Genomic DNA, 72,089 nt, shown 5'->3' on the forward strand with positions numbered 1-72,089 from the left:
CGAAAACGTTTAACAGTGTTCTAAAAGCTTTCCTGCTGGTATAACACTTTATCCTTAGCTTTTCAATGGTGTTCTAAAAAACTGCTGTTAACAGACATCAGCGAGCATTTCGCCAAATTGTGCGTAGCCCCTGTTACCCCCTAAAATCCCAAACCTCTACACCTCATCCTTCTCCTTCTCAACAGCCAATATCTCGTTAGTGCGTCTGTAGCTGTAGCTTAAACACAGGACATTTACTTTATGTGTTCTTAAATGACAGTCCCAGGATGAGGACCAACCAGCAGCCGGCGAGGCTAACGGAGAACGGAGAACTGAGGCGTAACGATTACATTAGAAGCGAGTAAAATTTCATAAAAATGCTCTACGTGCGCTGCCTTTTTGAATATGTAATGATGCCACGATGGGAGTGCAATTTGCACACACACACACATCCGTATACTGGCACACTACCACACTCGCACACAAACTAATACCCACGTAGGAGAGCCACCGAAAGCGCCAAAAATTCTATTTGTGGTTAGGGCGGCCAACTTTATTACGGCTAAAGTATGCATGGAGAGTTAAAAAACGAAAGCCACAACCAGCAGGCGAAAAAAAGGGCAAAAATATTTTACTATCAATTTGGGGGCTGGGCATTAATTTGCGCAAATTTTCGGCACTCGAGTTTGATCAATTGTGGCCTATGGTTTATTTTACGCCAGTTGGCTGTCGGTTGATGAGGGTGTTGTCAGTAGGACCACCTGTCAAAACGCTGGCTGCCCTGCCTGTGGTCAGTGGACAGTGGGTCAACTAATGAGTTTACACAATTGCATTCATGAGTCTGGCTGATTTATTCATTTTGAATTTCCCAATGTAATTGTAGCAATAATCATTTTGCATTTTATACATTTTTGAGATCTAATATTAGTATTTGTCATACGAATATTTTAAGGACATTTGATGGGAGTGAAACTACCATTTTTAAGTTGTTTCAAACATTTGGATTATTAGGGTCCAATAGAAAGCATTCCTTTTAAAATTTTCAACCCACCTATGCACATTTCTAATCGATCGAGCATATACATTACAGTCTTACTATGTTTTTTGTGTACAACTCGTATACTCCTTAAGGAAGGCAATGCTTTTAAGAACCGAGTGCTAGTGTTTTATGGTCAATAATTGAGCAATAAACGTAAGTTTTAAGTGTTTGGAGAAACATAGCACTTCTATTTGGGGGATATTCTCACATTTCACCTGCGACCCCACCGTGCAACGTCTGTTTTTCAATCCATTCAACTTGCCTATAGGCCTGGTCGGCACAGTTGGTCGTAGGCGTCCTGCGGTTTTCATTACATTTTCGATTTTGTACATTTTGCAGTCGTCGTCGCCATCAGAGTTCGTCATCGTCCTGTTTTGCCACCGATGCCGTGCCCCCTCGATTTTCGCCACCGTCTGTTTGGGCTGCAACTTAAGCGGCTTTTCCCTGTAAGTGCGGGTGTTCTCTGTATATGTTGCTGTGTGTGTGTGTGAGAAAACTGCCCCGGACGGCGGCAATTTGGCTAAAACGGTAAGCACACGCCTACCTGCGCCCACAAAAACGCACTACACAAATTGCTATTTATGTGAGTGCCCCCTCGCAGTTCAACCTTTGCCCCTTTTGCCTTCTCTGTTGGTGCGGTTGAAATGAGCAAATTGTATGCGATTGTGGCAACCACAAAAGAAAAAAAAGTGAAAGAGGACCCCAGTTGGAAAAGCAGAACCTGGAGTGCAGCTTAGTTTTCATTTCATTTTTTTTTGTGAAAAGGGGTTGTACAGGCGAAATTTGGGTCACGTAGTTAAATTTTCCAACTGTTTTCGATTTTTTCTAAGCAACTTACTTAAAATAAATTAGTTTTGCCAAACCGCAAAAACGAAAACCTCGACGAAGGGAAGGCGAAGAATATCAAAAGCAATGTATGAAATAAATGTGAAGAAATCAGTGCCAATGCCCAAAGGACTTCCACGCTACAAACAGGACTCGGAATGGACGGAGAACGTCCTTTAGCGGTGGTCAGGGAAAGGAGGGCGACGGGCAGGCAATTTTATGGTCAGACACGCAATTTACGCCCTCGTCTATCTCGGTGTGATTGTGTGAATGCAAAGAGGCAAAGGCAGCGGCAGCGTGGCAACGGCAATGGCAAAAAATGCCCAACTATTTGCCATTTTAGTCACCAGGGGGCCCATGACTCGACCGGCGTGGAAGAGGGCGGCCAGGATAGGAAGGCTCGGCTCGGCTGGCTGGTTGGCAATTCTATTAAAGCAGCAACGCGCTAAGCATTCGAAATCGAGTGCATAGCATTGGCCAGTCACTCAGGTCCTTGGGCCAAAGCCAACACGGTGTGGTAAGGAGTGAGGAGTGGCAAAATGGCCTCAGAAGGAGCGCAAGGTGACAAATTAGCAAGTACCAGGGGTTAGGACCCGGCTGATCAACAATTGATCAAAGTTTGCTGAGGTCAGGCCAGGCATTTTCAATGGGCAACTGGACAGGCAATTCGGTAAACAAAACCAGCAGGCGTGATTATGACTTTTATTTATATCACAAGCTATTTTTAGAAGTCCCAAAGGGAAACAAGATGAAAACCAATGAGAGGTTACACATTTTGTATAGTTTCTAGTAACTAAATCCGTAAGCAATAAGAGGCAATAAGGTCTACATGGGTAACCAATTCCATTTTTCAGATAATTTGCTTTAAATTGTGCCACTAATAAACTTGTTTTGATATTAAATGTAAATATGTTTGGTGAGCTAAATCCGTATGCTATGCCGTTCTAAATAATTTCAAAAAATCTTAAATTGAAGAGGAAAATGTTGAAAGGTAATTAAAAGTTATAAGATATGGGCACTTCCATATTGTCGCTCGGGACGTTTGCACACATTTAAAGTTGAAAAAAATAGGAAAAAAATGGATTTTAATTTTAATAATGGGCTTTTCTTTTCACTGTGCCCAAGCTCTATTTTGTGTAAAAATCTTGATTTTGCACCATTTTTAGTTTTTAAGATATCGTTAAAAACTGCCGTATTCGCTCGGGACAAAACTAGAAGTGGATTTCGGGAAAGTTCATTTAACAACAAAATTTAGCGAATTCTGATGAAATATTTAAATGCGATTTTTTTTAGAATGTTGTCCAAACATGTCGCTATGAAATGGTTTTGGTTTTAATCAAAAATGGTTTGCCGTTTTTTTTGTATGCAGTTTCAAACACATTCGCTCGGGACATTTTTTCCGACTGTTTTGTAAAGTGGATTTCTTTACCTCTATCCCTCAATTGCCGGATGTTTTGCTTTTAACTTAATAGTTTAACATGTAAATGAAGCATTCAGTACAAAAAAATGTCACATATTAGCTTTCCTAATGGATAAATTAAGAACTGAAGACATAAAAACAACAAAAAAATAGCCAAAAACTGATTTTTGTGTATATTGGTGGCGTTTGTCAAAAAAATAATCAATATATACTTCAAATTTTTAGTTAAGCTCAGGATCAAACTATTTAGAAACTAATATCGGGGCAAAATCATGTGAAAATCTCTTTTATTCAAGTTTCAAGGTTTTTGGCTTGGTGGACCTTTTGGTGGAAGAGCCCATATACAAAGAGATTAATGAGATTTTACAGTTTGTTCGGACTTAAGAGCAATTTCCCATTGGCGTTAAGCACCAAGCAGAAACACATCAAACTCACATTTTTTTGTTCGACATTTTTTTGTACTTGACAAGGAAAAGAAGATTTTTTCCCATTTAAAGCTTGAACACCAAGCTTTCTAAAATAATATAACCTATTTCGTGACCAAGACAGGGACCTAACCCCTATTTGTTCTTAATTTAAATTGGATTAAGGCTCGTCTTTATATACAGCTTACAATAAATACTGTTCATTCGAGTTCGAAACTGTTTCCACCATCAACATAACCATCTGGCTATACCGGTTGGCAAAATAAAAACCAATTACTTACAAAAAATCCCCAGCAGGCGCAACCAGCTAACGGGCTTCCAAAATAGACCACCAAAAGCCATTGAATTCGAAATAAAACTGAACGGAGCTAAACTTTATTGCAAAGGCGACTGGTATCTATGCGATCAGAGCAAATTAAAATTCCAATATATCTGCATATTGGACTAACAAGTGCAGTCAGAGATTAAATAAAATACGTTTTTGTTGAGATTTTTAATCAAAAGGGAAAAAATGCGTTGGAGCAAAAGTGTGATCAAAAAACCAAAATATTCCTCCTAAAAATTCACCACTGGGGTGTGGGGATTCCGGGTGTGGGTTCGGGGGAATAAGACCAAAAAATTACACATATGTACGTACGTACGTACGTACTGTGACTGTTGGCCAGCCCACAACAGCAACAATGCCGTCCCGATGGCAGCTCTGCAATGCAAAACTGTCCGGTGTGTTTGATGCACAAATCCCTCAACTGAAATAGATTTACGTCACTGCCAGACGACGGCATTTGGTAGTACAGAAGTATGGGTAGTACGGGCAGTACGGAGTGTTTAGGGGGCTCAAGCTGCAACTGCAATTGCGTTTGCCGGCCATTTTTCGGCTTCTCTATTCCACAACCCCCTCCATCTGACGCTCTTAGCTCTGGCAATTTATTTGCAAATATTTTTCAACATCAAAAATATGTTTTCTTTTTTGCCAACGTTTGTCCTGCTTTGCTTTTTTACCCAGTGTTCAGGCTATACGAGGGCATACTAGATTTATAACATATGTGGCTAAAGGTAATTAATATTCTAGACCTCTATCTATCTGCATATAAATATCAAACAATGTTTTAAAGTATTATGCACCTTATATATGGTCTAGAGTTAGACAAAACGTGGACAAATGGAAACAAAATTAAAAAACGTATTTTAAAATATTTGAATATTTACTTAAAAATACTTTTAAAATATTTTCAAAGGTATATTTGTGTTGGTCGTGCTGTTACACAATCCATTTTTTAAGTGATTAATGGAGATGGATTTTAAATAATTTACTTAAACATATTAAGCTTGCAGCTTTGAGATAAAATATTAATATATTACAAAATAAAAACTTTCCAAAAATTCTAAGTTCCATTATCTAAATTGCTTTTTCCAAGACTTAATAAATACAAGACGGTACTTTTCGACTACTGCAAAGTACGATAATGAATAGGACAGAACGTGGTCTGTAACAACCGGATAACAAATCGAAGGACATATCCCTGTGCGTGCGTGTCCCGATGAGATGTCACATGTCGTCGCCTGCAATCCGGCGTCCTTATCAGCAGCAGGCTCATCCCAAAGTCTGTCTGCCAACTTCCAGTTGGCTGTTTAAGTCCCTGGATGCGGGAATGAATGTATTCGCTTGAAAGTATGGAAAGTTGGCCAGCAACTATTTTTTAATTAACTGGATTTTGGCCTGAGTTACTCTGACTCAAACCATCAAGGCAAAGCAAGCCAGCCGGAGAAAAAGAGTCAGTTGGTGCAATTCAAGCTGATGTCAAATCCATTGCTGGACGACTGGCTTGTTAAATGTCAGGAACACGCCTCACTGATTTTTCAGGGCGCCAACGAGTGGGTGGTGTGTGCAGGGCAGAAGGAAAAGGCAGACGCAGAAATTTATCTGGCAGGAAAATTCGATTTTCCTATTCTCATTCTGTATGAGAGGCTGAAAGCATGCATCTGGTTCCACAATCAGATTCATTCATTTTCATTTATTGCCACGATAATACAATGCCAAGCTGTCAAGTTTGGGTACAGATAGGAGTAAAAAGCCTGCAGTGGATGGATGTGCCAATCTACATGGGATTATTTAAAAAAATTATAAAAAGTGCTCAATTTTTTTCAGAAATGTCTAGCATTTATTCAATATCCTCAGTGAGGATACTTTTGTTAACTTAAATACTTATGCATATTAGATTTCCCTAATAAAAATAGTCTTCGTTGGGAATATTGATTATACTATTTAAAATAAATATGATTTTTCTAAGCATCACAAGACAAGACAATTTAGCCATTTGCGTTCCTTGTTTGAGTTCCTCAATACTCCCTAGTCAGGTATTTACTTCTTTAAATACCCCTATAAATGCAAAAAAAAGAGCATTCAAAAGTAATATAAATGGCCTCTGAAACACTACGGTCTACCTTCCATTTCACAAACTGGCTACTGAGTATCTCGTTGTTAATCCACTCGACATCAGCGGTCTTACTTGTGTTTTGCTGTACCCAAGAGCCCCAAGCGGCTTTTCACTTGAGTCAGGTCCATGCCTCAGTTTTCTTCCTCAGTTGACTAAATTGCTGCCAGTTAAAAAGCACTTAAGAGGTGTACTTACTCTAGTATTCCACTTTACGCTAAAAAAAGAAGACATTTCATCGTCGGCAGTCACGTTTAGGAGCTTGTCCCACGGACAGTAGCTCCCAGATACCCAGTTTAAAAGAGTAGGCTTTTATATCGCAGATCTACCTTAAGTATTTGCCTCCGGAGGATACTTAGGTGCTACCGCAGTCCAAGCTCAAAAGCTAAAACAAATATTGACAATATAAAACTGACATTTAGAAAAAAAAAATTTAGAATTTCCGAGTTCTTTTTCTCGTTTACCAACGATTGCAAACATTGTTTATGTTCAAAAAACGTAGTAAAGTTTTATACTTAAAAGTTTATTTACGCTCTCTAATCTATATCCAATCCTTAAGACGTTTTTCCGTCCAAATTACCAAATTTTTGTTATTATTTTGTTATTTTTGTTAACTTTTAAACTGCTAAAGTTTAGTTCTGATATCATCTTTTGTAAGGAATATTTACTAGTAGAGTAAGGGCCGCTTTCTCGAGTCCCTGTCAAAGTCCCTGATAGCTATCTGTTCGAAAAACTTAAAGACCAGATAAACTGTTCGTAAAAGCAAATCTGCTTTCTCGACTGCTTTAATTTATCTGAACGAGAAACAATTACAGATTGCTGTTAACGCACTGTAAAGTGCAAAAAATGGCATGCTTCGATTATTTCATCAGCTGTTTGGGTATAATTCAAAGGAAAAGTCAACTGTGATTTCGTTTCTTCTTCATAGTTGGCTTTGGGAAATCAGCTGTCATTCTATCGAGCCGAAAACGCTTAACAGGGACTCCGAGTCCCTGTCAAAGTTAGCTCTCACATTTATGCTCGAGAAAGCCAAAATGCCTTAGCAGGGACTTTATCTGTTCGAGAAATGTTAGCCGGCATTCGAGAAACCGGCCCTAAAAGGGTATATTAGATTAGATTAGGTAGAAGGAAGCGTTTCCGACCCTATAAACTATATATATTCTTGATCAGGATCACTAGCCGAGTCGATCTAGCCATGTCCGTCTGTCCATCTGTCCGTCTCTCCGTCTCTCCGTCTGTCCGTATGTCTGTCCGTCTGTCTGTCTGTATGAACGCTGAGATCTCGGAAACTACAAAAGCTAGAAGGTTGAGATTTTCCACACATATTCTTGGGCTTCCTACGCAGCGCAAGAGTATTTTAGCCGAGTGCCACGCTCCCTCTAACGCCCACAATCGCCCACTAACGATTTTAAAATGTGTGTGGCGCCCACACCTTTAAAGATTTCCCAGAAGTATAAATGCAATTTTGTTGTGCATATTTATACCTATCGAAATGTAAAAGACATTTTTCATATCGGACCATTCATTAAAAAGTTATACGCAATCAAAAAAATGTTATATATCCATCTCCCTCGCACTCCCTTTAGCCGAGTGACGGGTATTAGATAGTCGGGACACGAACCCGACTATAGCGTACTCTCTTGTTTTTATTCGATCCATTAAATGTTTTTAAAGTGAATATATACACTATATTCATATTTGATTGTATAATAGATATTACGGACGAATAGCTACATGAATTAATAAACGACAAAAAATTTTATAAGTCGCGATAGCTTTAAAACTGAGAGACTAGTTCGCATAGAAACGGACAGACGGACAGACGGACAGACGGACATGGCTAGATAGACTCGGCTATTGGTGCTGATCAAGAATATATATACTTTATGTGGTCGGAAACGTCTCCTTCACTGCGTTGCAAACATCTGACTGAAATTATAATACCCTCTACAAGGGTATAAAGATTCATGTCAATAGCTCTCTCACTTTTTAAAGCTCTATGGGAGCTATCGGATAGACATTCGATCAAATAGGATATACACTAGGGCGGGTCGATTTGTATGGGGCCGAAAAAAGTGATGAATCGTGTAGGGGGAACGTAATCTTTAAAGGATTCTAAGCCATATTGGCGAACATACTTATGGTCTAAAATAACGTTTGAAAACGCGAATGAAAAATACAGCTTTTTTTGAGGAAAATATCATAGTAGTCAGCTCAGATGTATTACTAAATTTGAAATAAAAATTTGACATTGATATTCAGTAATATATCTGTGCTGACTGCTATGAGATATTTTTTTCAAAAAAACAGTATTTTTCATTCGCGTTTGGGGGGTCAAACGTCATTTTAGACCATAAGTATGTTCGCCAATATGGCTTAGAATCCTTTAAAGATTACATTCCCCCTATACGATTTTTGGGGTCCCAAATCGACCCACCCTAATATACACGCTTTTCAAACTGAGCTTACAAACTGTATTAAAACAGACATACAGACGGATATGGCTATATCGACTATAGATCCTGATAAAGAATATATATACTTTATAGGATCGTCTCCTATACACTTAACAAACTTCTGACCAAATTTATAACACCCTCTGCAAGAGTATAAAAATTGTTCTGCATTCCGGGAATGCCTTAAGATTATGACATTATCACATTTTGACAACATTTATAAATGAAAACCAATAAAAAATTTTTTGGAGCGCATTGAGGTCGCTTATTGTTACAATTTATAGAAAGGCAAATTAAATCCGAATTTATGTTTTTCTACTTCTTTATCTGCACTTCTCTTTTTATTTGTTGGTCCTTTTTATTAGTCTAGATAGAAGATGTAAAACAAAAAGCTAATTAAATGTTTTTCGATTTGAAATTTTAACACTTCTTCTAAAAATATACTAACTATCTCAAATATTTATGCGTACAAAGATTCCATTTAAAGAGTGAGTCGCCTAAGGAGTCCTTAAAACGGCTATGGATGGCGTAAGCTGAGTCATTTATTTATTTATAAGCACACAATCGAGCAGGGGCACACAGACAGGAAGCGTTGTTGGGGCAATCCATTTACGTGCCACGTCCACGTTTTCGTTCTCGTTCTCGTTCTCCTCCTCGCTCTCGACTCTAGGTAGTGGCTAATTAATTTTACACCGTTTATCGCTGCGTTTCACGGGCATACACTCGTGGCTTAAGTCAAACAAATCAATCACGGGGGGATGTTGGGCAGAAAGATGGCGCCAGCGGTTGGTGGCCAATTAGCAAAGCATACACCACACAGCTGCTCTTTGCATGGCGACAAGACGACGCCGTCGCAGGAATCGCAGGACTCGCAGGACATCCACGATAATGTCAGTGTGGTAAGCCCTTAAGACAGATGAATGAAGTGGCAAACACAGCAGACAGTTCCAGCCGATTTACAGCCGAGTCCAGTTCAGAGGCGTCGACTGGCTACTGACATTTACAAATCAGCACTCATTACTTATTGCCCTCGAACACACAGAGTCAGCAGAGCGGCGCACATGAGGCGCCTTAATCAGATTTTACGGAAGTTTGCATATGCATATAACGAGTGGATGAAATTGATAAAAGTGGTAAGCGACTTGCTTAAAGGGATCTTATATATTAACCTTGATTGAAGGAACCTCAAAATAATATGTAATGTTAATTTTTTTTCAATTATCTTGAATTTAAAAACATAACAAGAAAGGAAGTTAGCCAGCCGAAGTTTACATACCCTTGCCGATATGCCTACTTAAAATGTGGTTTTTACATTGTCAAAAATCAAAACGCCTACTTTCTACAAAGTTACAATGGTTTTTCTATTATTTGTTTGATAATTGCTATGGGAGCCATAAGCCATAGTGGTCCGATCCGGCTCGTTCCGACATATGTACTACCTGCAAGAGAAAGAAGATTTTTGGTAAAGTTTCAACGCGATAGCTTTAAAACTGAGGGACTAGTTCGCATAAAAACGGACAGACGGACAGAAGGACAGACGGAAAGACGGACATGGCTAGATGGACTCGGCTATTGATGCTGATCAAGAATATATATACTTTATGTGGTCGGAAACGTCTCCTTCACTGCGTTGCAAACATCTGACTGAAATTATAATACTCTCTGCAAGGGTATAAATATATTAAAATCATTATCCTTCAACGAAACACATTTCTAATCTGTATATTATGGTGAAACTTCACAACATGTATTTTAAAAGCTTACAAACCAATCCCCCAATTTATTGGAAAATATCGGAAATCGACCAGTGAGTTCCGCCAATCAGGAATTTGACTTTGGCATTCCCACTTTTTAGGCACAAGTCCCCAACATCTTTTTTCTGCCTGCTATATAAAATTGCACGAGTGCAGTACTCCCCATGTACTTCACAAGTTACGCGCATAAAAACCAACGTTTAAAATCTGACAGTGAAAAAAATGCTAGGTGAACAAACAGACAGGAAGAGTGAAAAGTAAAAACGGAGTAAAAATGCAACAGCATTGAGAAGAAACTGAGTTCAAATAAAATAATAAAACCGAGGCATTTTTCAGCTTCATTAAATACCGACAAAGTTTGTTTTATGTATATGCTGCAAGTTGCAGGCCAGAAACCAGCGAAAGATGGAGTTTCCGCCTACATATGAAAGGAAGAAAAAACAAACAGAAACGAGAGTTCGAAGACGATCGAATGCAAGATACCCCGCACTTAATTATGAGCAAAGATATTTACAAAAATTTAGCACATATTTAAATAGTAAATTAAATTAAATATCAAAGCTCAAACCTACTCGGGCTTGATTTTCTTTAATCAGGTTACAACATTATGCATTATTTATAAGCCCCTTATTGGCCACAATTATAGATAAAATACGCTCCTTATGGCAATTGACTTTTTTTAAGTAAACTGCCAGGAAGAACCGGATAAATATACTCTCATTGAGGTTGGAGGTTGCTGGCATGGCTTTTTTGCCATTGACAGTGGTGGTAGTCATGACATTATTGTGGCAAATGAATTTTTTGGAGAAAATCGCTTTTTGATTGGCCAACGTCTACCTCTTGTGCGAAATAGGGAAATGACAAAATATTTCCCAAATATGTTCTGCATAAATTATGGGAACTATGAGACAAAATTGCGATTCTGACCACTGTAGATCGGACATTGACAAATATTCAAAGCGGAGGCAGAGCACAATTGCCCGAACAGCATTGCCTGCAGTTTGTGTTAAATCAGCAACAATTGTTTGAATTGGAAGCTGGTCTCATATCTGTTTCAGGCTTTTGGCGTCGCTGTGGCTCGGATTGGGCTTAGGATTGGGTTTTGGGCGTAGGGCATTGGGCCTTGGCCAGCAGCCAGACAGAGGAAATTAAAATTTATATAGCGAGCCCAACGCGGCAGATGCTGACTTCAGCACATTGTTGGGAGGAACTCTGAATTTTGGTACTTAGCATGCCATCTTAGATCTCGTCGATTTCGTTGAGGAAAAAAATAGAGAGGAGAAAAACTGGGTTAAGAATGAAACGGGGAGCGTGGCTGCCAATAAGCTTCCAATAGGCCATTTGTCAGCTCTGACCGTCACGACAAAAAGAAAGAGGCCATGGCAAGAATCGCTTTTTCCTTCCTTCCTTCCTTGCTTTCTTCCTGTTGCCAAATGGTTGCCAATGGCTTTCAATTGGGTTAAGTGATTTGGCATTCAATCAATGTTCGTTTTTCTAACTTCCCCTTCTGCGCAATCACCACATAATTATAGCGTTTCCTGGCTGTTTGTTTTTGCTCTGGCATAAAATACATACTCGGCTCGTCTGGAACTCCGCTGGGCCCGAATGCATGTGGCAAATCAACAGTTGGCAGGACGAAAGGACGAAAGGAGGTGGAGTTGGCCCGTAATGACTTTATTATCTGCGCCGATAGAAACTGATCTGACGGCGACCCGGGTCCTGCGAAATATGTCCATTGTTTTCCTCTCTGTGCGTGTGCAATTTAAATCAATTATGCGCTTGGGACCAAAAACATGTAACCGCTGTCAGAGGATTTGGACAATGGACTCGGCAAAAATGAGCTATAATAACAGCAAATTAATGAGTCGGACAATTTATGGCCATTTTCCGTTCAATCGATTAATTCAGCCGCTAGAATCAGATTTCAGCAATGCGGATGTCCTTTAAAGCCCTCAAAAAATGGCCAGCCACATTATTCTCCGTCTGCCACCTCGAATTCATTTGACATTTGATTTAGAGCGCATTGCCGAACAATCCCTGTCTGAGTTGCCGAAGGAGACGAGCAAATAAAAGGCTCAGCCCGCAATCATTGCGGTAAACAAAAGACAACTGCAGGGTTCACGAGGACACATGTTTATCAATGTCCTTTGCAAAAATTAGTTCAAAGAGGAATAAGAGCACCGGGAGCAAAAAATACCACGTTATACCACAAGTCGGTGGTAGAAAAAGCAGCAAAGCCACAGACGCAGATGCCGAGTCTCGAGTTGCAGATAAAAAGCCAGGTCCCAAATTGACAGACCACATATTAAGCCAGGATATGGATTGATTTATTGCCTTCAGACGGGTTCTGCCTTTACCGTTTTTTTTATTTATTTAAGTGTTACACCAAAAATTTGTTACCCAACCCGCAGAGAATTGTGCGACAATTAGTAACAAAAGCGAAAGAACTTTAAGAAAAGTTTAGAAAAAGAATAATATTAATGTAATGGAATGATATCTTTAAGGTTTTTAATATTTTAATTGCTACTCACTTGCTTTATATTATTACTTACCTAAAAATAATAGAGAAGAAAAGTTTAATTAGTTTCTAACATTTAAGATAAAGTTTTCTCTTAAAGTAAATCTTAAAGCCCCTTTTATTCCTTCACCAAAAATCCATTCCCACATCATCGAAAACTTGAGAGCACATGAGGCCCATTTGTTCCACACAAAGAACAGAAGCAAGGCCATCGAAATGACAATAATGTATTACAGTCGATCACAAAAACAATGCCTACGCCACATCGACCGCCACTCGTAGTGAAAAAACGACAGACGATAACAAAACCGTATACAAAAAAAGTTAAAGTTCTTTAACAAGGACATGCCGAGAAAACACACCCAAACAGGACCAAGCAAGAACAGACACGAGTGGAGTCTCCACAGGCAAGACATAAAATATTTCTGAACGGACAAGAGGAGCAACAGAATTTCCAAGTGTTTTGTATTGATTTCAATTGTTTGTTGGCACCCAAACATAAATATGATATTGAAGGGAGACACATAAAGAATACTTGACGTAGACTTGGAAGGTCAATCACACCGAAAGCAATATTTTACTTTCGTGCCTGCTCGAAAAGGATTCGATCTAGATGTCTTCCATTTCGATCTACATCTTAAAGAAACGACTTTCAATAGGTTAAAAATAGGCATGTAATATGTACACTAGACTCCTGCATGAATACATTCATAAGGCCTTTTGAATCATTTTCCCCAAAAAGGTGTACATGTTTTGTTGTACACCTTTTTTGTGAATGTTGTAGAATGCTATGATTTTTATATTTGTGTGAATGGTGTACTCACTCACAATTTTACTGTACACCTTTTTGTGAGTACAGTATTATTGCTGTACAGTATTCCAAGTGTACACTGAATGATATTAAAATTTTTTTTTGATAATTTGGATTCAAAAAGTTATAAATTGATTTTTATTCTACAATCCTGAATTCTTTAACTTTCTTTACCTCTAAGCCACACTTTTATCAGAAACAATAGACCATATGGGACAACCATGTTTTCACATATAAGCTGATAAATTCGGTGTTCCATTTTTCGATTATAATTGATAAAGATATGACAATTTAAAAATTAGTATTGGCCATGGTGCTTGAAATTGGTTAATTGATTAATTTATTTTTCATTCATCTTTATTGTCTGTGTCGGTGTCTACATTTATGTTTATTGTGTCAATATTGTAGTTTAAGAACATAATTTGATTAACCATGTCTTCATTAGTACCAATTTTGCAACGTTTGTCCGAAATTAAATTTTTTGCAATGGAAAACGCTCTTTCCGACGCTGCACTGCTTGCAGAAGCCGCAAAGATTTTGCAGCTTGTTTTAAAAAGCAGTGGGAACTGATCCTTTGAAGTGGCCCACCATTGAAGGATGTCAAATGTGGAGTTGAATCCAACGCGTACATTTCCGTATAAGTATATTTCATTATTAATTTTTTCCAAAATATTGCGGTCCTCGTTGGTTGAGAAATAGTCCGAAAATATGGCATCGATCTCATGGTCGGGTGAAGGGATATGGTTTTCCAAAGAATCAGAAGCATACAAATTCATAATGGTTTTTATGTCGCCAATTGTTTCCTCTTTTTCCTCTTCGGAAAACTGGGACAATTTGTTGGTTTGCGGGTTTAGAAATAAAGCCATTCTATGAAACTTTGTTAAATTTTGGAGAACTACATTTTGAATAAGATTAAGTAACTTAAATTTGGTATTTTGAATAATTTCCGGATCATCTGTGTCTAAACTGCAAATTTTTCGTAAATGATTGATATGTAGAATAACCAAATGCAATGTTGGTTCCTTCGTAGCTTCTAATTTTTTGGATGCCATTTCAAAATGAGACAGTAATTTTATAAGTTCCCTTAAGTTGCTCAAACTTATTTCCGCTACCTTTTCCATTTGGTTTTTGTCATTTAAAATATTTAGAATTTGAATCCAGTTTGTTTCTATCGACTTAATCAGGTAATATACGGTGTTCCACCGTGTTGGGCAAAAACTTTTAAGGGAAATGTCCAAGCTTGAATTCATTCCAGATTTTTTAAAGTATTTTACGAGCTTACTGCATCGTTTAACCAATTCTTCTAGTTCTGGAACTTCCTTTATTGTTTTTTCAATTATATTATGCAACAAATGGTTGATGCAAAATATATGTGGTAGTCCACGAAATGCCGATATCATGTTAGAACCTCGATCTGTAACTATGATAGGTTCGTCTAGTTCCAGGTCACATTGAAATTCGTTCAAAATTTTGGAAATTTTTCGTTTTATTCTTATGCCTATGGATATTCTTTGTTAAAGCAAATTTGTTGCTGTGTTTTTACTTACCGGTACAAGATTCACCCTTCATTGATTTTATTGCCAATAATCGATTAACTAAACTCCCTTCTTTGATAAAATTAATGGTAAGCGATAAATAGGACGTTTTTAAATGGTCGTCAGTCCAAATATCTGTCGTTATGCTATAGCCGTGAGTTTTATTTTTTAGAATTTCATTTTTTATCTCCGTGAAGTAGTCGAAATAAATTTTCGATATGTTTCTTGAGATAGTGGTTGGATGGGGCAATAACTTATTAATATTTACATTTTCCCCAAAGGTGGCACCGACTTTAATGAGAAACTGCGCTAACTTTTTTAGTCCTGAGTCGTCAATTATATTAAAAGATCGTCCGTTTTTTAAAGTCCATTCCGTTATAATTTTTACTCCGTAATGTTTTGTTGCCAAATCCACTTCCACTTCTTCTGGCCCAGCTGTCCTCTTTGTATTATCTATTATGTAGCACTTATGTTTTACAAGGTTTGAAGTACTTTTTTTAAATCGATAAACATTTTTGCAAGTTCTGCAGCACACAACACTTTTTAACTCTTGTCCGTTATGGTCATCAATTTTCCCAAAGGTGTTCCATACCTTGCTGCTTCCTCGTTTATTGGTCACGGTGTATTCTCCACTAATTATTTTACATTTTATATTTGCCATCTCGGTCTTAGACAATTCCAGCTAAATGTACCACAAATACAAAAATTAACCATCAATCTTACAAAATTTGATAAATATTCTTACGGTTTCCATTTCCATGCTTACGAAATTATTTTCATACAGTTTCAATATTATTGTTGTACATGACAGTAAGCACACTACTGTTCATATGGAATTTTTACTGAACACCTTTTTTATGAGGTGTACAGCATGAAAATCGATGAATGATCGTAGCATTCATTTTTAAGGTGTACTCAAAAAAGGTGTACTCATTTCAGTTTGCCTGACACTGTGCACTACACACTTAGTAGACTTAGTAGACAGTAAATGTTGAGTACAGTTAATACTGTACAGTATGTATAATTCAATTTGAATAGATTCATGCAGGAGTCTAATGTACACACAAAAAAATTTGCTTGGTAAAATTGACCAACAAAGATAGTTACTTAAATATTAAAATAGTTACGTGTATTTTGTTTTTGCTTTGGGTTTGTGTCTTTGCTAATTGTGTGTATTTTGTTGCTGTGAAATGACTATTTACTTAGTAGAATTGACAATTTTGCTGGTTGGGGCCTGTTTGGCAATTATTACAGTTGATTTTACCAAGTTTTTTTTTTTGTGTGTATATATAACAATTTAGAGAACCTAACTACTATTCGCAAATTCGACCAAATAGATTTAGTTTTAATCTGAAGAATTCGCGAATCTTCTAGCCAGGTCAATGAACTCTGTTAATTGATTTTAAAAGCTTATGCTAGACCGACAGGGTTTCATTGAAATGTTTATTAAATGCCGTAAAATGTTCGTTTTTGTTCTATTCGATTGGAAGATATAACATTGTTAATGACTTTTACGGGCAACCAAACAAATTGGTTAAAAGGTGTTTTCGTGTAGCCGTCGATTTCGTGGCTATATTTTAATTACGGACTTTTTAAGTTTGTTTTACCTTAGCGTTTAGTTTTTTCCATTTTAACTAAACTGTCTGCGTGTTTGCATATTTAATCAACATTTTTTCTTTTTGTTTGGCCAACTTCCGACTCGGCTTCGGAGGCGGGACGCCTACAGTTTTCGTTCGGGTAGACTCTCCTCTGCGTTGGCATTTATAGCTCAGTCCAGGAAGGACTAGGGCTGGAGGAGCTGAAGGAGTGTTTGAGTGGGTTGGTCGTCTGAGAATGACTGGCATAAATCACAGAGGGCAATATGCAACACTATTTCCAGTGCCGCACTGCAAATACTCCTGGCTGCTTTATGGCCCCGCAAACCCGAAAGCTATTCCAGGTCCTCTAACTTCTTGTTGCAGCTTAACGCGTTAACTCGTACCTAAGCCAAAGTTTTAATGGGAGCTTGAGGAGTTCGTGGAAGTTCACTGGAGGTCTTACAGGTCGTTGCGAAAGACCTTCTTTGCGTTTTATTAAGCCCCTGTGATCGATTGTATTGGCCAGGGCGGAGACCAAAAACTTGGTGTTAGTTGGAATCGCCAAATAACTAAGTATCAAAAGATAAAAATAAGATTAATGTGGAACAGAAAGGAACTGTCTTAAAACGACCTTCTAAGATATTTTCTATCATACATCTGCAAGCAACTTAAATATTTATCCAAGAAGGCGTCCTAAGAAACTTGTTGGCTCGAGGGAAGCTAGCCAAAATAAAAATAAAATTTAAGTTCTCGTCATCCTGGACAGCTTCCAAAAAGGAAGGGGAAACAAAAAAGTCCTGCACACGCAATCCAGGCAGCTGCATCTTTGGACTTGTAAATTGCATTTGCAGCCAATTTACACAAAATTAAATTGAATTTACGCTACGCTTGCCCAAAATATCAATGAATGTCGCCCAGAGAGAAAGCGCACAGATGGTGGGTGGGCGGCATGTCCTTGGCATGCAAGGACTCCACCGAGCACCGCAAAAAGTCAACTGCATTTTATCAAAATTCAAATTGTATTTTCGTTGCTCGTCGCTGGGTCCTCGGTCCTCGAGTCTGCTTGTTTAGCATGCGTGATAAGCAGCCAACAGAAAGCAAAAAGCAGAAAGCAAGAAGGACTGTCACACAAAGTTGGAAACGCACACGGTCGCACATAAATGAAGTGTGCCTGCAAGTTGGCCGTGTAGTTTGTTGCATGTTGCACATAAAACAAGAACCAGCAGGGGAAGTTGTACCTAAGACAGCATGGACAACCAACTAATGCACTCACTCGTGTGAAGCCAACGCCCCTACCCACTCCCATTTCCCATTTCGCCATTTAGTTGGCCATGCAACTCGCTGACTTGCTCGACAAATCACACGAGCTTCACTACGGGTAGCAAATGAATCCGAGCCCAAGTTTCCCACCTGCGTAACTTTACAAGTGTTGAAAGCAGGTAAGGAATGGTCTTGAGCAGATAATGCAGGCGGACTAGAAGTCAGTTAAGTCCTAATGTCGACCAATAGGAATGAGCTTTGTCCACAGTGACTTAGCATTTCGATCAGGAGATTGTAAAGTTGAAATTTTTTATTTTTTAGATGCTATTTCATTGTGGGTTTGCAGATAATCTGCGCATATTTTTTATTTCATTAAATTTTATCTATCAATTTAAAATCCTATTTTTATTTATTCCTCTTTGTTTTTTTAACTTGATCTACCTCTTTATTTAGTGTTTGTTTTGCATATTTTATAAGCTTTGTATAGCTTTTTTTACCTGCCATTGAATTTTATATGATACAGCAAGTGTGACAACAGAAAAAGCTTCACACTTGCTAAAATAATAAATAAATTTAGAATGAATTTATAAATTATTGACGAATTTAGACTATTATTATTTTGCCATTAGTTCTTCCTTTACATTAGAATCGTTTTGAAAAATATTTAGTTCCTTATTAAATTATACTCATATTAAATTTGAGTAAGCCTTAAAGGAAATCATTGATATTTGTGTGTTACCCATCCCGACCTTTATTATATTTTATAGCTAACTCTGATACGGTGTACACAAATCATGAGTTAGGCGTTGTCCCAGGAAGGGACACACTCCCAGCGGTCGCCAAAAGGTCTAACTGTGTTTCCACAACGTAACGTTAAGGATTCCGTGTACACTCTCATCAATATCATATTAATGCTCGGCTGCCAACAAACAATTGAAAACAATACAAAATACTTAGGAATTCCTATGCTCCTCAGCCTGTATTTATTCCCTGCCTGGTTCGTGATGTGTTTGTCTGGTTGTTTGGGACCGTGTGGATGCCTCAAGTTTGGCCTTGTGCCAGAAATCCTACCTTCCTACCTACCATTTTTATACATGTATAGTTCTGCCATCCCTTTTTGGGAACGGGTTTTGTTTTCGTCTTAGGAAGTGGATACTCAAAATGGAGAGGGCAGACATACTTCTTGGTTTGGGCCGTTATGCATATTTTCCATTTGTTCACCTCTGGATCTGTTCTTCGAATGCCAGAAATATGCCGCAAGTGCTGTCAATTGTTGATGATGTGGGAATTGTTTGAACCTAATGTTTTTAGGGAAGCAATAAATTCGGCAGGGCTTTAATGTGCTGCTTTTGCTTTTCTCTCGCTTGAAGTAGGGGAGAGTGGGGGAATTTCGTCAGCATTTTTTCAAAGCTATTTTTTGTCCATCTTGAGACACGTTATCATATTTCTATTTTTATTGTTGAATGCGGTTAGCACCAAGCTTTAAAATGTGACATTCCCCTATTTTTTTAATTAGCTTGGTGATTTATAAAAAAATAAAATGTAAAACCAATATACTGGGGCAATCTCACCACACAGGGGGGTAAAATCACCACACAACTGGGGAAATTTCGTCACCTGAAAAATGTAGGGAGTTTAACGCCTGAAAATATGCTACACTGATCAAGCGTACCATTTTTGTTGACGTCCTATATTTGTTGCTGCTGCTGGTAGACTGTTCGTTAGCCAGCTCGTCAAATATAAAAATATGTATTTAAAATAGGTGCGAATTTACCCTTAGCGTAGGGTGGCGAAATTTCCCCAGACCGTACTTTTTTAGAAATAATTATTTTTCTTGCGAAATTAGGCGCGAAGTTAAAAATCACTGACGCAGAAATGCACATTATAGCACTGTGCATTATATAAAAAATCGTGTATCTTATTCCTTTTGAATTGTGGCATACAGAAAAAATTTCGTCGAGAACTAAATGTAGCTTTTGAACTGTTAAAACACATTTAATATTATAGCTTAATTATCTTGGCCTTCTGTGCAAAACAAATGCATTGGTTGTGTCTGGCCGTCTTGAAGGACTAAAACAAAAAAATTATATATTTTTACGACTTATGGATTCCGAGATATTGCAGGTGACGAAATTGCCCCTGTTACGAAATTCCCCCACTCTCCCCTACTTGAAAACAGAAATATATAATTTAAATATTTCTGATAAACGACCTATCGATGAAAAATCTTAGCGAAACTAAGGCTCATCTACCTATTAATTTAAACTTAAACATCCATTATAATACATAGGTACAGAAATAGATAACATAATAATATATGGAAACTAATTTCGGTTTTCTTACTTTTTAACGCATGTTTTAAAACTGGCAATAACTTAATAAAAAAGTTTCACGGTAATTTAATTCAGAAAAGTCGAGTCCGATTCCGCATTAAGTGGGTTCAAAAACAAAGAAGTCAGAGAGAGTGTCCACCGAGCTTAAAGTTCTTAAACTGAATTGAGCTGGTCATGTCCAGCGCTTCTGGAGGGCAGTTCCGTGCTCCGGCTCCGGCGCTACATACACGATGGAGATTGGGAGGTGGCAGATGAGCCCCATCCTGTTGGCAACAACATCTTGCTTGGAATTTACGTGATGTACATTTAAACGCGGGTGAGCAACCGGAATTATGCGTCCACCGGGTCTGGAGCTGGTGCAGCACTGGGAGTCCACAGATGGGTTGGATTGAGGGGTAGAGGTGGAGGTGGAGGAATGGGATTTTCGAACAGTTTGCTAAATTGGCATGGCCAGACTGAAGGCAAAAGGCACGCCTAGGTGAGCGCGCGCCCTCCAATATTTCTGGCTCGACTGCGATGGGTCTATAAGTATGCTGGAGCAACGGCAGGGAATCGCACATCTGCTGAAAAAATTGATTGATGATTGATGGCAATACAAAAAGGACGACGGATGCCTCCCGCACATGAGCGTTTTCGGGGAAAGGTGCATCCACACTCACATCCAGAAATAGAGGGAAAAAACAAAATGGAAGAAAAGCGCAATTTCACATGTGTATATACTCGTTTCGGAGTGGGCGGCACTGAATGTGTGGGCGGCTTTACGGGTTTGGTTTGGGCTGGCACAAATATTCATGAGCAAAATGCCGTGTGCTCGTCTCCCGTCGCGCGGCTCAGACAAAATTTGCATAAATTTGGAATTTGAAAAGCTATCCAGCCTGATGGAAATGATGACGAGAGCAGCACACACCTAAACACCCACTTCAAACAAACTGGGGAAGCGACGATGAAGATGGAACGCCCCCAGTCAGTTGTGGCACGTTGTATTAAGGCATTAAATGTTTGCCACACACATTGCTGAACAAATATGTTGAAGCCTGAAATGGGAGCGGAAATGCCAGCCGACATTGCTGAATTATTATCGAGAGTTTTGGCTAAGAAGCCTTGTACGTCCCATTTCGCAGAACACTGATAGAAATGACAAAAATGTTAGCATTTATTCGCTAATATGTTCACTTGCAATATGACATGGTTTTAGACAGTTAATAAACATTTGTCTAGCATACGCGTAATAAAACGAGCAAATATACTGCTCGTCAAAAGAATGTTAGAAAATTTGCAGTTTTTAATTTAATAAGTTTTATATGAATAGGATCGTTGGGGATATTTTTTAGGTTGGGACACTTTTTGTTTCCGTTTAAGAATGTTTCCCTTTTGTAAACAACAAATAATATTTTGTTTAAAAACTCCTCACATCTAAAAACTATTTATTTCTGTTAACTTAATAAATTGTAGTTTGTTTTTACATTGATTCCCTCTTTTTGACAACAATAAAATTAAAACTAAAAACACATTTTCCCTAAATTCAAAACAAGAGAGAACGCTATAGTCGGGTTGGTGTCCCGACTATTTAATACCCGTCACTCAGCTAAAGCGGACGCTGTACTCGGGTTGGTGTCCCGACTAAAGGGAGTGCGAGGGAGATAGATATATATAGATATTTTGATTGCGTATAACTTTTTAATGAATGGTCCGATTTGAAAAATGTCTTCTACATTTCGATAGGTATAAATATGCACAACAAAATTGCATTTATACTTCTCGGAAATCTTTAAAGATGTGGGCGCAGGACACATTTTAAAATCGTTAGTGGGCGATTGTGGGCGATTGTGGGCGTTAGAGGGGGCGTGGCGCTCGGCTGAAATAAACTTGCGCTGCGTAGGAGGCCCAAGAATTTGTGTGGAAAATCTCAACCTTCTAGCTTTTGTAGTTTCCGAGATCTCAGCGTTCATACGGACGGACAGACGGACATGGCTAGCTCGACTCGGCTAGTGACCCTGATCAAGAATATATATACTTTATGGGGTCGGAAAAGCTTCCTTCTATCTGTTACATACTTTTGCACGAATACAATATAGCCTTTTACTCTACGAGTAACGGGTATAAAAATGCACTTTGAAGAAAGCAACCTCTTTCAGTTCAAAGTTTTTATTCTAACTTTTAAATTTAAAAAGATTTTTTGGATATTGTTGGTTTTTAGAATTTCATAAAAAGTGGAAAAAAAAATATGCTAAAAAATTATACAAGACTTTCACAGCTCTAACCTTATAATTCTCTTACAAAAAGTGTTGTCAATAAGGTTGTTAGTCAAATAGGCAATCAAAGCTTATTTGATTATTAAGGGCTGGAAAAACTTTAACCCGATCGGAAAAAGGACATGGCGAGATTATTAAGAGTACAGACTTTAACTAACATAATAACAAAATTTTTTAGATATTTAAAAAACAAGACTTCAAATCAATAATAAAAATATATTTAGATATTATCGATTTTTTTGTTCATTTGTCCCCAGCTATACTATGAGTCCTAAACTTTATTCTAGTATTTGGCTTAGACTGTGTGAGTCACCTACCAATTTTCTGTGACTAATTTGGCTCGGCAATTGCTGCAGTTGCTTTTGCAGCTTGTGCGATTGCAGGTGACCTGTTGGGCCTGATATTGTTCCTGGATTGCTTGATGTTGGGTTTCTTAATGATGTTGTTGATGATGTTGTTGCTGAAGTGGCACTTGCATCGCTGGCAGCGGAATGCAATTGCTGTTAGCAAATTGCCTGCGTTTTGCAGAAATCGCGCAAATTGTGGCGGCTGCTCAAACTGAGGCGGCCGGAACTTGATGGCTGATTTTGTAGTGGTTGCTGTTGGTGGCGTTGCAGCTGTAGACGAGGGTAAGGATATCCAAAGGATTGAGGATTTTGCTGCCAGCGCAAGCGCCGCACGTTTAGGGCGCCACATGGATAGGCAACCTGCAAGAGAATTGATGAGAGATTCAAGAAAGAACACAACACGAATTGCTGACAGATATCCGAAGAAGCTGTCACACAGGAAATAATAAAAAAGAATGCACATTTACGGTCAATAAACAACAACATCAATGAGGGATCACAACATCGATTGGTAAATGGTTATATTTATGAATTAAACGGAAATCATGATAACAGATAGTGGTCTTGCGATATTAGAGAGGCTTATGAATATGTAGTAGTAGCAGTAGAGTAGTAGAAACAACATCAACAACAACAACATCAATTATAGAACAACATCAATATATTGGAGTCAGTAACAACATTGATTCTTATATGTAATAACTTATTTGCGTTTCCCCAACAATATTTAATAGTATTTGATTAAATTTATTTCTTGTTCTTTCCCAGCTTTATCCAAAATCATACACACACACACTTTAAGACTTGATCAGAGACTTAGAGACATTCAAAAAGAAACATTCCGACACACTTAAGAATACAATTCACTTACCTTATCTCATTATCCTAGTTTAGGTTCCATAAAACATACCATAAATACAGAGGGGTGACGTAAATAATGTGATTAACGTACTGCTAGATTAGGGCATGCACAATTACTAAAATTTTTAAAAATAATAATGCTGAAATCAAAAATTAAAAAAAAGTATAGGGAACAATTTTAAAAGATCTCCGAAATTCAGAATCCTTAAAGAAAATAGAGAAAGCTGGAAAACTCAGTATACTTGGAAATTAAACGAAATAAAATAAAAAGCATGATCTGTCACTATTGTGGGATTTATTTTCATTGTTGGTGATTGAATAACGTGACGAGGTAGCATAACACCCACAAATACGCATGGCAGATATACAGCACCAATGCAAATCGACATTTTTATTATGGTGTTGGAATATGTCATGCTCCTTTCCCTGCAATAAAAATGTCGCGCATTTGGCTTTGAAATGCAAAAAAATGTTCAAGCGTTCCCACTCCAACCTTTGTGACGGAACATTTTCGAGTTGAGGAGCTACCAGTTTTCTAATAAAATGTATTTTTACACATGCGCATGCATAAAATATTCCTCTTTGTAGTCGGTGTCGGCAATATTTCATGGGCTTTATAAAGTTGAAAATTGTTCCTTCTTTGGCTCAGACAGTTTTTATGGCCGCAGAAGAATGGAGTCAGAGGTTGGTTCTTCCAACATTAATCAAACTCTTTGTCTCAGTTAGGCAAAACTTATAGGAGGCATTAGTATAAATTTGTTTATAAACGTAATTTTTGTACATTTTGAAAAAAAATGAAAACTAAACTAATTTTACAAGTTGAAAGAAGGCATATGTTTACTCAGAATCATCATAATCAGGGGTGTCACAAAAATCTCTTCCAACCGAAGACGGTTGGATTTTGCATTGATGCAAAGTTCGTAAGAACTTTAACGGATTTCGGTTGGAAATAATTTCTGTGACACCTCCGAATACAACTTTTTAGTTGTTTAGATAAGTTTTTAGGTAACTCGAGGCCGACATGGCTTAGACTTCAATAGGTCCAAGACGTCGACATTATGCCAACACATAATTAAGAGCGAAGATGCTTACCAAGCATGCAGCGCTATAACTGGTTGGGAATTTAAGCGTCGCCAGAGCGGTAAAATTAGAGAATCTGATTAAGTTTCTTTAGTGTGTTGGAATTTTAACTCTGCCTTTTTGTTTATATATATATTCTAGGGTCGTAGATTTTATTTTTATTTAAATAAATATAAAACATATTGACTCTTAAATTTCAGCGAAAGTTATACATCTTAGACTTGGCGATTGATTCGATTCAACTGCTCTGTATATGTTACAGACAGTTTTCTTGGCACAGCTGGCCATCTTAATTAATTAACTGATTTGCAAAAATAATAATAAAACTGTCAGCCGCAAGAGAGAGCCGACAGAAATCTCCTGTCCGATTCAACATACTATGTGGCAAATATTTTTTTTCTTATCTTAAATTCCTCTTGGCCAGGACACGGGGCAATCTCACTTTCTCGCTCACTCCGACTGGCTGGCTGGCCATTGGCAGCGGAGTGGCCGTGGTCCTTGTTTTTCTGGAAACTGGCATCCGCCAACACTTAATTAAAATGGCATCCGGCCGAGGCGGAAAAAATCCTGAGCGGCCCAACATGCCTCCCCCGCAATCTCCGTCCACCTATATATGTATGTGTATGTGTATGTGTAGACCATCCATCGCATCGCGTCCAGTGGTGTGAGTAAGTGAATTCGTTTCCCGCTTTTGGCCGTTGATTGATATGCCAATGAAGCGAACGCCAAGCTCAGGGCTCCTATTCCATGGCCAGACGGATCCCAGAGACCAAGGAAAGAATGCGGAAAAAATCTAGTTCGTTAGCTCTTATGCAAAGCGGGACAATAGTGTACACTGCGGCCCAATCGCTGGCGCAAAGTCAACAAATGCAGATGGGGCCAGATAAATTGCCAAACTGAAGCGTCCAGCACCAAAGCGGCTTCGGGCCCAATAGGAATAGCCAGCTTGGCTCTTAGCTCAGTTAGTTGCGGTTCGGTTCTGTTCAGTTCGTTTTCGGCAGAGGCCTGGAATGGATGGCATGGTCAGCTATCGTCTGGAGTAACAACACAAATTTTTGCTTTTTTCCCTGCCGAAACAAAGTTTAGGTGAATAATGAAAAGAGGAGTGGCATCCGAAAGGTGTGCTATAAAATCAAAGGGATTTTTCACCAGCTCAGTAATACTCTATTCTCAGAGTCAAGCTGAAGTCACTAGTTTCTAATGATAAAATCTAGTCGTTTTTGGAAAAAATGTGAAAATCAATAAAAAAGTTATATGGTTAAACCCAATTTAATTTCGCTGCAAACCAAAGTACAAGATTTAAAACATTCAAAGCCTTTTTTAATCATGAATAAGGGTATTCAAAGTTCTTAAATTCCGGAATATCTACAACTAACCACAAAATCCTTTCATTCATGAATTGTGCTACATCATGGGCGAGCGTGATTAATTGCAGGCTGTGGTTAAATCCTTTTTAGTCCTGATTTCGGAATTTTTCAGGTTACCTCGGCTAGTTCTTTTTATTTTCTGTCCTCTTTGGGTAGGTGTAGCAATATGTAGCAATATGGGAAAAAATTTACAACAGCCCATGTAGCTGGGTAAATAAAAATTCCTCGTTAGGAAAGGTTCAATTAATTTTTGGCTTTTTTAAAAGGAAATTTAAATCAGTTAAGTTCACTCTATTTAATTGTAAAAAATACAGTTTTACAATTTTTAAAAAGAAACTACAAAAATTTTGATAGAGAGGATCATTTTTCACTAAAGTATATAACATTGAGGAAAATATAAAATCATTTAAATCCAGACCAGGAGTCTTGACCCTTTCTGCCCAACATTTCTTCAACTTCCGTTCCTAAGGCTTTTGAATTATCAGCGACGGCCAGTCCCTGGCATATGTGCAAAGTTTCTGCCCACTTTCCGTATTTGCTTCTTCTCTATCTACTTGGCAGCAGATATTTTTCATTTTCGAAAAAAGAAAATTATGACTTTTCCCACCCAGTTCCTGGCTCCGCCTTCTTTTGCCTCGTTTTGGGAAATTTGAATACGACAAAGCAGCGCATAAGATTCAGATAAAGCTAAACTGCCAGTTGCCATGAAAAGTTGAGCGGTGTTTCAGGCTTTTTTTCGTACGGCCGCAGCCTGACTTTTTATTTTTATGCTAAACTGTTTCCTCTTTGCAAAAGGCCGTATTTCGTTTGCGCAAAAAACTGGCTGCCAAACTGAGGCACAAAAAGGAAACCGGAAGTTATATCGTCCTCCGGATGATTACTGCACTTTCTGTGTGCAAGTTGCCCTTGCTGAAGTGGCCTCGAGTTGAAGGATCCTTCACTTATCAAAGCACTCGATACGTTAATTAAAAGATCAGGAGGGGATTTTCTCAAGGCATGAGCCCTTCTAACTCGTCTCGATTTAATAAAACAACTCTTGATTATGCAACAGGAAGAGTGGTTTCCTCTTTCCGTCTCCAGCTGCCAAACAATGCAAAGGGAAAGGCAGGGGAAAAGAACAAAGGTGGAATTCCTCCGACTCGTCCTCAAGTTTTAATAAGTAGCACACATGCAGCAACAGTCGACTTCTTGCCACACACAGTGGCACATTGGCAAGTGCACAAGAACAAGAACAAGCATAAGCACAAGAACCAGAATGGAAAATGACGAGGCTAAAAGTTCTGAAAGAAGCCAGAGAAGAAAGATAAACTCTTCCCTATGCAAACCGGCCGGGCCTAGACTAAGAAAATGTAATAAATTTCCACACAAAAACAGCCACAAATTTCCCTCTCAGTGTTTGTCAGAGTAAACAAAGAAAATATGAAAACAAAAGGCTGAAGGAGACGATAGGACGGGATTGAATGGACCAGCCTATCTATCCTTCTATCTAAAGGAGCGGTGGCGAAGGGTGTCCTCCAGTTTGTACAACTCGGCTGCAGTTCACAACATTTTGCATATTCAATAAACTGCTTCTTGCCGACTTGTATTTAGTTTGATTTCCTTTTGAAGACTTTTTTTGTCGTTCTAAGCAAAATTAAATTTCAGTTATGAGTTTTTGGACCTGGAACAACCAGAGGCGGGCACACAATCAAGATTTGTTGTTTCTTCCAATAATTGAAATATTGTGAGGTCAGGAAAAATAGCCTCCAATTGGGGGACGAATCAAATATTATGTTTTATTTATTGTCCTTCGACTATTCAAATAAGTTTTCAAAATTTAATTACTTTTCCAGCCACAAAACCGTAAAATCCAGCGGGTGGGGGATAATCAACACGCCAAAACATGTGTTCCCTAAATGCTCTTACATGGTTTCCCATGTTCGGCGTTTTAAACTGAAACTCAATTAGGGTAAACATTAACAAACATAAATCAAAAGCAAAACAAAATGTATCGATATTTTGGACAGTGAAAATTGCAAACCATTTTCAAATATTACGCTTGCCGTTTTCAAGCCCTCTTTTGTCTGCCTGCCATTAAATTGCCACAACCAACGCATTTAAGAATTGGCAGAGTTTTTGCTGAAATAATTTAGCACAATTGCAGCGAATTCCACAAACAACGAAACCGAAAGCAATCAAAGGGGATTTGCACTATTTTTCTGTGGGGCATGCAAGTTCGAATTTTTTGAGAGCACAAAACACGGGTAAAAATACATCACAGGGTAAATCCCGGATAGGGGGATATTTTTTCTTATTTCCCTAAATATTTTATTTGGGGTGAGTGTAGTGACAGAGAGGTACCACAACAAATTATAAAAACAACACTCAAACAATGTGCATTTATAGGAAAATTATATGTCTAGCTACTTAATTGATGAAATCGAGGACATTGCCCCTGGTCACTTACCCCTGCTATGGACTGCTTGTCATTGTGCAGCGCGGCCTGAGCTCCCGACGTGGGCGACGTGGCAGGCGTGGCCGAGGTCTCCGGACTGAAGTAAGTCAGAAAAGCGCAACCTGCAATGACATTCATTAAATTATTAATCGATAATGATGAGGGTAAAGCGAGGAATGTGCATGGCTTGGTCGAGGCGAAAGGATATGATTCCATAACTATCTCTGGGATTAAATTAATCTATTTTTTCCGCGAACAGCATGTTCGTTTTATTTCACAATTAAAGCCCTGCCGCGTGGAATGTCCCGGTGAAAGGGATTGCAGGGACTGCTAACCACCACACACATATGTCGGTTTGCGTGTGCGAAGCGTCAACGTGTTTAGCACAGTTTTGTGGCCATTTTCATAAATCCGTGTAATTTTCCCCGCCGCTTGCTTTCCCATTGTTTGGTTGTGGTGGCCCGCTAGGTGTTGTTTCGAGGACGGGCAGGGGGATCCTGTCTCTGCTCCTCATTAACTGCTCAACTGCCGCCCCGTATTTCACCTGCACGGCGACAGGCTCGTGTCAGCCTAAACCGATTTAGCAACACATATTCCACCAGCACGAAGCCAGCCCCTGACATGTGGTCATACCCAGAGCACCCTGCTTCCCCCATTGACTGTCTGTTCCTGCACCGGCTGCACAGAAAGAAATAGTGCAAGTGCTTTTTCGAAACTGTTAATGTTTTTGTAAAAGGTTTTTGAATCTTTTTACAGAAGTGTATACAAAAGAGCTGGTCGATTTGGGAGAACAAAGATCGTATAGAGGGAACGTAATCCTTAAAGGATTCTATGCAATATTGGGGAACAAGCTTATGATTTAAAAGCGAATGAAAAATACTTTTTTTATAGGTTATCATAGTAGCCAAAACAGATATTACTGAATTTAAAGCCACTATTTTTCTTGTTAAAAGGTATACTATATAAGAATTCTTCTTTATTTTCTTTTCCAAGCATCGTATTGATTCTTTCTAAAATGGGAAGCTATTTTATATACTGCATTCCTATAGATTATTTTTTAAATTCTTACAAAGCCCTAGTGTTTGATGTATCATCCTTCATTATTGGAATCTTTTAATGACACACCTAATTAAATATTATTTGTTATTATAGACGTTGATATGAAATCTTTTTTTTTTAATTTTATCTTTTTTCCGTTTTGTGGCGATTTACAAATATAAAATAAATACCTTTTTTATCCGTGTAACCACTGCAACAGCAACAATTATATTTAACTTTTAGCCCAAAACGCGCGCACGTTTAGGCCAGGAGTAGTCCTTTGCCCTGTCTCCCTGTCTTTTCCCGTGGCCTTTTGTCTGGGCAACTCAAAAGGCCACAGCATGCAACACGTCAAAAGTTGAACGACAAGCGACCAGCTACAACAACTGTAGGGACAAGTGCAAGAGCAACAACCGAACAACCTGCCAACTGTCGACGTCAGCGCCGTCTAACAACATAAAAATTGTCGGCACATTGTTGAAATGCCAGGAAATTATGTGCAGCCCCAAAGGACGAATGGGCGAAAGGAAGGCCGAAAGAGCTGTGGGGGATAACAGCTGCCAGTAATTAAAATGAGCAATTCACATAGTGTAGCGGCAAAAACGTTGACCAGACCTCTGCCTAATGAGTTTATTAATTAAAAATCACTCTCATATATACATGCATGCACAGTTGCGTGCATTGAAATAGTATAAGCACAAAACAGATTTAAAAAAAACTAAAAATTTAGTAATAAAAAAAAAGTTGTTGTACATTCTATTGTATCCTGAAAATAAAGATTAAAGATTACGCCTACAAAAATATTTAAACGAATTAAAAATATACTAGTAACGGCTATAAAAGTCTTTAAAGAAATTTTATAATTATCCAAGGCATAATTAAGTCAGCCACTTTACAGTCGGCATTCATTAAATGCCCTTAGACTAATTTATTTTAATTGAACCTCATAGCTGACTCTTAATATTGCCAAAACAAATCTGAAACTCCCGCTTTGCTTTTCCCCCTAATTTCCTTAAATTTATTAACCCACATTAACCACATTCCGGCAAAATGTTGCTCATGGGGCCTTCGTAATGTGCCTCCAAAGCAATATTATAAGTTGCTTTAGGCTTTTAAAACTTTTCACTTTCAAGAGGAAAGTGCGGTTTGGTATCTCTTTTGCGGCAAATCAACTTTCAAACTGAATGCTAATGAATCATTTTTGCCAGCCCACTGACCGCAGTCGGTAAAGGTAGCGGTAGTTGGCCCACGCCCTGTATTAGTGGTTCTTGGCGAGGCCAAATTTATGTTTGTGGCCTGTTCAAGCAATAAACAAGACAAAGTATTAAAACATGAAAAAGGACTACAAAAATTACTGCAAAATTTAATTAGCACTGATTTTTGTATCTTTTATTTATCATGATAACTATATTTTTATATAGTTTGCCTAGAAAAAGTAACAAAAAAGAAACTAACGCATTCTTCCTCATTCTTAAAAAAAAATAGAATAAGAAAAATAATTCGAATGAAAGTGGGTTAAAAAATGGAAAGATAAACGGAAATCGAAAAATAAAATTAAGCGAAGCAATCAAAATAAAACTGTAATTTGTAAAAGCATATAATAAAGTAATAGCATACTTTTTTCTTGTTGTTCGGTAAAATGTTGCTTGTTTTTGAGATGTAAAACATTTAATAATTGTAACAAAACTTAGATAAATATAGACAAGCTGTACAAACTAATTAAGCTCGTAATTTATTTAGATAGAAAGAAAAAGAATCGGCCACTAAAGTTTTTCATACCGTACATTATAAGCCGTAATCAAAGTTTGGCAAGTGCTCTAACAGTCGACGGTCTATTTCTAAGCAAATTGCAGACTTATTAGCCGCCACTGAATTATATACCACTTGTAAGTACCCCAGAAACGAAGCAAACAAAGGGGGAGCTTAAATTTTCTAATATGCACGGCTCAGGCAGCTAGGTAAATAATTGATACCAGTTTTTCAGAAGGAAGACCGTGCCAGTGTTCTTTCGGGCTCTTTTTATGGTATTAAGTTATTATGTGCTTAAACCTAAATATAATGCCGAAGGCTTCAGATGTTGAACGCCAGCCGTGGCTGTGCTTTTATTGTTTATTGAGAGCTGGGCCGATGTAACAGGCCGATTTAACTGTCTCACCACTCTGCCAACACAAAGGAGCAGTGCTGCCTTCGTTGAAACATCTTAAGTGCAGCTTCGAGTTGCTGTTATTCTTCGTTGCCTTCCATTTCCATCACACAGGAAATTGTTATACTTAATGGGTTTTTCCCAGTCTATGCCCGTTGGAGGTAAGTGGGCAACCTTTAAATGTTAAATGGAGCCCGCTTAATAATTGATTAGTTTGAGGCTCACAAGTAGTTAAGTCCCTTACCACCCAATTCTTGGGCACAGAGTGCGCATTGTAGCAATTACAGCTCTCCCAACAAATTTGCAAATGCAAATTGATTTTGCGGATAGATTTCAGGTTAATACAACATCTTACTCCTTGTCCGACCTTACATGAAAATTCTAAAATTTAATAATATGCCAATTTAAGCTTTCTAACTTCCTGACCTAACAGAAGAATTTTAAAGATTTTAATACTTATTCGATAAAAGGTATTTAAAAGCAGAAATATATTAGTTATAAGCAATTATTTTAATAATTATTAATAACTATTATATTATTGCAAATATGATTTATTTATTCTTTATACTTACTGGCAATATGTTCGTTATGAAAGGCCAACATGATCGGTATTTTTTTTGGTACTTTTGTTTGAATTTCCGTTTCCCAAATTATTTTTTAGAGTCTTATTGCACAGATTTTATTGTTCCTGATAATTCTCGCGTCTGCAATATCACACCTGGATTTGTTTCAATTTAGACGTTGCTAGGACCTGGAAAAACAAAAAGAATTTTATTTAATTTTCGTAGGTCATTGAAAATATATTTCAAGATTATTAATATATAGTAAATTTATTATGCAAATATATTTCTAACTTTATGGACTTTAATAATTTTAACAAGGGTATGTTCCGTTCGGGGGACATACAATTTTAGTATTTTTTTTTGTAGAAACCCGCCAAAAACTATTGTTTTCCGTATACATATGTACAAATATGAAGCTCGCCATTACAAGAGTGGGAGTAGTCGCCCTTTGATTTTTAGTTAGACTCTCAGTAAGTTTGACTGCGCAACTGTGTGGCATTTCCGCTTCCGCAACGGAAGATAATGGAAATGGAAGGGAGCAATTGCGAGGGTCCAAATGACTTGGAAATTCCAAGCTGGAATTGAAAAACAATGCACAAGCCATTTTTAAATAAATAAAGGGCACTAAAGAATTCTTCCTTACATGAAGCTAACCAAGTTTGTGTCTGGAATTTAAATATTTCGGTGTACAAATATTCTGCCATCCCCAGCCCGGTATGCTTTAATTCGCAATCGAATCAAAATAGGTTTAAATATTATTCTTTAAATAAATAAGGTTTAAATGAGGAAAGCTGGTGATTAGAAATTAAAACTTGTCTATAATCTTTTGTAGTAACCAATCCACACCCAACAAAAAAATTTAATTTTAAAATTTGACTTAATATGCGGCATCTTAATTTGATATGCTTAAAATGTACACCACAACTTATAGGTAGGCCAGTTCCAATTTCGAATGTATCTTTCTCCCTCCCACTAAATTAACTTTAAGCTCTATCTTGCTATATTTCGAATTGAGAGAAATTGTTTTTCTCGCTCCCACCGCGGAATTTAGGGCGCCATATTGTTTCTTTCTCTCTTTTTCAAAGCCAGAGATCTCCATTAAAAAGAATTCGTTTAAACTACATTACTCAATATCAATTTTACCAGTATTGTATGGTAATATAGATATGCGTATAAATACCATAAATTTAAAATGCGCATATCGATTTGATTCCTACCTGTTTTCTTTTGTGTGCATTTTTATTGGCAAAATCATTAGACTACGTCAAAAAGGTGTGACGAGTAAAGTACCATTTCCATCTCCCGCCCTTAAATGCGTCTGGTAAATCTTTAATGAGAGACCTAAACGCACTCCAAGTAAATATCGATTTTATTTTCTTGCTAATTTTCTGCTCGTTATTGCTGTTCCTGCCCCCGAACAACAGGACAGCACACACGTGGGCCAGTGTTGAGCTGCTCCTTTTTTGTCCTCAACCAAAAAACAATGAGCTTTCCAGCTAGCTTCTTTCACTCTCGGTCCCTCTCGTTTCTGCCTTCTGTTGGCCAGGCTATGTTTGTGTTGTCTGCAACTTTTCTGACCATTCAACCAAAATAGTCCGGGACATTGTAGCAAAAACAAAGGCGGGGGGAGGTTTACCAAGGACTGTGAGGACGGCTACTGTGGGGATGAGGTTGATGATGACGATGACGACGTTCACGTCGACAGACTTCCTGACTTGCTGAGTTTCCTGCCTCAGCTTGCTGTTTTTATAAACCACCACTGTTAACTTTAAAAAGGTATATTGGGCTAAGCTAAGTCAGAACGGCTTATCTAAGCAGGGTATCTTTTGGTTCGCTAGGACCAACTACATTCTTATGCTTGTTTGGCTCTTCGTACAAAACACAAAACTTCGGGTGTAGGATTCTGATTTGCATTTACCAGTCTACACCCCCGTCTTCCATTTCCATTCTCATTCCCATTTCACTTTACTCATGCAGAAGCCTAAGCAATTGGTTTATCTGTGTATATGCTGAGATATACATACGTACGTCTGGATATCAGAACGCCCCGTGCAGTAGACATTAGATTTAAAAAACCCTAATGATGGTGATGATGATGGCCATGATGATACTGCAGGTGATTCCTCTTCGCCGGTCGACAATGTGATTTCCTTGTTATTGGCTAACTACTGTTGAATTATGTTAAATGAGGTTTTTATTAGTTTTAGTCTGCCGTTACCGACTACTGGCTTTAGTCGTAACCCATTAGCATGGCGTACAAATTCCATTGTTTTGGCTTTCTGTTTAGCCCGCATTTATCTTCTCTTTTCCCACCCGCCGATTTTCGGCCAACATAATGGAATTTTCGTGTAAACAATTTGCATGCTTTTAGCTTTACCTCATTTACATGGTATGTTCTAAGGACAGAGAGAGAGAGAGAAAAGTCGAGGAATCTCTGCAGTGGAAGATTTACTTAATCAATTAATACATCAAGTCTTTTGTATAAGTTAAGGTAATAATTGAGAGATCTGAGATAGAGCAATTTTAATAATTTGTTTGTGAATAGCCCGCCCTAATGTGTTGGTCACCTTTTTGCTTGGCTTTCTTTCCATTAATTTCCGTAAACCCTCATTTGGCCTTTTTGTCCTTGTGTGAAACTGTTTGTCAGGCTTATGAGCTTAAGCGAGGACACACTCACATAGAAAGCGAAGAGATATTGCTGAGAAGATGAGCATATAAATTTACACAGTCAGAAAAAAGTTCTACAGTATAATTTTAAGAAGATGAAGTTTAAATGAAGTGAAAGTGTAAATTTACTGGAACCAAATGGAGCTTACCAAAATTAACTTAATTAGTGGAACTGGCTAAGTAGCAAGTTGGCTGCGTTTTTAAAATTTTTTTGTATTGGCAGAGTTTTGGCAAAAAGTTTTAAAAGGCCGGCGGTTGTCTTCTCTGCATCTTTATAGTATATACATACACACTCAAAAAAATTAATAGGTGAGCTATTTTGGATTAATGACAAATAAATTCTTTCAATAACGTACACCCAAAAAAACATTATATGAAACGATGATCGATTTTACGTTATGTGGTATCAATTTTGACTTGATATGCTCGCAATGTAAACGACAGGCCACTTCGAATTTCGAGTATGTCTCTTTCCTTCCCACTTTAAGCGCTATATCGCTCTTTTTCGAATTGAGAGAGTTTGAGAGTTTCTTGCTCCCACTTACGTTATTTAAGTTGTCACATTGCTTCTTCCCCTCTTTTTCGAAGTCTGGTAAAAACGATATGCGTATGCAATATCAAAAATTTACCATGCGTATACTGATTTGACCGCGACGTGTTTTTTTTGTGTGCAGGAAAATTAGGAAGGTTATAAACTTGTATTTTATAAAATATTTTTTTCCAACATCTTATAAAGGTCTGCTAGCTTACAAATTTATCTTCATAATATCAAAAGGGTTTTATATTTATATTTAGCAAAAGGAAGCAGATTACTCTCATTTCCAATTAGTTCCCGACAACTGCAACTGGTATATCTGCGTGTGTACATGTAGGGGCATAATAAGTCAAATTAAATAAATTTAATTACATAACCAGCCCAATGCCAGGCAGAAGAGGACCCATCAAGCCGGATACTCAACTTTTGCTAGTGAGTGTGTGAATGTGTGAGTGTGGCACAGGACCCACACCCAAACACCCGCACATCCTCCCAGCATCCCAGCATCCCCACTTGCCACTTACCCACACAACTGTCCCGTAGATAGACCGAGTTGTTGTGGCGCTGCATTTGTGCCGGAATGTTTGTGTGAATGCGCCTACTTAGCCTTTAGTTTCAAGTGCATGGCCTCTCCGGAACCCCACTCTTTATATAGGGGGATGTGTACCCCACAACACACACGGCTACCTCATCGGGTGCAGGTGCTCAAGCGGAGCCTCACACACACATTTGAGGCTGTGTACAAGTTCGTTTAGTCCTGGCCGCCGTTCATGTGAGTGGTGCTCTGAATCAGGAGCATAACCATCCCCATTTTCTCTGCACCCACTCCCCATTTTTATCCTGGTATGTGGTCCTCGTCCGCAATCGTCCACGAAACTCAACTGACTTTCTCCGCGGCTCCTCTCCACCTTCCCGTCTTTCCCGCCTTTCACCCGATTTTTCCTTTCTCTGTTTGACTTAACAAGTCGTCGGGGTGGCGAGTAATTATGAAAATTTTCAAAATGAGCTCTCGTCCTGCTCTCCAGTCCTCAGTTCAGTTTTTGAAAGTTGAGTACGAGTAATTAAAAATTTCGTAGTGTCGCTGGTACTCAGTTCCCCGGTCTAGATTTTCACTCCAGCCCCAAAACAGGATTGTCTGGCATATGCTTATTTAGCTGTTGTTCCCGGAAATTTGCAGGTATATGAATTTAAATTAAATTCATTTCGCTTTCCTATTTACCATACCTGCGGAAATATACAAACACTACACTTTTAAGCTGTGTCGGTGAATGTGTTTTGTGTTGGTAGGCTTCCTTTTAATTAGAAAAGCGAAAAGGCATTTAGTTCTAAAGCGTTTCCATATAAAAGCTAAACATTACTGCAATTAGTTTTGCTGGGATGCCTAAGATGGCGGGTGCCACATAAAAGTACTTTTAAAAGGCATTTTAATTGAGTTCATGTAGGATGAAAATTAAGTCTTAATTAAGTAAATATAAGAAAAACAAGGTTATTAAAAGGGGAGGCTGGCTATTAGTAGTGTTAGTAATATTTATCTAAATCATGGACATTAAAGAAGACACTTTACTCACAATCCGAATGGATAGAGTTAAGATACTAAATACCTTTACTTAAGCGGAAGTGTACCTTAATACTCTCTTTGTTTGCGCATTATTCTGGCCGTCTAATTTCATCTCAAGAATATGATGATGCACATTAACAACTTGGCCAGCCACAAAGCAAACAAAATGGCATTTATGTTAGTGTTCAGTGTGAGATAATGGTGTGAATGTCTTTAGTTTTGAGCTTAACTGTAGCAATGGACTGAAAAGCTTTAAAAGTACGAGTTTTAAGCCAACTTATGTGTGAGTATACGCTTTATTCAAAACGACTATAAAATGTTTTGGTAATATGAATTCATTACGGTGGATCGTAGGGTTGTTAAAAAATCAATAGTGGACACTATCGATGTTTTTGGATATCTATTGTGGTCACTATCGATACTATCGATAGTATCAAAAATTTAATAAAATAAAAAAAATTTTTAAAATAAAGGAAAATTGTCAAAAAAAAATTATTGAAAATGTGTGGTTGACTCATAAATATTATGGGGAAAGAAACGATCTAACTTTTACAGCGATTAAAGTGAAACAAAATTCGATGTTGAGCCTTAACAATTAAAATACCGTCGTTTTCTTAAGTATATACTTTAAAATACTTTTTTTCTTTAAAATATACCAAAAGGTTGCATGTAAAATTCAATTATTTTGTTTGGGATCGATAGTATCGATTGTGGGTTCAAGCCATCGATGTTTCCTAAATATTAAAACCATCGATAGTGCTATCGATTTTTTACCAACCTTAGTGGATCGATTTTTGTTTACGATTAATGCACCCAAAAAAAAACTTAATAGCTTCATTTTTATATTTCTTTAATTTAAAATGGTGTAATTTAATTTTTAATTTAAAAAATATAATAAGTGCACTAATAGCTCAATAACGTCTCACCTCATCCGAGCCAATGGAATTAACTAGGCTAAAGCAGCGAAGTCACTCAGGTCTGTTCAAGACAGACCTGAAACTTAATAATTAATCATGCCGTAATTTGCTTTCTTGGCAGGGCAGACATTATGGCCAGATGACCTTTTGGTCATTTACGCTCCGGGCTAAAAGCAGACGAATCCCAGACAGTCAACGCCAAAGGGATGATGATGATGGTGCACATGAATATTTAAACGACACCTACATACAAACGGACCGTGTTTAGATGGAAATGTAACTAACTTGTGGTCTCTTCATTTGGCCAACTCTGAACCAGAATTCTGAAGCTGCTATGCTAGATAGCAAGCAAGGAGGAAAGAGGAACCAAGTCCAATAAATTTGACATATTGTTATAGCGAAACAAAGGATGCCTCACTGGATCTGTATCTGTCACCAACAGACTCAGTACCTCTCTGTATGAAAATCCCTTTAAATATCAAACGTTCACTTTTCAATCGTCAACGAAATATTGCTAGTTTTTCATTCCTGGCGTTTTCTTTTTCTAATGTCATTGATACCTCAACCGCAAGAAACGTTGACCACTGTCGAAACGGAATGACTATAACTCATATGCAAAACCACAAAGAATTTCAAATGTAATTAACAATGTAATTTTGGCCTTAACATGTACCTTTACCACCTCGTCTTCCTCATTCTGAACATATACGTGGCTTTGGAAAGACAATTCCAATGAGGACGGTTGCTGGTGAAAGGTGAAAGGGGTCTGGGCAAAGTCTGGGGCTGAATGTTAACAATAACAATGCCACAGCAACAATTGTAATGATGAAATAAAAGTCAAGTGAATACAATGGCTTCGAAAGCAACAACAACAACAGCGGCAAACCAAACATGAAACTCACTCACTCAGAGTGGGACTATATATGTGGCGGGTAGAAAGGGGAAACGGAAATACGACTACACCTATTATCAGAATGGTTCGTTCCCTCACCCCTTAGCATCGGACTTGTATTTGGCGTGAGTTTGTTGCTGCTTGTTGTTCGTTACATGAAAGGGCAACTTTGTAACAACAGCACGGCCGAATACAACAAAACCCAGTACACAGTTTTATAATAAAAACCAGAAGCAATCCAGCCATCCAGCAATCGTGTTGATAGACGGCCAAGCTACCCCTCAGTTTTCAGGGGGCGAAACTTGTTGGCCTTATAATATCAAAAATCACTCCCCGACTGTTAATCATCGCCCGAAATTGTAATGGCATGTGCAGTCAGACCATCCTGCCTCGTCCACTTATACTCTCCATAAACATGTAACAGCTTGTAACAGATTTCGGGGCGAGCAGAGATTTTTGTTTTTGCCAGCTTTTTCAACTCTTTCCGTGTAACTCATACTGTCTCTGGCCTTCGAGCTAGCATGCGAGTTTAAAGTTGTTGGGACCCTCGGTTTAGGTTTACCTCCGGCCCACCTAAAAAACCCACTCCTTACCTTTTGCCCCCCAAAAAACACCCCGTTCGTGTTGCCGAACTGAACTGTTGGGAACTGTAAACTGTGAGGAACTGGGAGCCGAGAGTTGAGAGACTAACAGCAAGCCAAGCGCCCCAGGTGCAAAGTGTAAATGAAGACTGATTGCAGTGCACATGCAGGGGGCTGGGGCTTTGGGAAGGATAAAGAAGAGGTTACGAGTACAAGAGTGGCATAAAAAACGCTGCTCTTTGCCCGACGCTCTTGTTTGCCGAAAAACGGGGGGTAATTGCGGTTAAGTGCTGGTTTATTGGCTTGGCAAAAGGACTTAAAAGATATTTGAATTTGGCAACGCGACAAAAATACACCCTGAGCGATTCTAGGGCCCATGTATACAATTACACGACTAAGGTTAAGGGCATTGGGCATTCATTTTTGTCGCTTGAGTGTGTTGAAAACACGCCGATATGGCTGAGCCCCAAAGGCTGTGGCTGTGGCTGGGGATACCCGTATGAATGACTTTTGCAATTCATTATGTCAACATTTTATTTCAGCCAAACTTAATTTCTAAAAGCATTTGCCATTCACCGGAATGCAGCGGGTCACATTAAAAAATTAATTTTTTAATTGAAATACAAACCTCCTGGCACTCCGCAGAGCTCCCCAAAGGGGCGATTCCGGGGGTCTGGTTCTCGAAACAGTCCACATACGTATGTACGAGTATGGGCTTGTTGGCGGGGGAGACAGCTGCTGTCGCTCACTTAAGTTAATACGCAAACCAAATGTCACTCAACATTATCAACAGCAAACGTAATCAGTTAAAACTTTTTCCTGCCTCTCCGCCGCTGTTGTTATGGGCCTAAACCATTCCACAGACCGACAGACTGAATGACAGACAGTGGTTGTTGTTGCTGTTATTGTTATTGTTGCTGCTGCTGTGCAAAAAGTTGGCAACATGTTTGTACTTTATTTCAATTTTGTATGTCCTCTACTTGACTCTGCTCCGACAAGCAAGCCAACGTTGTGAGTGCTCAAAACAAAGGGATATGAAAGCAAATTTAACAACGAAGCCTAGATGTTCTGCCACAGGACATGTGTATTTTTGCTACCAATCACTTTTTAATTGAGATTGAAAGAAACGACAGATTGCTATTTCTCGATATTTAACTTGTGTTTTCCTTTGAAAACATAAAAATATCGAAAATATCAATAAAACTCTGCCTTTGAATCAATATTTTGATAACTAAAAACATGATTTTCTATACTTAACTTGTTGGACTCACCCAACCGAATATAAACCCCCCAGAAAGACAGAAAAGTTTGTAATGCCCATCAAGGAACCAACTCTCCATCACTTTTCCAACGACTATGGCCCCTATTCCCTGGAAAAATAATTTTTTTATTTGGTTTCACTTTTCGGCGAATGAAAAACGAACAGAAAACTGTAGGCTGAATGTCTAAATTTTGCTTTGGAGGACTGCAACCTGATATAGTCCTCCTGCCGCTCGGAACGAGCTTGTCGTAAGTGCTCGCGGGTTTTTGCATATTTTTGGGCAACTGCTCGCGTCGCGTCACTTTGCAAAACTGCTAACAAAGGGAAAGGGGGCAATGAAGAGGGGTTTCAGAAGCGAAGTGGCGTGTGTGGGCCACTTGACAGCCGTTTAAATGCATTAAAAAATTACCTACTCTAACATGAGCAATGGAAAAGGAAAAAAGCAGCGGCAAACATGTCAGCCGCCCAATTTCACATGTGACAGAAGGGCGGAAGCGGGAGAAGCGTGAAGGCCCACGTGGATGTCACGCTCAATGGCAAAGTAGGGAAAAATCAAATCCACTGCAACTGACGTTCGATCCAATGAGGTCAGCAGCGAAGAAAGGATTCGTTTTGAGGAGTAGTGAACTTTTTCCAATACCCATTCAATAAGTTTCAACCTTACGGAACAGAACTTCCTGAGTTTGAAGACATCTATAAATACTTTTCTAGCCAACATCGTTTTAAACATTATTCCCGTAATAGTCCAGATATGCTGTCAGCAGCTATTTTATTTTCTGATATTTAAGATACCAGTGAAACCCCGTTGTTTGTAAAACTGGTTCAAAGTAAGATATTTTAATTATCAATAAATTTCCACACAAGCTTATTATTTCTGGAGAACCACTAATCATTTTCCTGACAGGCTTATCCTCTTTGTTAGGATATCCAAAGAAAACCGCATATAACATGGGAGAAAAAACTCAACGGGATACCGAGGACTGAAAATTACAAACCTGGGTGACTGACAGCGTCCGACTTTTTTTTTTTTTGCCCTGCTGTCCTGTTCTGGGTGCAAAAACGCATTACGCATTCACTTTGCTCAACACTTGTGTTCATTTTATGCCGCCTACCCCATCCTCTCGTTTGGAGCCCATTACCACTGCTCGCTTACCACACTCTGTTTTCGGTCTGTGCACGTTTGTTCAAATATTCATTGCAAATTCCAATTAAATTTTCGCTTAAATTGGCAATACCAACAGCGAAATCTGTAGTTGATAGCAGCTCTAAAGTTTGTTTTCTTTAAAGCGCTTTTCAATTTCACCTGTTATTCTGCGAGTATTGGCGTACCAAATAAAAATACTCTTGTATTGTTTGTCCTGTTTTACGAAGATTAAAAAGCATTTTAAGGCCAAAGATTTAAAATTATCCAATATTTTTAGCTTCCAGGCATACAATTTAAAGTCAAGTTCAAATGGAGGTGCGAAAAAGAAAGTTTAAATGCTTAAAACGGTTTATTCGATTGTAAAGTTATTACTTTTTAATACTTTTCTACTACGTTTCTTAGCGTAATTGGGTACTACTATTTTAACAGGATAATTTGTTTAATACATATGTCGTCTATTATAACTAGAATGCTAGTTTAGTTTTTTGTTACCAGTTTGGCTCTAACAGTTATGTATGCAGTATGCAAAATAAAATGGTTCCATGCTGAGGCTTTCTCCGCTTTATTGCTTTAAGATTTATGTCTTTGAATTGCATCCTACATTGGCCTGAATTGGGCCAACTTGGTGTGGACTAACTTGGCATGAGTTCTACAACTTCAATAAATGGGCACATGCTGTGCGTATGAGCCATATCTCAATTATGTTTAAAATATGTGTAAGAAATTTAAATGCTTTCTTATTGTATTTAAAATAGTGAACTATTATTTTAATTAACTGTATTAAAGAAAGTTAAAGGTGGCGTGTCTTGATAAAATTATGAAAGAACGCCTGAATTAGTGATTTTTAGTCCTTTTCTGCAGCCCCCCCAAATGGTCAAATCACAACTAATAGTCACCATACAGATGAAAATCCAATAAATTTAACATATAACAAGAGAGAACCCGACTATCTAATACCCGTCACTCAGTTAAAGGGAGTGCGAGGGAGATGGATATATTACATTTTTTTGATTGCGCTTAACTTTAACGAATGGTCCGATTTGAAAAATGTCTTCTACATTTGCATTTATACTTTTCGGAAATCCTTAAAGGTGTAGGCGCCAGACACATTTTAAAATCGTTAGTGGGCGATTATGGGTGTTAGAGGAGGCGTGGCGCTCGGCTGAAATAAACTTGCGCTGCGTAGATAGCCCAAGAATATGTGTGGGAAATCTCAACCTTCTAGCTTTTGTAGTTTCCGAGATCTCAGCGTTCATACAGACAGACGGACAGACGGACATGGCTAGATCGACTCGGCTAGTGACCCTGATCAAGAATATATATACTTTATGTGGTCGGAAACGTCTCCTTCACTGCGTTGCAAACATCTGACTGAAATTATAATACCCTCTACAAGGGTATAAAAAGCTTAGGGCAAAACTCTAATCGGTTCGATGTATAAGATGATGTATACGCTTCCTTCTCCCTGTTACATACTTTTGCACGAATACAGTATACCCTTTTACTCTACGAGTAACGGGTATAAAAACTCAGTCTACTAAGTTTGCTGGCACATTCCATTCTCAATTGGTGTTCCAAATGATTGCAATTATTTACTTACTTACTTCCAGAAGGGAGAAATTATGGCTTGTATAAATCCTACTGATAAATCCCTGGTCAGCACGTAATATGGAAATTAAAACACAACCCAAACAAAGCGCAGTCCACAAATGGCTTAAACCTTCTCATCCACCTACGCGTTTACTGAGGAAGCAAATGTAAGCTTACATGCACAAAGGGCATGCAACATTGTTTTAATTTTTGCAGCGTCTAGGCCTGCAGAAGTAACTAATTTAACAAAATGAAAACGCCTTTGGTATGTCTACCGGTCGTGAATTTCGCAAACCCTTTTTATTCCGATTTTAGAATCTGGGAAAGCAGCAGCAGTTATATTTCTGAAATCATAGTAAGAAAGAAAGACGAAGAAATGTAATTGCAATTATTCTTGGTGATATATCACACACCACTCGGGTAAAAAATGATAGGAATAACGAGTTTATTAGACAATTTTTTGATTAATGAAAAGTCGCTTATAATCAAATATTTAGAATATGTTTTTGTATTCCATACGATGTGTACTTGTAACAACAGGCACACCGATGCAAACATTGTCTTCAATTTGGAAACTTACAAATTGTAAGTTACAATGCCAGACATTTGTGGTCACCCGTTTAGCTAGGGTCCTTTAATAGAAAATCTGGTATGTTACGTTTCTGACCCAAGAACCTAGGAATAATTGTGCAACCTCATGGTATGGGGAATGGAAAATTGTTACTGAAAAATCGCAGACTCTTCCAGACCCAAGCTTCCGTTCGCAAATGTTTCAAGTTTAAAATGAGCGTGTAATTAGAAATGTAAAGAGGGTAATGAGGAAAGCGGGGAGAACGAAAAGTGGAGTCGAGTCAGCTGCAGAGCAAAAGTCACTGCTGCGTCTCGTCCCCAGGAAATGTCCCACGCAAAGGAAGAAAATGGCGAATAAAATTGAAATAAAGTGGTGCAAATGCAAAAACGTGCACATACCCATTCACCTCACCACAAAACTGCACCATCTCACACCGGTTCTAGGAAGTTTCTGGCCCCAACAATGAGTAGCGTAAAAAGTTATGTATAAAAATCTTTCGCTGTTTTTTGCTTGCACTTCCGTTACAAGGCGAACAGAATTTGCATGTGACATTTGTGGTTGAGTTTTTGTTGATGGATGTGGGGTTTTTATTAGTTTTGAAGAATATAAGTTTAAGGGTTTATTTAAATGATTAAATAATGTCACAATGTCAGTAGAATTGAGACCGTCGTCGCGTCGTTCTGCTCTTCACACAAGCACGTCTTCCTTGGATCAGATCTCGTCAAATACTGCTCCTACTCGTCGTTCTCGTCCTATCGTCGTTGGTTTCGTCTTTTTCTTCTTTGGCTCGTCTTCTTCTGGAATGCGCTACTTCTCGTCGTTGTCTTAGGGATGGTTAGGGATAGGTAGGGTTATTCTAGTAATATCACTCCCTCAGTAATATCACTCCCACATTCGGCCATCCTGATCAAACATTCGCCTCGAATGTTCCGTCGTTGTCATCGTGGGTGGGCCATGGCTTGAGATATTCGGCACAGGTCGAAGAAATTTTTGGACCGTCTGAGCTGCCGACTTTCTGGACATCGTAGGCGTTGTTGTGCTTGACTTTCGTGATTTGGTAAGGACCCAAAAACTTCGGCTTTAGTTTGAGACCTCCGCCAAATTGTGTGCGCTTAATGGCTACCATGTCGCCAACGTTGTAAGGCCTTGCTGGTTTGCGTCGCAAATTGTACGTCTTTTTGTTTTCCGATTGGAGCTTTAAAATTTGTGATTTTGCCTTCAGCCTTAAGTCGTTGCGAGAGTCCTGAAACAGCGCGATGGTTTCGTTGTTGATGAGTTCACGAAGCTGCTGGTCATCTTTATTCCTCATTTTGACTCCGATTAGAAGCTCAAAAGGTGTGGTGTTGATGCTTCTCGAGAAAGTAGAGTTGATGGCTTGTTGAACTCGATCAACGTGTCTGTACCATTTTGTAGGATCATCCACACTGAGTTTTGACAAAACTGGGATAATTATGGCATTCAGTCTCTCCACTTGTCCATTTACACGTGGTAGACCCGTCGTAGACTTGACCACTTTTATATTTTCATCGTCGCAATATTGAAGAAAATCTTGGGCTGTAAAAGCTGAACCTCGATCCGAAATAATACAAGCTGGGTTGCCAAACACGTTACTTTGTCCTCGTAGTTTTGTAATGACTTCGCTTGAGGTCGTAGACTTTGTAGGATAAAGCCAGCAGAACTTCGTAAAGGAATCGATGACGGCGAGTATGTGCTTGTAATTCTTGCTTGTAGAGTCTAATGGACCCAAGTGGTCGATGTGGTAAGTGTGCAGTGGAAAATCTTCTTTGTGCAATGGATGTAGCCAGCCCTCCTGCTTGCCACGCTTGCGGTTGCTTAAAATGCACGGAATACAGCAGTCGATGAATTTCTGTATTTTTTCATCAAGGTTTTGGATGAAATATTCGTTGCAAATCATCTCCTTCGTCTTTTTGACGGCGAAATGTCCTCGGTCGTGTGCTCTGGCTATGATCTGTCTTTCCATGTCTCTGGGGACAACAAGAAGTTCTGCGTCGTTAACTATCTTGTATAGGATTCCGGACTTGAGAAAATAGTCGTCGTAGGGTGAGTTGGAGTCTTCAATTATTTTGCAGATCGTTTTCAAGAGTTCGTCCTTTTCTTGAGCTTGTTTAAAGCCAAGTGCTATGGAGTCGTCTATGATTGTCATTATTGGGTACCTAGAGAGAGCGTCAACGTGCTTCATACGTGTACCTGAACGGTGTTCGACTTTGTAGTCGTACTCTTGAAGCAACAGTACCCAACGTGCAACTCTGGTGCACAGGCTTTGCTTTTCCAGCGTCTTGGTGAATGCATTGCAATCTGTCACAATCTTAAAAGGGATGCCAAGTAGATAGACTCTAAACTTTGTTATAGCTTCGATGATCGCTAGCACCTCTAATTCGTAGCTGGAATATTTACGCTGAGCATCTGTGGTTTTCCTACTCATAAAATAAACTGGGTGAAATTGGCCATCGTCAGCTGATTTCTGTAAAAGCACGGCGCCAAACCCATCTATGGAGGCGTCAGTGTGTACCTCGGTGTCGTACTTCGGGTTGTAAATAGCTAGAATAGGGGTGGAAGTCAGGTATTTCTTTAAAGATTCAATAGCGTTCTCTTCATCAGGGCCAATAGCAAATTCAGCTTTATTTTTGGTAAGGTCAGTCAAGGGTTTCGAAATCAGGGCATAATTCTGGATGAACTTCCTAAAGTATCCTGTGAGTCCTAGAAAACTTTCTAGTTGCTTTAGGTTCTGTGGCGTCCTAAACTTCGAAACTGCGTCGATCTTCTGAGGAGTTGGAGAAATGGTCTTGTTCTCGATGATGTGACCTAAGAACTGGATACGGGTCTGCAGAAAATGGCATTTCTTTAGGTTGAGCTCGAGACCATATTCGCTGCAAGTTGATATAACTTCGTTGAGATTCGACACCGCCTCCATTTCGTCCTTCGCTGGGATAATTATGTCGTCTACATAAGGGAGAGCGATTCCTCTACGGGACAGTACTCGGAAGATCGCATTGATGTGTCTTTGAAAAACACCAGGTGAGTTGGACAAACCGAAGGGCACCTTTAGGAATTGGTATTGCCCACTCTGCGTCACGAATGAGGTGTACTTCCTGCTAGATTCGGCCACTGGCACATGGAAAAAGCCATTCCGCAAATCAATTGTACTGAATATCAACGCTTCTTGCAAGCGGTCAAGTTGGTCGTCAATCAGGGGCAAGGGAAAATGATCTTTTACGATTACCTTGTTTATACGCCTGTAATCTATACAGAGTCGTTGCGAACCGTCGTTTTTCTTCGCAAGTACTACCGGGCTTGTAAATTCGGAATCAGACTCCTCGATTATACCGTTATCCAACCACTGTTCTATTTGTTCGTCGATCACGTTTGTTTCAGCGAAAGCGAATCTGCGCGGGCGCGAGAAAATTGGCGATTCGTCATTTAGAAGGATTTTCATTTCAATGTTGGTCGACTTCGATTTTACCGGCTTGTAATTCATTATTAGTTCACGCACTTTTTGTTTCGCACACGCACTGGCTGATTCGTTTATATCGAGTTCATCGTTGTTAATAACCGTGTCAATTTTCAGCAAGTTAGCTGGAATGTTGTCTTCGCAAAGATTATTTATACTTCGCACACGCAAACCACTGGGACCGAACGATATTTCTGCTTGCAAACACAATTCCTCGCCAATGATCATTCGAGTGTCCATACAATCGAGCGGAACTATAAAGAAATTCAAATCGTAGGCACTGTTGTCGATCCACACTGCTTGCTTGCACTGTCCAATTGGTTTGATCTTATTGGAATTGCGATTTTTACCAAATCCAATTAGATATACACTGCACTCTTTCAGCTTCGGCAAAGCTAGCTCCTCGTAAAGGTCTTCACGCAAAATATTAAATTTGCTGCCTGTGTCGAACAGTGCGATACAATTTTGTGACTTAATTGAAACAACTTTGCTCGTCATGTTGTTGTGGTCACTTAAAACTCGCGCGTTTGGCTTGCACTCATCGACTGTTTCGACACGTTGGGGACAATTTTTGGAGATGTGACCGAATTTGTTGCATTTAAAACACTTCCTGCCCTTCTCTTTATTGTTGCAACCACTAGACAGATGTCCCTTCTCGCCACAGTTGTAGCAAACGATTTCCTTCTTGACACCACCTTTTGTACCACTGTGCGCCGCTTGAGCTTTCTTGTCTTTCACACTGCTTTCGCCAAAATGAGATTTTGCACTGATTGTTTGGTAGTCCTTCAACTTGTCCTTAAATTCGGTCATGTTTCTAGCTCCATAAAGCATGGATTTATTAATTGAGAGTTCATCAATACCGTCGATCACGTATTGGATGAGAGCGTCTTCTTCAACATTTCCCCGTGAGGCAATATCTTTCATACGGTAAAAATATTCCTGTACACTTTCGGTTGCGCGTCGTTTGCTCTCTCCAAGTTGCATGTGTATTTGTTTGCTGCTCACTCTCGATCTGAATTCGCTTAACAAAGACTCTTTTAAAGCACTCCACGAATTTATTCCTTTCTCGCTCAACACAAACAATTTCGCGACACCTTTGAGCGATTTTTTGGCAAAGATCAGCTTTTGCATTTCGTTCCAACCCATGAGTACAGCTTGGTCTTCAAAATCACTTATCCAGACCTCGACTGGAATTTCGTCTGTGCCTTCGAATTGTTTTATAGATTCCTCTATATCGCGAAAACTTAAAGCGAAACGCGGCATTTCGTTGTATTGAATTGGCACTGGTTGCGAATTCTTCTTTCGGTCTTTTTCACTCGTTGGATTTGTTCTTGCGGAATTTGAAATGACACTCTCGATTTCGTCGTCGCTTTGATACTCCTCTTCGTCTTCTTCATCTTCATCAGATTCCTCTGGGTCTTCCACTTCGTTGCCAGCGAGAAGTTGGCCAAATCGAAGATTGCGAAAAATATGCAATTGCATGTTTTCGACTTCGTGGCTTATGCCTAAAACTAGGCATATTGAGATTAAATCCCTTTCAGTCAGTTTTGCCTGCACGTACACACTTTTGGCTTTATATACTGCGTCATTTTCGTCGTATTGAAAGCCAGAAAATTCGCGAAGGCGTTTGCGATTATTCCTGTCTCCTTCTTTTTCAAACACGAATTTGTGCAAAGCCCAAATGCTTGCCTTTGATGCTGTTTTTAAATTGTTTGAAATTAAATCGTTTAGACACGCCATAATTGAAAAAATGTATGTTTCACGAAGGGTTTTTTGTGTCTCTTTCACGTAGTAGAACTTTCACGTATCACTTTCACCTTTCTCGGATACTTCCCGGCGAGCTCCCAAATGTGGGGTTTTTATTAGTTTTGAAGAATATAAGTTTAAGGGTTTATTTAAATGATTAAATAATGTCACAATGTCAGTAGAATTGAGACCGTCGTCGCGTCGTTCTGCTCTTCACACAAGCACGTCTTCCTTGGATCAGATCTCGTCAAATACTGCTCCTACTCGTCGTTCTCGTCCTATCGTCGTTGGTTTCGTCTTTTTCTTCTTTGGCTCGTCTTCTTCTGGAATGCGCTACTTCTCGTCGTTGTCTTAGGGATGGTTAGGGATAGGTAGGGTTATTCTAGTAATATCACTCCCTCAGTAATATCACTCCCACATGGATGAGGGTAGACAGATATCTTTGCATCAGCAACGTCTGCTGATAGAGCAATAAACTATGTTTTATATGCATGCTTAAATTAGAGATACGGAGACTAGCGTTGTTATTTAAATGAAATGTTTTTTTAGTACTTGATTATGTTCTTTTGAACTCCGTCAGTGTATCCAGTATACTATTGTGGTTAGTGACGAATTTTATGATTGATTTATAATGCCACCTTTTACATAACTATAAACAATTGTCTTATTGTCATTAAATGTTAATCCTATCGATTTTGTATATAAAAAAACTCTATCCTATCAACTGTGCAACAAAATGAATGATTTTTAAATTCCCAAGCTAAAAAAGATTAAAAATTTCCCCGACGCAAGGATTTTTAGCAAAAGGACCTCAAAGCACGAAAAACGCTGAAATTGGCCAACTTTCCGGAGATTTCAGAGGCAAACGGATTCATCGTTTGTATTCATGTAAAATTTTTTTTTTAAGATACACTTTTTATCTTTTAAGCACCATACTTAGAATAATTTAAGGATTTTTTTAAGGGAAAAACAAATTCTACAAATTCTTTTGCTAAGAATTCTTTCGTCGGGGAACATTTTGCAAAACGCAGTTTAACTTGGGAATTCGTAACAAATCCAAAAATATAGCATCCATCGAGTTAAATTTTTGATGTTGCATAGTGTTATTGTTAAATTTAATTCGAAATTCTGGAACATTAAGCAAGAGTAGTATCCCAGAGTAAAAGAGAATACAATGAAAACCTAAGAAGCTATAATATGGTCTTCCGGTTCGAAATTCAGAAATAATAAAAACAAGAAAGGAAGCTAGCTTCGGCCAGCCGAAGCTTATATACCCTTGCAGACCATTCCTATTAATTAACAAATCGCAAAAATGTTCAATTTTCTAATATTTCTCATTAATTTTCCGATCGTTCCTAATGCAGCTATATGATATAGTCGTCCGATTTTGATCAAATTAAAATTGAAATTCGGAAATATTTAAAAAGAGTCATATCCTAGAGTAGAAGATAATACAATAAAAACCAAAGAAGCTAGAATTTATTTCCTATTACTTTTCCATTAATTTTCCGATCGTTCCTATGGCAGCTATATGATATAGTAGTCCGATTTTTTAACAATTTAATTCGAAATTCAGAAATATTTAAAAAATAACATCCCCAAAAGTAGAAGGTAATAGTTCAAAAAACACCGAAGCTAGAATTTTTTAAAGTTTTTTTTTCCGATCCTTTCTATGGGAGCTATAAGATATAGTTGTCCGATCCGGTCGGTTCCGACATATATACTACCTACTTTTGCGAAAGTTTCGTCCCGATAGCTCAAAAACTGAGAGACTAGTTTGCGTAGAAACAGACAGACGGACAGACGGACGGACAGACGGACATGGCTAGATCGACTCGTCTTGTGATGCTGATCAAGAATATATATACTTTATGGGGTCGGAAACGTCTCCTTCACTGCGCTGCAAACTTCTGACTGAAATCATAATACCCTCTGCAAGGGTATTAAGATTATTCCCAAGAGTATGAGGTTATATTTTAAAAAACACTGAAGATTTTATTTTTATACCCGTTAGTAAAAGGGTTATTGTATTCGTGCAAAAGTATGTAACAGGGAGAAGCAAGCGTTTCCGACCCCATTACTTACTTGATCAGGGTCACTAGCCGAGTCGATCTAGCCATGTCCGTCTGTCCGTCTGTCTGTCTGTATGAACGCTGAGATCCGGAAAACTACGAAAGCTAGAAGGTTGAGATTTCCCACACATATTCTTGGGCTTCCTACAGAGCGCAAGTTTATTTCAGCCGAGCGCCACGCTGCTCTAACGCCCACAATCGCTCACTAACGATTTTAAAATGTGTCTGGCGCCCACACCGTTAAAGATTTCCGAAAAGTATAAGTGCAATTTTGTTGTATATAAATATACCTATCGAAATGTAAAAGAAATTTTTCAAATCGGACCATTCAAAAAGTTATGCGCAATTAAAAAAAAACCCGACTATAGCATTCTCTCTTGCTTTAAATAAATTGAATACGATCTCTTAATCCTTTGGCTTTATATATTTATAGTAATAGTTTGCACTTTTTAATATCATTATTAGCCGAGAAAAATCTTTTGAATTTACTTACCACTTTGTAACCCCCAGTTAAGTTGTATACACTTTAAAAGCCAAACATTCATAACACGACGACAAGTATTTGTTGTTTAATTTTCTGTATAATTCAATTTGCTTTTACGGGTAGCATATGTGATATTTACTCAGCTTATTTATTCAATAATAAATATAAATTTGTATTTCATATTTTTCTTTGTAGCTGTGTTTGCGGGTATTTAATGATCTGCTGCACCTCCTGGTCTACTCGGTTTTATTACACAATGCATTAGGCACTACATTAATTCCTGATGTTTTTGTTGTATTTTTTTTTTATTTCGCTTATGCTGTTTGCAGAATTAATTTATAAAATATTTAAAGAACGACGCGCCGCAAGCTTTTATTTTTGGTTATTTCTGTTTGTGTTGTTTTTTCCATGAATTATTGATGGCGTTTGTTTTGTATTTTGTTATTCATTTATTACTTTTGATAATATTTTTTGCAGACGCTGTAAAACATAAATGCACAGGGATGTTTAAAGAGGTTGAGGGTGTGGGGGGTCGGATAATGAATCCATATAGGGGCGCGTAACGGCGAGGCGATAATAAACATGCACAAACACAATAAATTTTACATTATAAACAGCAAGAACAACAAAATATACAATTAGCAACAGCAAAAGCATAAATTTTGGTTAAGAGTTTTAAAGGGAAACAACAGCAAAATCGCGTATACGCCACGTGGACGCGTGATAATTATGGCTTTTGGGCACGAAGTGTAGGCCACAGAAAATATCTTAAAATTTTTTCCTTTACATTCCTGCCCCCTTGCAACATGAACGTTGAAAGCGAAATGTTTTTAGCAAGGACATGAACGCGAGGTGGCAAGGTCTGTCAATAGCTAAAGTTGGCTGACGAAGCCAAAAACAAAACACTGGCTGCGAGAAGACGCAAGGAAGCCAAGCGCAGCCTTTTGGCAGCTGTAAAAACATATATGTGTGTACGCCGTACATCTATGTCTATGTGGGAGCTGTCTGGGTTAGTAAAAGGCAAGCGCGGAGAAAAAGGACTCGGGCTAAAGCGACAAAAAGGAAATCAAGCCAAAAGCTGAAAAAAAGCGCAAGCAAAACAAAGTCGAGCGGATGATGAGACCTGACTGGCCCAGAAGAAGATGGAGAGAAAAACGGAGAAAACCCAGAGCCAAATGATACAAAAAGGTTATTCCTCACCCATTAAAGGGGTAGTGTTCATTTTGGGTACTCAGTATACTTATATGCCTTCGTAGGTGGAAATTATGATTGCTTGTCTTGTTCCAGTTATTAGTTATTTTTTCTATTTGGGTATCTTTTTATCTACCCATCTAATTTTATATATTCCACGGACATAATTCAGAAGCCAAAATTAGGACTCTTAAATAGACAACGCAGACAATTATGTGACAATGGACAATTATGGGTCAGCTATTGGCCATCTTTCGCCATTGTCATTTTTCGGAAATCGCCTTTTAATGTGATTTATTGATTGGAGGTCAAACTTTATACGTCCCACTACCTCAGGGCATGTACATATAATAAAAAAAGGCAAAGAAAACGTATTTGTCATGCCTTCTATCCTGTTATCTTTCCATCTTTCTTTCCCTCTGTTCCTCTCTGTTTAGCTATATTCCGTTCCGTATAGTAGATATATATTCCATGATGACTTTGCTTGTGTACGCCCGACTAGGTTTTTGCTATTTACACACGCCTACATAGCAGGGGGCGAACCTCAACCTTCAGTGGCCATAATATCTTCTCCCCGCCAGAATGGCTGCGTCGTCTGTTTTATAATCAAATAAAAACACCTCTTAACGAGGTAAAAAACTAGTGACGATCGCACCTTCAACATACAAAAGTTCTGATATCAACATTTGTGACGAAAAATTATTACACTCGTCATTAAATAGACTTTCTAATCTTTTCTCATTCGGCCCGCCCTAGCAGACTATTCCAGCCTTTTTCCCTTCACAGGCATTTTCTATTGCAGCGTGCCGAATAAAAAAATATTAGAAAGTCTATTTAATGACGAGTGTAATAATTTTTCGTCACAAATGTTGATATCAGAACTTTTGTATGTTGAAGGTGCGATCGTCACTAGTTTTTTACCTCGTTAAGAGGTGTTTTTATTTGATATCAGAAGTTTTTATTTGTTTACATTTGCTCTCATAGGAGCTAATATATACATTTAAATTTAAATTGGTCAATCATAATTTGTAAGCCATTGTATTTAAACAAATTAAGTTAAAAAGTATTTCAAAATACCTTTTAAACGAGGTATGGCACATGTCTGTACCTTTAGTAGTGTAGAACTTACAAACTAACGAAATTTAGCCATTTTTAGCTTTTTTCCCGCTAAAGTAGCGGCTTTTTCCAAAAGTCGTAGAACAAAAGATTCCTATATGGAACTCTTAAGTGCAAATTTACTGATTCCATGACCCTAAAATACAGTTCGGATACCCTCACACAAAATTTAATACTCAGGAAGCTTTAGTTGTTCGAGCTGGCAAAAGTGGCTATTTTCGTATAAAAATAACTTTTAAACGTGACTTTTTACAGTAATGTGTTATATACCAAAATTTAAGGAATCTCAAGGGCTATACAGTTTAAAGTTTTCAAAAAAATCGTTAGAGCCGTTTTTGAGAAAAATAAAAAAAAGCTAAAAAAAAAGTTTTAAAAAATTGTCTTTTGTTCATATCTTTTTAATTATTACATTTACACAAATTGCATATAGAAGGCGTTTATAGCTTTTAAAAATACCTTTCAAACAAGATGCAGCACAAGTCTGTAGCTTTAGTAGTATAGAAGTTACGGTTTTCCGAATTTTAGCTATTTATAGCTGTTTTCCCGCTAAACTAGCGAGTTTTTCCAAAAGTGGTAGAACAAAAGTTTTTTATATCGATGGGATGAACGTCATATTAAATTTTCAAAACTTAAGAAACATGTTTTGGACAAACTGACAAACTGACAAACTGACAAACTGACAAACTGACAAACTGACAAACAGAATTAAATTTTCATTTTGGGAAGAAGAAGGAAATCTTATTTTGGCTATAACTTTTGAACGGAGCGTCGGATTTTGACAAATGACCCCTCATTCGACGGGTATTTTCAAAAGGAATACAACTAAAACATTGCGAGGGGGCATTTATCCCCACCGGCCCCAACAGCTCCAAATTTCGAAATTTTCATTTTTTCACTTTCACCGCTCTCTTTCCCAAGCCAATTGATTTTCTTAAAGTCTTGGTATGCAATCCTTTAAGTTATTGCAATACCTTTCGATTGGTGTATTACTCATTACGATCGGACTATCACAGCAGATTTTCAATTTTGCGGCTATATAATAGTAGTCGCCTTCGCACACTCTCCTGGTGCGCTTCGTCACTACATGGACTGCCGTCCATAGTGATTTTCACAGACGTCGCCCTCGCAATCTCCCACTCTCAAGTGCCCTGGGTTGACACTCGCACATTCAAACACTTCATAAAAAAGCCGCGCTTGTTCCCATTATTTATGTATATTTTCACCTACATTTATTTTATTTATGGAAAGGAAAACGAATGGAGACAGTAAAAATAAAAGAGAATGTTGTGGGCTCAGTGTGAGTTAAGATGGGGCCAAAGCCTTAGGGACAAAACATCAAAAACACCAGATGAAAATGGAAGAGGATATTTTAAACACAAAAACAGGGAGATACACGTATTCCCCTAAATAAGCCTATACAATGTCTGGGCAAAACAGGCGCTAAAACCTAAGCTCATTTTTATGGCAAAATTCAAACAGCTATGCAAATAATGTTTATACGATATTATTTTAGCGTCGTTTTATTTTGTTTAAAAAAATCATAAAAGCGTTAGTTAAACAAGTTTCACTGTGTTTTTTGTGCAAATAAATCAGTATAAATAAGTCATATAAATTTAATTATAATAAATGTGGAAAACAACGTAAACAGAGCGATAAACAAATTTAATTCGTGCACATTTTCAATCACCCAATAAAAGATTCGTTTTAAATTTAAAAAAAATTGAATTTATCAATTAAATATTTTTTATCTGCATCCGAACTCAGCGCCAAGAAGACAATAAATATTAAGCAGATATGTACGTATGTATGTGCTATAATAAGCATATTTAATAGAAGCTGTGCCAGCAGTCATGATGCATTTGCAAATATGTCAGGGCATAAATATATAGAACGCAATTTATATATGCATCTAGTTAAAGTTTTTCCTCTTTTTGGCTCTGTCATGGGGGGAGGGGTTTGACGTGGATGAGAAGGAGGAGCAGGAGGAGGAGGAGGGGTCAGAGGGCACGTAAGGATGAAGCCTGCACTTGTCACGCCTTGTCTTCTTCTCATTCACCATGTCTATGTGTGTGGCGTTATTTGCATGGGGGCGTGCGTGTGTGCGGTTTGGCCTCGTTGAAAATGCAAAACAAAAATACAAAAAATGAGCAAGCGAGATAAATAAAAAGGACAACAGTGGAAAAAAAGGACGAGACTAAGAAGGCAATGCCCGTGGCTTTTTGAGTTTGCCCATAAGTGTCTGTGTTTGTGGATGTTTACTTCTGTGTATGGATTTGACGACATTTGCTTTATTGTAAAGTCCAAAACAAGCTTAGATCACACTACTATATAGCGATTTATGCAGAGAGAATCTTTTGAAATGGTCTTGTTATTGCGTTACTTCAAGATTTTGTTGCTAAATTTAAAGTCGGGAGTTAACTAACCTAGATCTTTAAAAATATTTAAAATTAAATTCATTTTAAATTAAATTTCAGGAAGTAAGTGTTGATACTTGAGGTTGGTATACAATATTAAAAATAAAATACAAAAAAAAAAAAACACTTCTACGAATTCAAAGGCACAGACGAGCAAATTATAACTTTTATTAATCGTCACTACACTTTTCATCTGTAGGTTTCTGCCACTGAAGTTAGTAAAAAGTCAGAGCAGCTTGAGGAGTTTTAAAGCACTCATAAAAACCGAGTTGAGAGCAGGGGTTTGAACCGGGCATTGTATCAAAATGAAAGCGTAGAAAATAAAGGTTGAAAATAATCAATAATAAAATAAAGGAGTTTCCCGAAACTTTGGCAATAAGTGGTTTCGGGCTTGGTTTTCCCTGGGGCAGGATCCGAAGGTTTCGGTTAATTTTGATGCTTTACTAAAATGCCAAGAAAAAGTTGATATAGCAACAGATGCAGCTTGCGATTAAACCAACTTTTTGTGAATATTTCTTACGCTTAAATATTACATTATCCTGCCTAAGCCTGCCACTCCTTCGTAACCACAGCGGGGTAATGAACTCAATGCTCGGCAGTCAGCCGGAGGCAGGAAAGCCCAAGTTAAAGGGGTAGACTAAAACAAGTTAAGAAAATATAACCATGATATCACCGAATATCTAATACACTTTCTTTTGATATTAAGGGAAATCTGAAGTCCATCGAATTTATTTTCTATAATATTCAAACACAACCCCTTTTAAAGACGATGCTACACCTTGACTTAGTGATAAATATGTAAAATTCCGGGTAGTCGATCGGGAGGATTGTGAGAATTTGAGACGGTACAAATTATTTTGACAATAGGCAGCATTGTACTTTACTCTTCCCTAGCTTTACATTGGGAATTAAAGTGCATTTTGCTTTACTTTTCGTTTTCAAGATATCTTTAAAAAAAATACATCTACTTAAAACAATAATGCGGCTGATAAAAAGTTTAACTCAAAAATTGTCCATTTCTTATTTTAGTTGAGAGTCTATCTAATTAGAAAGTAATATAAGAAAAAATTGTAATCACGTTTAAAGGTTTTTGGCTTTATTCGGGCAGTCACCACCCATCACTGGTGATGAAAACTGGTTTGGAATAATCCATTCTCCATCAGGTTAGGTTAGGGTATAAATAACAGGCCGCCGCCTGTAGCGATTGGCTGCACAAATGGAGCGTTTCAAGCCGGCAGCTGCAGCTGTATCGAAAAACAAGCGCCTTTGCACGTGTACGTGGCTATGTGTTCTGTGGGTGTCAACAATTGCACAGCTGGGCACACACAGCATCCACACAAACTAAGATGCTGGCCAAGGAAGCTGCGGAAGTGGAAGAAATAATGGCTGTGGCGGCTGGGAGAATCAGCAGTTGCTACGCTCACACATAAAACTTATAGTAAGTCCATGGGTGGACAACTTTAAAAGGTTGAGTGCGGACAGGAGGAAAGGACCTCAGCAGTAGACACGGCCATAGGTCAGTGTTTAAAAGCGAATCAACATTTTTATGGGGCCTTATACATTTAACTTGAGTTGCAGCACACTGTGCGTATGAGTAATGTCTGTTTAACAGGTGGGAGTTTGATTGAAAAAGTAATAGCCGACATATTTGGAAAGAGTGTTTCGCTATTTCGAGGTTTTGCCTCTACTTAAGTCGTCCACTTTTATTGCGGTCAATTGAATGCCACCCGAAATTGCTTTGATATAAGAAGAAAAACAAAAATAAACTTTCAGGATAGATTGTATAAAAAGGAATGACTTTGGTAGTTTAACTTGGGAGGCACAAACGAAAAATCCCATAAAGCTTAAAATTAATGCAAATAAAAAACAAGGCGAAGTAAAAATTCAAAACATAAAATAACTTTAGTATTAAATTAATGGCGTGACGAAGAAAGGCGGTCCAAAAGCAGGAATGCTTTCAATTTGGAAAATGTTGTAAAAAGCTTTTCCGAATCAACATTATTAAAATGAGTTGGTAATTAATTGCATTTTCCGAAATACTTTTGCTTTCCATCAACAAGATGCTGTCGAATTTTTGAAGCACAGAACTTTCACTGGAATCACAAACACTGGGGCCGCGGGGCGTTGGGCGTTGGGGGGTTTTGGGGCAATGGTGGAGGGGCTTTAATTCTCTTTGACGCTCGTCAAAGTTACGGGCCAAAATGTATCAACACCCGACTCGTCGGGACGGTACGGCCAAAACAAGTGATGCAGGATCTGGACCGAGAGGAGAACGATGACGCCGATGACGAAAACTCGTAGCACAAACACGGAGGAGGCGACAACAAGGACGACGCGGTGGGTGAACGACGATAAATGTTTACAAAGCGGCTACTGCCACACAACTGAAGCGACAGGATGCAATAGCTGGCAATGCCAGGCGGCTGCGGAACGACTGGAATTGGAGCAGTCAAAACACGACTTCGGCTTTTCCGAAGGACTCTTTTTGGGATGGCTGGCTGTGGGGTTTTTTCGGATCGGGTGGTGGGGTTTCTGGGGTTGGGGGAAAGTGAATTCGCCGGCCGAGGTTTGGGTGGCCAACGTTTTTTTGGGGTTGGTCGTGGGGAATTCGCCTGAACGGCTAACTAACCTACCGCAAAAACTGACTCTAGAACTTGTAAACATAAAGATAAGAAAATAGCCAAATGAATTATTCAAACTTGCACGAATATAGTGAGTTCTCACTGCTCCTCCTGCAGGCGCCTGCGCCAGGACCTCACACATATAGTGTTCCTACTACGAACAGGCCTAGACTAGAAAATAGGCCTAAGCGAATCAACATTAAGCAGAAGTGCAGCCCACACACGGCGCTTGAGTCGCTGCCAAAACGAAGCAGACGAAGAAGTAGGCGAGGTGATGGGTTATGGGTGGGTGGTGGTTTGGATAGTGGGTGGTTGTACCACCCCCTGGGCAGAAATGCTGATGCGGCGGAGGCGAAAGTTTAGAGCACTGTGCGGAATATGCAAAACCAAAACAAAGGCAAATTAAAGGCAATTGCAAAACCAAAAGCACATGAGTCTCTTAGTAATTGCTTTCTCTCTTTTTCCTTTACCAATTTCTCTGCAAAACTCTCTCTTTAGTGACATTCCATGCATGTGTGGGTGAAAGTTTGCAGTTCAATGTTATTAGCAAGGCAATACTTAAAACGGAAGGACTTGCTAATTAATACACGGCCAAGCCAAAGAAAATGTTGACTTCTAATTGAATTATTAAGCAGCGGCGTGAGTCACTCTTGATTAATGGTCGTACCACTTAGAAAATACCATCAAGAATTAAGAATTACACGTTCCTTGGGGACATTATCAAATTAAAATATCTTGAGCTGCACGAAAGTCAAATAGAATCGCACGAAAGGTGATAATTACCATTGAAATGTCACGGCTTCCATCCTGTGACGAAAAAGTGAAGAAGCTCTATATTTATATCAAATAAAAACACCTCTTAACGAGGTAAAAAACTAGTGACGATCGCACCTTCAACATACAAAAGTTCTGATATCAACATTTGTGACGAAAAATTATTACACTCGTCATTAAATAGACTTTCTAATCTTTTCTCATTCGGCCCGCCCTAGCAGACTATTCCAGCCTTTTTCCCTTCACAGGCATTTTCTATTGCAGCGTGCCGAATAAAAAAATATTAGAAAGTCTATTTAATGACGAGTGTAATAATTTTTCGTCACAAATGTTGATATCAGAACTTTTGTATGTTGAAGGTGCGATCGTCACTAGTTTTTTACCTCGTTAAGAGGTGTTTTTATTTGATATCAGAAGTTTTTATTTGTTTACATTTGCTCTCATAGGAGCTAATATATACATTTAAATTTAAATTGGTCAATCATAATTTGTAAGCCATTGTATTTAAACAAATTAAGTTAAAAAGTATTTCAAAATACCTTTTAAACGAGGTATGGCACATGTCTGTACCTTTAGTAGTGTAGAACTTACAAACTAACGAAATTTAGCCATTTTTAGCTTTTTTCCCGCTAAAGTAGCGGCTTTTTCCAAAAGTCGTAGAACAAAAGATTCCTATATGGAACTCTTAAGTGCAAATTTACTGATTCCATGACCCTAAAATACAGTTCGGATACCCTCACACAAAATTTAATACTCAGGAAGCTTTAGTTGTTCGAGCTGGCAAAAGTGGCTATTTTCGTATAAAAATAACTTTTAAACGTGACTTTTTACAGTAATGTGTTATATACCAAAATTTAAGGAATCTCAAGGGCTATACAGTTTAAAGTTTTCAAAAAAATCGTTAGAGCCGTTTTTGAGAAAAATAAAAAAAAGCTAAAAAAAAAGTTTTAAAAAATTGTCTTTTGTTCATATCTTTTTAATTATTACATTTACACAAATTGCATATAGAAGGCGTTTATAGCTTTTAAAAATACCTTTCAAACAAGATGCAGCACAAGTCTGTAGCTTTAGTAGTATAGAAGTTACGGTTTTCCGAATTTTAGCTATTTATAGCTGTTTTCCCGCTAAACTAGCGAGTTTTTCCAAAAGTGGTAGAACAAAAGTTTTTTATATCGATGGGATGAACGTCATATTAAATTTTCAAAACTTAAGAAACATGTTTTGGACAAACTGACAAACTGACAAACTGACAAACTGACAAACTGACAAACTGACAAACAGAATTAAATTTTCATTTTGGGAAGAAGAAGGAAATCTTATTTTGGCTATAACTTTTGAACGGAGCGTCGGATTTTGACAAATGACCCCTCATTCGACGGGTATTTTCAAAAGGAATACAACTAAAACATTGCGAGGGGGCATTTATCCCCACCGGCCCCAACAGCTCCAAATTTCGAAATTTTCATTTTTTCACTTTCACCGCTCTCTTTCCCAAGCCAATTGATTTTCTTAAAGTCTTGGTATGCAATCCTTTAAGTTATTGCAATACCTTTCGATTGGTGTATTACTCATTACGATCGGACTATCACAGCAGATTTTCAATTTTGCGGCTATATAATAGTAGTCGCCTTCGCACACTCTCCTGGTGCGCTTCGTCACTACATGGACTGCCGTCCATAGTGATATCCAACAAAAACTCGACAGCCTGAACATGCAATCTATAATGTAAGTGAAATGAAAAAAAAAGTGAAAGTAATTTCTGCAAGCAGCTACATTTTCTAACCGGACCATAGAAAGTCCTCAACAGCCCAAGGCGATGTAGTTGGATTTCGTGTGACATTTTTATAAATTACATAGTTAGAGTGCCCTTCAACAATTTCTGAAAATAAACCTAGTATCCAAAGAAGTAAGCACAACATGAGCCGAAACATTGGTATAAATGAAACCCTACATTTAGGGAGATTTATTGCACGAACATGGGGAAAATTCTAAACTTTAAACTTTTAATTGAATACCTGGTAAAGAACTGTTACGGCTAATCAGATTTGGTTACCAATTATTGCCAAGGCAATAAGACTTATTCTTACCTTAAAGGGAGTGAATAACTTTATTCGAATGTCTTTGTCAATTTCATAATGTCCTTAACAATTGAGTGAAAAGCCCCAGACGAGTTGAGTCAACTTAGACATTTTGTAAAAGCAGGCGACAGGTGAGAATCGTGACTCGCATATGAAACCAAAACTACATCAGCTGTTAAGGCATAAACAACGACAACGAAAACTCTGTCGAGCTTGTGTACCTTCCCATGGAAAGAAGAAACCAGAAATAAACAAATACATTTTTGCAAGAGTCATCTCCGGAAAGTCACTAATAACGATTTTTCAATAAATACGAGTCTCCAAAAAGCGTGCTGACCTTCCTCTTTCGGTTTTATCCCAACTTGAGCATTTTCTTTCTTCGCTTTTCGCCTTCTTAAATATAGTTATTATGTTGGTTTCTCTATTGTGTTCTACTTCACTTTCACTTTCCCTTTTTACGGCTTTATTTTCACTTTTGCCTTCTAGTTTTCTGGAAACATTAAAAGATAAATTGTGGGAAAAAGTAAAAATATGCAAAGTTATTATTGCAAAAAAGAAAAGTTACTGAACAAACTCATATAATAGTTCATTAGGTATAATGAGCTAAAGAGATTTCCTAAATCAATATAACAAGTTTTTTAAATAAATAGCTGTGGAACTAAACACCTGGTATTATAATTTTGTAGCAAAATTTCGACATTGTCACTTGATATTATCTGCTTTTGTATCTGTCGTTAAGCAAAACTTTAATATTATACTTTACTGGAATATATTCAATTTCTAACAGAGATAACATCTTAAATAAAAATTTATGCTTCAAGCTAAAGGTTATATTTGGAAAAATAAATTTTTACGAACTGAACTTTTAATCTTAGATATACTCTTTTTAAGGGCGTTGCAAAATACAAATTAAAAAACCGAAAATGGGCGGCAAGAGACAAGCCAGGAAAAGAGTTAATCTGCGCTGAGCAAGCAAAATAATTTCCGATTTCTGCTGAAAGGCAGACACAGACTAATTAAGGAAGTAAAACATGAGGAATGCGTTGCTTTTCCTTGCTCAGGAAATAATCAAGTATTCCAAATGTTGCCAACTAATGGCGTTTCACAAAATGGCTGAATACATAAAATTGGCGAACGCCGCGCGTCCTTGTAGACCATATATTTCAGCTAATCCGCAGATATGCAGCCAAAAGCTCTTAAAAATGTAGAGTACTTTTTAGAGCTCTTAGACTTTTCAAGGCTTACATCTGCTCTGGATGGGTTCCGCTTAATTATCCCGTCGTCGCTTGAAACCAATTACCACTCCTCCCCTTTACATATTTAAGATCCTGGCCTTCTTTTCGAGGCTGTCTCATGCTTGATCGTTTTGGGCCTATTAGCCTTAATGGGACTATCATGCTTGACTACGGAAACTTCCCCATATACTCGGATGTACACATTTTCGCCGAGTCTGGCAGACATTTTTTAGATGTCCGACTTGCGCTGACCTTTGGTCTTGCAATTTTTTGCACGTCTTTGCAGTTTTCAATTATTTATGGCTTGTGGACGCCTTTGCATTAAAATTGCCCAAGCAGGCTTAACCAAGTCCATAACCACGTCCAGGCTGAAACGGGTCTAGCGACCAAATTGCCGTACAGAAATATTACCTCCATTGCATATGACTCACTCTCTATGCTATTCTGTTTTTGACCCGCTGCAGTCCGTTCATGTAACCTGCAAAAATTGCTTTATTCCATGGCTATATGGAAGTGAGAAAAAAGTTAGGAATAGCCTTTGGGGCCTGAGAACACAGAGGTCTTTTAGTCTTAAATGACTAAATTAGTATGTAAATGTTTTCCAGCGGACTATAAGCAAAAGTTTATATTACTATGAATTTCATGTTTGGTAGGCACGTCATTGAAAATGGCTCTAAATCATGTAAATCTTACCCTTAATTGGATTACAAAACTTTGTAGAAAGCTCTGGGCATGAACAATGTAAAAAAAATATTTTTTTTACAATAAAAACGTATTTAATCAAACCAGAAAAACTTTACGGAATTTTTTAATATCTTGACAAATATAAATATTATTAAAGATTATATTTTATTTAGATTTATCATAATATTATAATAATATTTTTTTGAACTTTAAAATCTCTAATCAATACACAATCATTAAAGATTACTAAATATCATTCCGTACTCTTTGCTTAACTGATAATATCCACGTGTTGGTGGGGGGAACCAGAGTTGGTTGGCCACAAAAAGCCATGAAATAAATTATTTCAAGATTCAATTATTGCTAATAGCATAGCCCAAATGGAAATCAATTCAATTCACTTGACAGGCAGACACAGCAGCACTCAGGGAGGACGACAGCGGATAGGAATAAGTTCAAGCCTCGTCGCCTCCTCCTGAACATTTATACATATATGCTGTGTTTTCCATGAACATATATATAGCATGTGTGACGATTTAAGCTAATGCATAATTGATTGGAAGGTATCGACAAGACGATATCAATTCGCACATGGCTATGAAGCTTAAAGTCAAACAGTTGGCCAAATTACTTTTCTCTAAACTTTTGGGTATTTATCTTTAATATATATTGGGGAATTTTTATACTTTAGTAAGAATATTTTGTTGACTGTTTTATATAATATTATGAGCCACAATTATTTGTGGATGAATAAACATTTTTTTATTTGTTTATAGGCACTGAAAATCATTTGCCTGACTTGCTTTAGCGTATGTCCGATATGCACGGGAAATTAACTCGTCTAAATTCATTTTCCATGGATATCACTGAGGACATTGCGCGGAATGGGATACCTCTGAGAGCATTTAATCCAGTGCTCTGCCCAGACTCGCAAACATGTCCAGTTCTTTTCCGCTTTGCTTGTTTCTGTAGTTGACGGGCATGCAAACCCATAACTTTTGTCAACTGCAGCCGTAACTCCCCGCCGCCACATCCCGTTCCCAAGGACCGAGAACCACTCCCCCTAAGCAACCACAAAATATGCTCTGCGCAGGGAAAATTTCATTTTTCTTCTGGTTTAGTTTACTGCAACTCGTCGTCGTCGTTGGAGTTCTTGCGTGGGCAGGGTAAAGAATGGGTAAAGAAGATAAGTTTTTGCGGCCCAGGACTGGAGGCAACTTAACGTGTTGCAGCCGGCTTGCAGAGGCAGAGGCTGAGCAGAGTTAGAAGCAATGCCGGGGCAACGAAATTAAGAATTAGTATTCATGCCCCACAGTGTCATTTCCGCGAATGCGTGCGGGCGCAGAAGACTTTCAAATACAAAAAAAAAGAAAAAGAAAAACTTTTCCTGATGGGGATGGCGTGAGACAGAAGAGCACGGGCGATTGATATGCATACTATCAAAAGAAGGAGGTGGGAAGTGGGTGCATGGTAAGTTCAAAATGTGTGACAAGAATACGTGTTAATGTGTGTATGTGTGCGGTGGAGGGTTTATTGCTCAACTTTTCATATAAATCCTTAATTATGACATTATTTTGCATATTATAAAGTTGCCAGACCCCCAAAGCCTGCCCAGAAGATGAGTGCCAAAGCATTGATGGTTGGAGGTTCGGGGGAGACTACCCCATCCCTTCGCATCCTCTGGTGTCCACAGAATATGTGCAATAGAGTCCGATGCCACAACGAATTTCACATACTACAAATTTTGCAGCTCGTGCTGCGAGTGTCAAGCGGACAGAATTAAGCCTCAAATGGTGGATCTGTGCGAGCAGAAGGATGCAGTAGGAGGTTCGAGGAGCGGGGAGCCAGAATCGAGGGGTAACAGGTCGCCAATAGTCAGGCAGTTTGAAATATTTTGTATTTTATGCCAGCAAAATTCCGTTGGCCAAGTGCCAAGTTTGCCACCAATGCTGCAACAGCCGTCTGTGCATCAGCACCACCAGCCAGGCATCATCGTACGAACGGCGGTGGTGCCGGTGGTGTAGGCGGCGGTATTTGGGACTCTGGCGGGGCTGCAAGGGAGCACCACCGACCACCGACCACAGGCGAACGGGGGCAGGGATTTTCGATTTTAGGCTTAACACGGCCGAGCGCAAAAGTTCAACTCGTTGAACAGCCAGCCTAGGCATTGTCCTCGTCCTGGTTGACATTAAAACTGATGCAAATATGCGCTCCAGGACATCGTCGAGAGTGCCTGCTTTTATTCGTTTGCCTTGTCTGCCTCAGCTTTTTTTGATCCCAAGCCGGCTGGCAGGCTGGCTGGCAAATTTTTGTGGCTTGACGCCCGTTGGAGGGTCAGACCAGCAGGGGCCTCTCGGAAACTCTGAAAAATATTGACTATAAAGTGACAGGTTAACACATAATAATTTATGTAAGTAAAACTCTTTAAATTATTTGCCAAAAAAATGTATTAATGAGTTAATAAAGCGAATAATATAATTGTATTGATATCTGAATGCAGATTACTTAATTGAGTTATATTTAAAAGAAAGTTTATAGCTATTTTTATGAATCCTATAATTTTAATAACAAACATAAAATGAAATCAAAATCGTTATCATCGAATCGATTTACTTGTAACAGACTGGCAATTGAGTCTCAATTCTTACCCAACACTTGCAGCAAAGCAAACGTTTGGATTCCGAAAAGAGTCATTCGATTCTCTTCGATTGTAAATCTTGTAGCACGAGTTGGGTTAAGGAAGCACACCATATATTTGACTGTCCCAAATTGCGCACAGACACAATTTGAAAGTCCTTCCAACGCATATCTTTCACGTATTCCCTGGGCCTCACTCGTACTGCCAATCCGTGTGTGTGTTTTAATTTATTTCACCCGCATGGGCTATACAATCCTGCGCCTGCATGTAAGCTAGACATATTTGCGTAGCCGGCTAAGCCTTAAAGTTAATCCAAAACTTTTGACCTTGAAAGTGGGGTTGATGGCGGATAGCGAATGGTGGGTGTTGGGTGTTGGGTGGATGTCCAACCGACTAGTCTGTCTGGCACTAACTATTTTCGGCCATTCCCTTTGGTGGCGCTCGACCAGACGCGTGGTAAGTTTGTTCTTTTCCCAGTTTAGGCTTACAGACTTTAAACAAAAGATAACCCTGAAGCCTTCGCCGCCCACAAAGGAGGCCAACCCGGCCGCCCATTCTCACATTTACAGTTGGCTTAAGTAAACAATAGTGGAAATTTGAAATTGTAAATATTTGCACTCCGTTTCCGAGAGTTAAACTCGGGCGGGCACTTCGCAGACGAGGGGAGCGGTGAAGCTGAAGGGCCTACGCGGAAAATGGGGGCGTGGCTGCCGCAGATGGAAAGCCAGGGGGCCTTTGCCTTTCGCATCTATGTTTAACTAAAGTTTCGTGCGCTTGTGCAAATAGCACAAGGATTCGCTTTCGTCCTTTCGCCAGCTCGGTCGTCGTGGACCTTGCCCAAAGCGGATTACAATCATAAGCGAAAATTAATGAATTTCTTACCAGCATCTTAGTTGGGGCAAAATGTCCTCATAAGCAGCCGCCACAGCCAAATTAGAAATTTCGTGGCCCCAACCGGCAATCTGCGCCAAACTGAAATACCTTCCAGGAAAGTCAAAAGTGGCTTCAAAGTTGAATGTTGTCTACACAACGGTTATGCGTGGAGGCAAAATCTCTCAGCCGCCACGTGGTAATTAATTAGGCTAGTCATTTGTCAATATTATCTGCGACTTTTATAAATGGCAGCAAATTTCCCCTGCTTATTTTCGAATAAATAACAAAGATTGGTAGCGCTGTTCCGACCAAAATAAATTTTAGAGGCTATTTTTGATGTCCACTTAACGCAACTAATTCTAAATTTGTATAATGAGCACATAAATAAAATAATTACGTTTTAACAAATAACAATTATCATTAGCCAAATTCGCGGCCAGCGTTCAACTTTAAAAGAATGCACTGCGATAAAGAGCTTAATACAATAATAATAAAAATAAACAAGAGAGAACGCTATAGTCGGGTTCGTGTCCCGACTATCTAATACCCGTCACTCGGCTAAAGCAAGTGCGAGGGAGATGGATATATACATTTTTTTGATTGCGTATAACTTTTTAATGAATGATCCGATTTGAAAAATGTCTTCTACATTTCGATAGGTATAAATATGCACAACAAAATTGCATTTATACTTCACGAAAATCTTTAAAGGTGTGGGCGCAGGACACATTTTAAAATAGTTAGTGGGCGATTGTGGGCGTTAGAGGGGGCGTGGCACTCGGCTTGCGCTGCGTAGGAAGCCCAAGAATATGTGTGGGAAATCTCAACCTTCTAGCTTTTGTAGTTTCCGAGATCTCAGCGTTCATACAGACAGACAGACGGACAGACAGACGGACAGACAGACGGACAGACGGACATGGCTAGATCGACTCGGCTGGTGATCCTGATCAAGAATATATATAGTTTATAGGGTCGGAAACGCTTCCATTTACCTGTTACATACTTTTGCACGAATCTAATATACCCTTTTACTCTACGAGTAACGGGTATAAATAGAAGATTAAAGTATACACATGCTAGTGCCTGATTCAATAGGGGAGAGGTCTGTAGGTTGGTACACCTTTTGTTTTTAATCTGCCGTTTCGACATTCACTTATGAAACTTTACGCATTTGGTACTGATCGGAGGTTAGTCTATTAGCTTAATAGGGAAAGCTGAAAAATTATTTTTTTTGAAAAGTGCCAAAAAACGACATTTTGAAGAAGAGGTCTGTAAGTTGGGACACTTTTAAAAGTCAATAATACTCACACTAAAAGTACTCCAAACTATAAGGAACTATTTATTTATGTTAATTTAATCAATTTTAGTTCGTTTTAGTTTAGTTTAGTTTTTTAAGAACTTAGACCAAATAACAATGAAAATCAAAAGGCTCTTTGAACATTTACTTTCCCGACCTCTGTTGGCCTAAGGCCTTTTTGTATGAAAAACGGGTGTCTCAACCTACACGCTCAAAGTGTCCCAACTTACACAAAATGGGATGTTTCGGGAAAAAATTAATAGCTTTTTTTCTGACTGTCACATTAAGCTGATTCTTTTTTTAATTTGTTAACAGTTAATATACGAATGTTTTAAATCTCTTACCAAGTTAATTTAAGGACGTTATTAATTTTAAATGGAATTTTGAAAAAATTAGACAAAAACTTTTTTGGTGAAAAATGTTAGACGACTCTCATAGCTTAAATCTGGCTAGAGCCTGGCTTATAATGTTTTGTCACTAAAAAGGACTAAAAAAAAAAATTAAAACAATTTTTTTAGTGGATAAGTTCTGAGAAAATTGAGTGTCTCAACTTACAGACCGTCCCAACCTACAGAACTCTCCCCTACTACTCTATCACTTGCGTATTAAATGATGAGGCAAGAAAGCGCATCTCAGTTACTTCATTAAAATGATAAACAATCATGCAACGCTTTGGCCAAGATTCAACCACATACAGCTCACATTTGTGGTCAATTTAACAACAGGAAAAGTGCTCAGCCTTTCTTGGCCATTTTCCAACTTTAAGACATCTGCAAGGGCTATTATCATTTCTGCCCAGAAATTTTTGTTTTTCTGCAGCCGGCGGTTTTCAGCAAACACGGTTCTCACACATGAGTACCCAACATATTAAATTGTAAACATGCATAAATGTTGTTTATTGGGGCAGGCATTAAAAAAACCACAACGAAATGGGAAGGTGCCAAGATTCGTTTAATAGTTGCCTTAGGATTACCGTTTTCTATCACATGATTTAGCCTCGCCTCAATAAGAAAAAATACCATTAAATGTATCATCCTATCTCAAATTACGTTTAAGCTAGGAAGGCATTATGTATGTTTTTCATTTTTGTTGGCTCAAAGTTCTTCCCCTATCTCACGGTTCTTCAATTTTGTAATCTTGAGAGGGAAATGATGAACCAAATGGCCTTCTACCAGATATTTACAAACCCAGGTATATAAAAGCGCAATATTGCGATACATGAGATGCATGTCCACACAGACACAGCCTGAGATTCAATCGATATGCAATTTTCCTAAATATCATGTAGATAGGTAGAAGGCCGTATGCCGCTTAAAAATCTAAAATGCAAAAATCGTTTATTTGCTCAAGAGCCGTTAAAATGTACAAATGGGCATCGTCTTGAGGGCTAAAGGCCCGAGCAAAGCGGTGGGGAGTGAAATGAAGTGGGAAAAGAGTCGGACTCGGCCAAGTCAAACATGGCCATTTGTTGCAGGTTCAATTTCAGAAGATTGCATACGTAGAAAGCGGCACAAAGATGAAGAAGTTGTTGTTGATATTTGGACGTGCAGTCGAGCGCAAAGAAGAACACAGACCTCTCCCAACCTTTCTGGTTGGGAATGGGACCTCTGCCTTCAGACAGACGTATGTAGAGCTCACATACAAAAATTATATGGATATGTGCTACGTGTAGTCAATAAATAAAACAGTTGTGCAGTTTTGCTACCAAAATAAGAAGAGCTATCTGCCAGGAGCGAATTCGCTATAAATTTTATGGAAATCTAAACAAAAAACGTTTTACTTCAAAACCATTTTGAGAATAAATATTTGTATTTATTTATTTTATAAACAAAATAAGGTAGCTTGGTCTTTTCTTATACATCGAACCGATTAGAGTTTTGCCCTAAGCTTTTTGATCTTGATCTTAATCGAAAGGATTTTGTGACTAAAATCCCAAAAATATATTTAGTTTATAATGTATCTATTATCACAGACATATTTCGAGAGCCCCCAAACTAACCAATTCCGCCACTGGCACCAAAAGTATCAGAAGCTGCAGCGGAAGTCTTGGAAATGGCAACATGGAAGGCTGGGAGCGAACACGTTCGATTTAATACAAATGTGCTTCGGCGTGGGAGGAGTTCAAAAAGCAAGGGTGCACCGGGCTCTGGGTGGGATTTATGTCGAGCGACGTTTTAAGTCTTCGTCGCCAGCAACAGCTGTTCCACAGACTCAGCTCCTGATTCTATATAGTGCCTGTTTAGATACGGGTACTTCTGCTTATGCAGCTGCAACAGCTGCGCTTACAAATGCGCAGCCATAAAGTCATTGCGTTTGCCTTGGCCAGCATTTTTTGAATAATTCTTCCTAAGCTCATTTGGTTATCTAATTTCGATGTGACAGAGTAAATAACTCAGCATGTGAAACTGCTGGTTAGATGGCCTTTTACCTGAACCCTCTAAGCTCTGTTTCTCGATCCGGTCATTGACCTTTGCCTTTTGATCACAGGCATTCCTCTGGAGATAAGACCACAAATATGATTTATACGGTATGAGCTCGAACTGGCATTCCAGCAATTGCCCCAACAGAACGATAACAGTTATGGGCAGTGGTCGGAAAAGTTTTTGCATACTTCAAGGTGCACATTTTGAACCCCAAGGATTACGAGTACTAAAACCGAGTTGAAACTGTTAAATTGCCAGCAATTCTAAAGGATGCAGAAAATTTGTGGCTTCTGCTGCCTGAATTGCCATTTTTGTACTTAAGACACACACCCACACACACGGGGATGCCTATTTCCGGTTAGAAGTTGGCGGAGTGCGAGGCAAGACACATTAAGTTTGCCATTAAATTCAAAATACGTGGGAAACGCATATGGGAAGTGCAACAGCTGCATATTGTTTGATAAATAAATAGTAAAAATACACACACTCACGCAGAGCACCTAAATCACGCACATTCGTGTACACTTGGAGAAATGTTTTTGAAAGTTAAAAGATTGTCATAATTAATACCCGAAGTCGAAAATTTGTATTATGTGTTAGATAAAATATTAAATCTACATTTTTTCGTTTTAAATTTTCGTGTATGTTTTAAACACGAAATGACAAAATTCAGGATCACATGGACTCGATATCTTAATAAGGTCTCAATGCCGAAAATGCATACTTTCTTTTAATTGTTGCACCTATAGTTTATATTAGTTTGCCTTGTCTCACTTTTTTTACTTCAAAATTCAGTCTTTTCTTTTGGT

General features: G+C 38.4%; 1 protein-coding gene across 2 annotated transcripts; it reads right to left on the reverse strand.

Annotated features, from left to right (window-relative positions):
* Positions 1–22,939: 22,939 nt before the first annotated feature.
* On the reverse strand, positions 22,940–52,264 carry LOC108055995 (uncharacterized). Of its 2 annotated transcripts, none has more exons than XM_017139594.3 (4): positions 51,946–52,264; positions 32,459–32,637; positions 28,718–28,827; positions 22,940–23,323 (listed from the first exon to the last, which is right to left on the reverse strand). In XM_017139594.3, the coding sequence occupies exons 2-4, from the start codon at positions 32,487–32,489 to the stop codon at positions 23,120–23,122; spliced, it is 345 nt and encodes a 114-aa protein (XP_016995083.1). In that variant the 5' UTR covers positions 32,490–32,637; positions 51,946–52,264; the 3' UTR covers positions 22,940–23,119. The 2 variants fall into 2 exon arrangements, with proteins under 2 accessions (XP_016995083.1, XP_070071909.1); XM_070215808.1 differs by lacking the exon at positions 51,946–52,264 and adding an exon at positions 33,667–34,154.
* Positions 52,265–72,089: the final 19,825 nt, after the last annotated feature.

This window comes from Drosophila takahashii, chromosome 3L, assembly GCF_030179915.1.
Source record: "Drosophila takahashii strain IR98-3 E-12201 chromosome 3L, DtakHiC1v2, whole genome shotgun sequence".
Classification (NCBI taxonomy): domain Eukaryota; kingdom Metazoa; phylum Arthropoda; class Insecta; order Diptera; family Drosophilidae; genus Drosophila; species Drosophila takahashii.

Excerpts from the sequence above, each read along its gene's own strand:
- LOC108055995 (XM_017139594.3), bottom strand. The coding sequence starts at position 32,489 with ATGTTGGCCTTTCATAACGAACATATTGCCA. Across the intron at positions 28,828-32,458 it reads TCATAACGAACATATTGCCA|GTTGCGCTTTTCTGACTTAC; the intron begins GTAAGTATAAAG and ends ATGTCATTGCAG. Across the intron at positions 23,324-28,717 it reads ACAAGCAGTCCATAGCAGGG|GTTGCCTATCCATGTGGCGC; the intron begins GTAAGTGACCAG and ends ATTCTCTTGCAG.